Genomic DNA, 72,089 nt, shown 5'->3' on the forward strand with positions numbered 1-72,089 from the left:
AATGGCAGCGGTAGACAAATGGACCTACCCGTATGTCTCTTTTAAGAAGCCGTGCGGCGGGTGCGTGCACACCGCCGTAGGCGTGCGCCCGCAACACCGGAAGCGAACGCCTGCAGCCTCGGAGGTGTGCGCACGCCCACCGCACTCTCCGATGTTCGTCGCCACATCGCGATCGTGTCACGGAGCAGCAGAACGGGGGGATGCCTATGTAAACAAGGCATCTTCCTGTTCTGCCTAGTGACAGGACACTGATTGTCTACTCCCTGTCATCGGGAGCAGCGATCAGTGTCTTTTCACAGGTAGCCCAGCCCCCACACAGTTAGAATCACTGCCTAGGACACACTTAACCCCATTTCTCGCCCCTTAGTGGTTAACCTGTTCCCTGCCAGTGTCATTAGCTGCAGATCTAGATACAACTAGTGTAACTGCTAGAAAAATAAGGGGAAAGGATCTAGCAGTTACACTAGTTGTATCTAGATCTGCAGCTATGGACATATTTGGCTACATGTCAAACAGAAACATTGATGTGGGAGGTATTTTTAGCCAGGAACAGGTGAACACAAAACAAGATATGGAAAGTTTGTTAAAGCAATTGAAACATGCATTAGAGAAACAATTAAGGGTTTGGTGGGATATAGCCACCCTTGAAACATATGTAAAGGAAAAAATAACACCAAGACGTCTAAGATGGGATGTAAACCCAAACGACCATTTAAATGACCCAACACTGACAGAAAAGTGGTTCCAATTTTTCAGCAAATGTGAAAGTGATCTGTTATTGACCATCATAAAAAGAAGACAAGTTAAACTCAAAATAGTGGAGGCACATATAGTAGAATTAAAGAATTCACTAGTCCCCTTCACTAACAAACCAGAGTATAAAGAAAAAGAAGTACAGCTTCAGACACACATAAAAAAATATGACACCGATATACAATTAAAAAAACAAAAAAAGTTCAAAAGGGATGTACTGGACTACAAGAACAATAAAGTATACAAGTGGCAAGTGGAGGAAGATGACCTTTTTGACTTTGATGAAAACTCCTTGTCTGAAAGTTCAAGTGAAGATATAGAGGATATTGAACCAGAAGAAATCGCTGGCAGATCGAGACTAAGATTTGAGTTGACCCCAGAACAACAACCAAGGACTGATACTAACCCCAACCAATACACAAGACCTAGAATGGATATGAGAGAACCAAGAAGAAGACGAGAGTCTGGAAGAGGGAATACGGAACATCACAACACCCCAAGAAGATATAGATCTCCCAATATGGGACATGGAGGAGGTAGACAATATCCCTACCAAAGAGAACGAACAGAAAATGGGGGTTTTCAGAGAGGGAACCACAACAACAGACCCCAAGGGAGACGACAGCCCAATACTACATACAGGAACCCCTGGTAGGCAGGTTATACCAGAAACCGGGGAGGAGCCAGCGGATGGGAAAACACACCGAGAGACAGAGAGAGATACCAAGAACCCACAGATCAATATACCCAACGGAACCAGCCAATGAATGGGAGACCAGGCAGAATTCCGAATTGGGAAAGAACGGAAACTACAATGGAGTGGCACCAACAAAGAGGAGATGCACAAGAGGAAAGAGAGGGGGGCAGAAGAAAAAGGCAAAGAGAGTACTAGGGGAGGGGATTTACAACCTCAGCAGTGCCACTTTTTCAGATGAAGAATGGAAAGCACTAGACCTTGGCCTTAAATTCGCCCCTGACAAAACATTAAATAAATTTGACACATATATAGATCTACAAAAGTACATGAGGAAGTTAAATCTTAAGAAACATTTTGCCTTAAACAAAGATGAACGTCTGCCAGAACCTGAGAAGTATACACATACCAATCTAAAAAATAGATCGTTATACAATCCCAAAACACCGGGCAACCAATGTCTTAACGCTTTTAGGAAAATGGTGGAAAAAGACATTGAAACCCTGGAGCATAAACAATCAAGAGGAAACAAGAACATTTGGAAAACAATAAAACAAATTGGAGAGAAGAAGGAAGTTGTCATTAGACCGGCGGATAAGGGAGGGGGACTAGTTATACTCAATAAAATTGACTATGAAGCTGAAATGGAGAATTTGTTAAATGTACCTGATACATATGTAAAGCTAAAGAAAAACCCTGGACCTATATATAAAAAACAACTATCTCGATATGTCCAAAAGGGAGTGAGATTGGGGATTCTAAACACTAAGGAGGCTAAATATTTAATATCTGAATCCACAAAGACACCAGTCATATACCAGGTGCCCAAAATTCATAAACGTCTACAGAAACCGCCAGGAAGACCGATCGTGAGCGGTATAAACTCCATTTTCTCGCGACTAGGAGAATACTTGGACAAATTCCTTAAACCATTGGTAACCAAAGGTAGATCACACCTGAAGGACGGAACCCAATTAATGGTAGAACTAGGAAAAATGAAAGACACCGACAATTTATTACTGGCAACAATAGACGTAGACTCGTTATATACAAGCATCAGGCAACAAGATGGACTAAAAGGCGTTGAAAAGGCACTACATGAACTTACTGAAATGAAACAGGAACAAGTCACATTCATATTAGAGGGTCTGAAGATGGCTATGGCCAATAACCATTTTTGGTACAAGAAACAGTTCTATGTACAGAAAAAGGGCGTAGCGATGGGGGCTCGCTACGCCCCAAGTGTCGCTAATCTGTTCATGGACATGTGGGAGGCGGAACATATATATGGGCAGAATATACCCCAGCTACGACACTACAGAAGATATATAGATGACCTTATCATTCTCTGGGATGGGACTGAAGATAGTCTGAAAACCTTCATAAAGGAACTCAATAACAACAGGTTTGGGATAACCTTCACGGGGAGCTGGCATAACCAATCTGTCGATTACTTAGATCTACAGATCGTCAAACATAATGGTGAACTCTGCACGAGAACATTCTTCAAAAAAAAACGACAGAAACGGATACATATCCACCTCCAGCTGCCACCACCCACAGTGGATAGGCAATATCCCCAAAGGACAACTGCTGAGAGTCAGGAGAAACTGCCGACGACTGGAAGATTTTGACATACAAGCAGAAGTACTTATAAAGAGATTCCTTGAAAAGGGTTACAAAGAAGATCTGTTAACCAAACTAAAGAACACCATCAGACTTATGGATAGAGAAACATTGTTGAAGAAAAAGAAATTAACATCAGCATCCAACATGGATCTATCCTTTATTACTGGATTCAACAACCAGTACCAACAAGTGGAGAAGATCATTAGAAAGTATTGGCCCATACTCAGAGAAGACAGAACATTATCTAACATTCTTCCACCCCGCCCCAAGTTCATCTATCGTAGAGCTCCTACTTTAAGGACACACCTTGTACATAATGTACTGGATCCCCCACAGAACATCAATATATGTCCAGACCTTAAAGGCTTCTATAGGTGCCAACGCTGCCTGCCCTGTAGAACCAACAGACCGCAACCCCGGAGGAAAACCACCTTTAAATCTACAGTGTATAACCAGGAATACCAGATAAAAGAATCAATTACGTGCAACAGTACGCACGTGACCTACGTCATTGAGTGCCCATGCCACCTGCAATACATAGGCCGCACCACCAGGGCCTTGCGTGTAAGAGTTCGAGAGCACATTAGAAACATAAGAAAAGGCTTTCCCAAACATAGTCTCACGAGGCATTTCGCAGAGAAACACAATAAAGACCCCACCTGTATGACATTCTTTGGGATCGACATCATCAAGGACCATTGGTCCATTGGTTTCATCTTGTATCACAGAATGAAACAAGATGGATACATAAGATGGGATCCCTAGCTCCCAGAGGCCTCAATCTAGACATAGACTTGAACTGTTTCATTTCCAATTTCTAATAATAAAACACCTATAACTAGATGCCCCACTGAGATCTAAATTTCATAGCCAACATTCCAAAAAACAAAAAAAAAAAAAAATTTTTTCCTCCCAGGCTACCATCCTTAATAACAGAAAAAATGTTGCGCTATTAATAAAAACTAAGCTAAACAAACAGTTGATAACAAAAAATAATGGAAATAATATAAATATGCAAAAACCCCTAATTTAAAGAGGAATAAAACAAATAACTGGCAAAAGAGTCTTTGTGTCAATCAAAAATCATTGCAAGCAAGTTCTTCAGTATTGAATAAATTGTTGAAAACATATGCGATGACCGACACCACTAGATAGAAAGGTGGAGGCTTACCGGATGGCAAGCAATGACAATCTTGCGGCTGCAAACCCCAGCCAGGGCCTTTTGATGATCCTCGCAGGGGGATGACAAGGGGGTGGATGTTGAAGCTTCCCGCACCAAGAGCCACAAGATCACGGCGTGTCACACACAAAAAGAAGGAACTCAATGGTGAAGTACAGCAGGACCAGCATATACAAGGTATTCGTGACTCAAGGGACCACCACCACCAAAACACCCTAAATTTGAGAGGCTTACCAGAACGTAAGGCAGTATAAACATGTGGCTAAACCCCTAGCCAGGGCCTTTAAAATCCCACGCGGTGATATATCCTACGGGTCCTCCGGTATGTTAAGGTCAGTGGGTGCATAGAAAAAACGATAATGCCCACATGGTGAAGTATGTAAGTTCAGAGGTTTAATATAAAAGGTAATACACTTACAGATTAAAAGCAGAAAATAGATAGAAGCCGGCCGGCTCTAACAAACGCCCGTCCACACGGAACGAAGAAACGTCTTGCGTCAGCACGCTACCTTCCCGAAGGGAACGAAGAAACGTCTTGCGTCAGCACGCTACCTTCCCGAAGGGAAGGTAGCGTGCTGACGCAAGACGTTTCTTCGTTCCGTGTGGACGGGCGTTTGTTAGAGCCGGCCGGCTTCTATCTATTTTCTGCTTTTAATCTGTAAGTGTATTACCTTTTATATTAAACCTCTGAACTTACATACTTCACCATGTGGGCATTATCGTTTTTTCTATGCACCCACTGACCTTAACATACCGGAGGACCCATAGGATATATCACCGCGTGGGATTTTAAAGGCCCTGGCTAGGGGTTTAGCCACATGTTTATACTGCCTTACGTTCTGGTAAGCCTCTCAAATTTAGGGTGTTTTGGTGGTGGTGGTCCCTTGAGTCACGAATACCTTGTATATGCTGGTCCTGCTGTACTTCACCATTGAGTTCCTTCTTTTTGTGTGTGACACGCCGTGATCTTGTGGCTCTTGGTGCGGGAAGCTTCAACATCCACCCCCTTGTCATCCCCCTGCGAGGATCATCAAAAGGCCCTGGCTGGGGTTTGCAGCCGCAAGCTTGTCATTGCTTGCCATCCGGTAAGCCTCCACCTTTCTATCTAGTGGTGTCGGTCATCGCATATGTTTTCAACAATTTATTCAATACTGAAGAACTTGCTTGCAATGATTTTTGATTGACACAAAGACTCTTTTGCCAGTTATTTGTTTTATTCCTCTTTAAATTAGGGGTTTTTGCATATTTATATTATTTCCATTATTTTTTGTTATCAACTGTTTGTTTAGCTTAGTTTTTATTAATAGCGCAACATTTTTTCTGTTCCTTACGTGATTTGTGTTTGTATGACACTGCCGTGTTGCAGCTAAGTTAGTTATTCTAAGTGTGTAAGCGCGGTATTTTCTCTTTTTGTCATCCTTAATAACAGTCTGCCATGAGTACTCTCTGACCACAGCAAATAGAACCAACAGACGAATTCAAATCCACTGTTCTTTGCCTCTAGATTAAACATACAAGCTACTACATATAAGGATTAAGATATGTGAAAAAAATCAAAAACGAACTTCCTCTAACCATATAATTCCAACAAGAGAGAGCTTGAATCCTTGGTCCATGATACATCCTATCCCTAGACATAAAGTAATTACATCTTATAACATTAACATCCTTATTGAGGAGGAACAGATATGAGAGGAAATCTGTCAGCTCTCACATGTAATAATTTCAATTATACTAATCAGATGATAGGCTTCACCTAGAGAACACATTAAATATGGGTTAAGGGAATGGGTAAAAGTGATAGGTTCTCTTCACATTCCTGTTTATATTTCCCACCATATATATATCTAACTATGATTCTTCTTAAACACCTTGCTCATTAATTCATTGTGCATTCTCCTCTATATTTATTTTATTTTAGGGAGGCTTATGCAACCTCTCCCCTTGGCTTTATGGGGGATTTCCTTCACTTTACCAACACTGTAGGTATGAAAACCTGCCGATCACCCTTACAAGAGGATTAACATTTTTTTCCCCCACTGGGCTATCCCTATATGTTTATAGGGAGCACACTGAAACCAAGTATGCCCTGCTTGGGCACATAAGTGTTCACAGTATTAGATATTCACGGAACGGGACCTACTATCCCCTTCTTTTCACTCTGACTCTCGTTATATAATTCAACTGGAATCACCCTTTACACGCCCTGAAATCGGATAATATTCCTGCATCACATAATATAAAAATTTGTGTTGAAATCCCCAAGATCAAGGAACACATACTACCAACACTTCTATTCATTCTTTTTTTAATAATTTTTGTGTATATGTATATATTCTGCACCTTAATGAACTATATCATCTAGGACATATACTTGTTACATTGTGGCAGTAATAATTTAATAGGTAAAAAGTATTTTTTTAATTAATTTTTACCAATTTCTGTGCATATGTATATACTCTGCCATTTAGGATACTTATTTGTTATATTGTGGCAGTATCAATCCATCAGGTTGCTAAGATAAGGTGCTCTGTTACACCATTACAAATTTCAACAGGGGGAGCAATTCTTATCTCCGGTTCCGGCTGTGTCAATCCCCTCATTATAATTGGATCCAACCAAGGGTTAAAGGATGGGAGGCTTATGGGCTGCAAGTAATTGGATAGCCAGATTCAAACATCCCCTTTGAAGGTGGGACACAGCCAAAGCCGTGTATAAAAATCAGCACCATACGTCTGTTGCTTGAATCACCTTTGATAACGTCATACGACGAAACGCGTCAGTTGACCTAGACGCAAGCACGCACGTACGCACGCCCTCCTAGCTGACTGTAGCGTTATCCTCCGAGCCGCGAATCACCTGTACGGAAAGCCACGGACGCCTTTGCTGCTGCACGGCGGTCACTGTGAGACACAGGCATCACTCTTAGCTCGTGAGCATAAACGGATAACAGGGCTAACTGTGCCTTTGTGCCTCATCATTTTTTAACCTTTTTTATATTTTCATTTATGTAATTTTGTTTCTTGAACGGTCCCTATTTTTACTTTTTTATTTTTGTATTTATCCTCGTTGGGATACAGTTTTCAAAACTATGCCTTGCTGACACCTGCAGTTAACCCATTTATGTTTGGGATTGGTGCTTGGCTTGTTTAAACCACCTGTACCAGCAGAGAAGATACATATAGATATATATTTTTAAATAAAGACAGTGGTCTTTTTTCTAGTAAAACACAGTGTCACACTATGTGGATCCCTTCTTTTTTTCATTTGTGATTGCCATCATCTGGACACCTGGAAGCTGATTGGATTTCCTCCCCCCCCCCTCTGGAGAGGTGAGAAGGAATTCTCCTACGCTATACAATTAACAACCAGCGCAACAACTGACGACGAGGTACCACCACCATTGCCTTTTGCCCTTAGGGGTGCCAACATCTGGTGAGTGGGGATACAACAGGGGGAGCACAAAAGTCACGCCAAAAAGCAACAGGAAGAAAATCACAAGAAGTCACTATTTTGCTCTTTCTATATACAGTCTGTCATCAGTGATACATTGTTTCCATATTGGTTTTTTTGATTAGTTCATGAGACATTGACTAACTAAGAGAACTTGTAGCAACTACCCAGTGAGGGTTTCCAGATTGTTTCTTTTTATCTATTTATCTCTTACTCTTATATGGTCTAGCCTGGACGGTTTATATCACTTTTTATTTTTATTTTTGATGCTTTCTTTTTAAAAATATTTGGATTTTCACTAAATAGCTACTACATATTTTGACAAGCTATATACATGTTTTCTCAGTACCCTATTTAGGGACGGCACATATATTTAATAATTCATTGTTGTTTTGCACATAGGTTTGCTCATCACCCCACAATTTATATTGTGGGTCCTAACTATTGGTGTTATATTCCTTTTTACATTTTTTATTTTATTATTTTTTCCTGACACTTATTTTTTTATACACGCTCTTTGTTTGAGCAGATTTACATGGGAGCTTTTAAAACACACCCTACCCCTCTTACCTGCACAGGGTCCTGGACTATGTATCTTTAACAATTCTGTCATTTATTATTTTTGCATCAAACCCAATCACTGATCTAAACTAAAGTTTAGTTTTTCAATATCACTCATTGCACGGTGCCACGGAGGACACCTAATTATCTAACACATTTTTATTATCATTATATATATATTTTTCCATTTTATAATAACTGTGGGGGTTTTATATCTTGTATCCATTATCTGCATTTGTGCACTATTGCACATAGTATTTGGAGGCTACACACCGGAATCAACGAAAAAATCCTTTCGATACAATCTGAACTAACTTTTTGAAATAGACCAAATATATAGCGTCGTTAGCTCAGAGATTTAATTTTATTGGCTACCTTCCCACCCCTTGGATATAAATGTAATATTCCCACTGGGAGAACCAACAGATCATTGGGTCACCAGTGTTGATTACAAGCATTAATAGGGGACAGCACCTGGACGTTTGGCTACAATAACGCACAGGTCTAGGAGACCCATCCCCATTGGTCTCTCCTAGCATTCTGAAGTTCCCCTACAATTAATTTACAATATATAGGATATCTATTGGATACTTACCAACAAGCATAAGCAGCGCCAACATCCCTAAACCCCATTTCTTTGCTAGTCCCTTATATAGGCTACGGTCTGGGAAGGGCTACACTGGCCCAGGGACTGCTGGGAAGGGTAGTTCTTTGAATTTTTTAAGTTACAATAAATGTTTACTGTATTTCTGCTACGGGCATTATTAAAGAAAGATAATGCATAAGATATGAGCCTCCTGTCTGATGTATAATTAGAATATTTGTAAAATCTTTTCTGTGAATTAATTTAGAGCAATATCCAGATTCATTAATGATGCTGGTTTATGCTGCTAACTACAGGAAGAGGAGGCAAGGTACAGTAGAACCAATTAGAGAGCAGTACCACTCTGTGGCTTAAACCCTGTGTCTGATACTGAACCAGCTATTAGCAAGCAATACCAGAATATAAGAAATAATAATAATAGGTAATAAAAAAAGTGTATAATAGTAGAGATGTGCACAATGGAAAAATGTGTTTAGTTTCAGATTCGTTTCTCAAGTTAATAATTTTGTTTCATCATATTCGTTATGTTAAAATGATTTGTTTCTTATGTTCAGATTTTGGTAGTATATTCGTTATTTTCCAATCTATTTGAATTTCGTAAGATGGCTATATTAGTTCTATTCTATTTTCTACTCAGAACTATTCCATCGTTTCTATTCTGTTTTATTTTGTTCTATTCTGCTTTATTTTATTTTATCATATTCCATTCTATTCTACTCTATTCTTTTATTTTCTATTGTATTCCTTTCATTTCTATTCTATTTTTATTCTGTTCTATTCTATTCTATACAGCAGCCTAAGCAGGAATCATCATCTTATTTCAATATTATACCTTACTGTAGTTTCTGCAATATGTTTCCATTTTAAATTTAAATACATTTTTGAATGAAAGGCTTATCCAGGAAAAGCCCCCTTATTGACCCTTAGGCAAAATGGGTCTGCAAAATGCAAACAAGCAAGGTTAGCCTCCAACCCATTTTAGATATGAACCATATACTAAATGATTAGCAAAGTGGACCATGCCTACAGTGTGGTAGCACAGTTATTTGTTGTTAGAACATTGTTGCAGATTTAACTCTTACCAATCAAGATGGTGCTGGAAAATGGCCGATAATTTTTGTGAAATAGAAGCTTAATAAAACAAAATACAACATCATAACAAAAGAAAGAGTGAATATGTCTCGGTTTGATTTGTTTTACAACTTGCCTAATATTCACAAACTTTGAGGCAAACCCAAATAAAGTCTACAGGGTGAATTTTTTTATTTCATTTTTTTCCCCATTAAGGGCATGGGGTCTGGAAAGTAAAAAAAAGGAAAGATGAATTTGGAGGGTGGAATGGGACCTGATGTGAATGGCTGTCAGGCCTCGTACACACAACCGTTTTCCTCGACAGAATCAAGAAACTTGGTGGCAGAGTTTTTTTGCCAAGGAAAATGGTCGTGTGTATGTTTTTCATCGAGGAAACTGTTGTGGAACTCAATGAGAAAAAAAAAGAGAACAAGTTCTTTTTCCTCGTCGGAAGTCTCAATTTCCTCGTCGTGTTTCTCGTCGGGCTGGTTTACGACGAGAAGCACGTTCGTGTGTATGCTTAGAAACCCACGCATGCTCAGAATAAAGTATGAGATGGGAGCGTGCCTTCAGTAAAAGTAGGGTTTGTAATGGAGATAGCACATTCATCACGCTGTAACAGACTGAAAAGGCGCAAATCGTCTCTCACCAAACTTTTACTTGACACGCAGTAACATGAGATTAGCAAAAGCAGCCCAAAGGTGTGGCGCCAGTGGAATCAAACTTCCCCTTTATAGTGCCGTCGTTGTACGTGTTGTACGTCACTGCGTTTCAGAACGACGAGATTTTGTCTTGACAGTGTGTACGCAAAGAAAGCTTGTCAAGATTCTCGACAAGCCTAACAAGGAACTCGTCGAGGAAAACGACGTTTCATTTACAAACGAGTTCCTCGGTCGTGTGTACGAGGCCTCAGAGTCAGATTTGCCCCCAAGAGCAGGGCAGAATCAGCTCTGGTAACAGAATAGGGATTTGTATCCAGATGGCAAAGACTCAGGTCACTGAACCACTGGAAAGAGGATCCAGCAACAAGATATACTGAGGGAAACAGCTCAACACAGACCATGTCAATGGTCCCAAAAGTGGCCGATCTGTCCGCCGCAATGTCACAGCCCTGATAAAAAAAAAAATCGCTGATCACCGCCATTACTAGTAAAAAAAAAAAATTGTAGACGCTATAACTTTTGCGCAAACCAATCAATATACGGGTATTATGATTTTTTTTTTTTTACCAAAAATATGTAGAATACATATTGGCCTAAACTGATGAAGAAATAATTTTTTTGTGGGATATTTTTTATAGCAAAAAGTAAAAAATATTGCGTTTTCTTCAAAATTGTCATTCTTTTGTTTATAGCGCAAGAAATATAAACCGCAGAGGTGATCAAATACCACCCAAAGAAACTCTATTTGTGGGAGAAAAAAGAAGATAAATTAAGTGTCTGTTGCCCATTAATGTACCTTGCATTACACCCATCATGCATCGTAGCCCATTCTACACAGAAGTATGTCAGCTGTCCTTAGCTCTCGAGGTCACCATTGGGCCTGGAGAGGCTTGGCACTTGGCTTCATGTGATTCCTATCCTTAAATAAAAGACAGTTTTTTTTTTGTCATGATCAGCTATATTTTCAATATTAATGCCAACATTTCACAATTTCTGCCAGGGTATGCAAACTTTCTGTTGTGTTTTGGATCATTGTCCTGCTGCATAACCCAAGTGCACTTGAGCTTGAGGTCATGAACTGATGGCCGGATATTTTCCTTTGGGATTTTCTGGTAGAGCTCAGAATTCATGGTTCCATCAATTATGGTAAGTGATTCATGTCCTGAAGCCGCAAACGAGCACCAGACCATCACGCTGCCACCACCATGTCTGACTGTTGGTATGATGTTCTTGTTATGAAATGCTGTATTAGTTTTATGCCAGATGTAACGGGACGCCCACCTTCTAAAAAAGTGTTTTTGTCTTAACGGTCCACAGAATATTTGCTAAAAGTCTTGGGGATAATCAAGATGTTTTTTGGTAAATGTGAGATGAGCCTTTGTGTTTTTTTGGTCAGCAGTGGCTTTGGCCTTGGAACTCTCCCATTTTTGCCCAGTCTATTTCTTATTGTTGAATCGTGTACACGATCTTACCTGAGGCAAGTGAGGCCTGCAGTTCTTTAGATGTTGTTCTGGGTTCTTTTATTACCTCCTGGATGAGGAGTCATTTGAGACATTTTTGTAGGCCGGCCACTCCTGGGAAGGTTCACCACTGTTCCAAGTTATCTCCATTTGTGGATAATTGGCTCTCCCTGTGGTTCACTGAAGTTCCAAAGCGTTAAGCCCTGTACACACGATCGGATAGCTGATGGATTCCAAGCCGATGGATTTTTTTTAGTCGGATATTCGATGAAGCCGACTTTCATCAGTCTTGCCTACACACCATCGGTCAAAAATCTGACTGTATCCAACTCTACAACGTGCTGAGAAAAATTAAGTTCAATGCTTCCGAGCATGCGTTGACTTGATTTTGAGCATGCATGGATTTTGACCGATGGACTTCCACACAGATGATCGTTTTTTTCTATCGGTTTTTGATCCATAGGAAAATTTTAAAATATGTTTTATTTTTTTAACCGATGGAAAACAAACCGATGGGGCACACACACGATCGGTTTGACTGATGAACAGTCCATCGGTCTGTTTTCATCGGATAAACTGATCGTGTGTACAGGGCTTTAGAAATGGCTTTGAAACCTATCCTAGACTGATACATGTACATTACTTTGTTTCTAATCTGTTCTTGAATTGTTTTAGATTATGGCATGATGTGCATCTTTTTGTGATCTGTACGCGTGCTTCACTTTGTCAGACAGCTTCTATTTAGGTGATTTGATTCAACACATCTGGCAGTAATCAGGCCTGGGTGCGGCTGGTGAAATTTTAACTTTACAAAAAATTGTGGTTAAAGCGGTAGTTCACCCTGACCCACATGATGTTACCATCGAGACAGGCATTGTAGCGCGAGCTACAGTATGCCTGTCCCGATTTTTTTAACCCCGTACTCACCTCGTAGTCGTCCATCGTAGATTTCGGCTCCCGCGGGGAATGGGCGTGCCTATGGAGAGGGAGGATGATTGACGGCCGGCCCTGGCACGTCACTCTCCCCGAAGACAGCCGGAGTAGGTCTCGGCTCTTCACGGCGCGTGCGCACAGGCTATGCGCACGCGTCGTGAAGACCAAGCCTATTTCGGCTATTTCCGGAGAAGCGTGACGCGCCAGAGCCGGCCGTCAATCATCCTCCGTCTCCAGAGGCACGCCCATTCCCCGGTATCTTCGATGGACGACTACAAGGTGAGTATGGGGGGAAAAAATTCGGGACAGGCATACTGTAGCTCGCGCTACAGTGCCTGATTTAAAGGTAAAAGAAAAAATTTTTTTTTTTTTCCTGTCGATAGGGTGAACCCCCGCTTTAATCACAGTTCATTCATAATTCAGCATGGGAGGGGGCAACTACTTTTCACATCACTGTATGTAAACTTATAGATTATCAAAAAAACAAACAAAAAAAACCCACACAAATATGTTAAAGAGAATTTATTATTATTAGCTTGGCAGCAGACAAATGAAAATCAGCACTTTTTCTTGTCATTTAACATAATTATATGATTCTTACAGATTTTCATATAGTAAAAAAATAGACCCAAGGCTACTAGTAGATATGGACTTTTCTGAATTCATGGCAGATTCCCTTCGACCCTACAGAGCTTTCGGGTACAGACACTGGTGGTCAGAAGGTACATAAGTATGTTTTCCTATGAACTCCATTGCTTGACCAGCACTGATATGAAACAAAGGTAGTCTGATTTTAAATATAACATCAAGTGCAGAGTGATAAGAACACAATTTATAACGTGGAACATAAATGCCATGTGATTACAGCTAGATCAGTTAAAAGATGAATTCTGATTGGCTGCAATGGGTTACAACAATAGTCAATGTACTTTGAACTGCTTTAGTGAATAAGCTCATGTTTATTGATTTGTTATTAGATCTACCCTGTTTTTCATATATTCGAAGATTTCAGGCAAAAATTGTACAAAAAAGAAAAAAATATACTATGCATTGTCAAGGAATAATTACATTTAATTCAGAGGTTTAAGTTGTAACATACACCTTTCATTAGAGAATAAAAATGTCCATGTTGAATATTATTGAATATGGAAGCATGAAACAGACTAAGAAGTGCAAGAATAAATCATTTGCTGGCAGATCCATTTGCTGCTTAGTATACCATAATGCTTCGAACCCTAAAGACAAAAATGGGGGAAACATTTTCATTTGCATGGTTTAAGATTTAGGCATTATATGTTTTCAGTACAGTGAAGGAATGGTATAAAGAAAAGTCTTCATTACCTAATTTCACTATGCATGTTATTGATTGCTGTAGCTTTTATCGAAAAGCAGAACTAAATCCCCCCTATCCTCTACAGCCGAAGAAGTTGCCATCTTAGCCTCTGTTTGACCTGCAGATGCCATGGTGCTGCACATGTGATCCGTAATGACCCCAACCATTTGATGGCTAGACAGTTCATTTAAGAGCACAAGTTACAGCTTTAATGTATGACATGCCTGGAGTATAACGGTTTTGGGACACCATTAAATTGGTGGGTTTAGTTTCACTTTAAGGGAATTGTTTTAATATTTTGATTGTATCAAGATGCAATGAGTTGTGCAAATTAAAGGGGTGGTTCCCCCTAAAACAAATTTCTAACAATACATTCGTAAGACCCGTTACACTGCGGGTAGGCTGGCTTTTGTTTTGTTTTTTTAGTACATACCTCGATATCGCCGTTTCGTTCCTTGGCGGTGGGCGTTCCTAGTTGATTGACGTTCCTCCGACGGGCACATACGTGACGTCACGACTTTCCGAAAGAAGCCGAACGACGCTGCGCAGGCGCCGTATAGAGCCGACTCTATACGGCGCCTGCGCAATGACGTTCGGCTTCTGTCGGAAAGTCGTGACGCGCAGTATGCGCCCGTCGGAGGAACGTCAATCAACTAGGAACGCCCACCGCCAAGGGACGAAACGGCGACATCGAGGTTTGTACTAAAAAAACAAAACAAAAGCCAGCCTACCCGCAGTGTAACGGGTCTTACGAATGTATTGTTAGAAATTTGTTTTAGGGGGAACCACCCCTTTAACAGCAAATTCTTCTGTTTGAAAGACTTAGGCCCCGTACACACGTCCGAGGAACTCGACGTGCCAAACACGTCGAGTTCAGTGTTGAAGCCGCCGAGGATCTCTGCGGGCCGACTTTCCTCATTGAACAAAGAGGAAATAGAGAACATGTTCTCTATTTGGCCCGACAAGTTCATCGGCTTCCTCACTGAAAAGTGTACATACGACCGAGTTTCTCGGCAGAATCCAGCTCCGATCGAGTTTCTGGCTGAATTCTGCCGAGAAACTCGGTCGTGTGTAAGGGGCCTATGGCATAAGTTAAGTCATCTAAAATTCATATACATTGTTATTTTTATAAATTATTATAGGTCAAAATCCCTTTTGATTCGTGACTCATGATTCATACATGTTAAAAGAGTACGAGGGATGAATGTGAGGCAATTATGATCCTACAAAAGGTACCATTCCATATAAAACATTTACCGAATGAGAACAAGAATCTTTTACATGTACTTTGCAGGGTCTAATAAATACACATACCAAATAGGCTTAGAAAAATAAACAAATCGTTAATTTCCATATACAAATGTTTAGCTTTAAAAAAGTTGAATACAACTGGTTAAAACCACAGTTACTGTAAGGCCTCGTACACGACCCGCTTTCTCGGCAAGAACCAGCAAGAAAACTGCTGGCAGAGTCTTCTTGCCAAGTAAACCGAGCGTGTGTATGAGGCGTTCAGGTTTCTCGTTGGGAAATCTGGCCAGAATCTAGACGAGAAAAATAGAGAACCTGCGCTCTATTTTCTCGTCGAGATTCTTGTCGGCCTGTTTACCGACTAGAAACACGAGAGTGTGTATACTTGCCTGTCGCCATGGAAATCCGCGCATGCTCAAAATGACTTTAACGCATGCGTGGTAGCTTCCACAGCATAGGTAGGGTGAAGCAAGTTGCGGTGACAGCATCGAATGTGACGAGCGCATGCTCGTCGTACGCGATGACGTCACCGCGTTCTTGCCTTTCAAGAGAACTGCGGTTCTTTTGAAAGGTCTGTGTGTACACTTGGCGGGAAGAGATTCTTGCCAAGAATCTCGTCGGGAAAAACAACATTTTTTTTTCCTGAAGAGATTCTTGCCCGTGTGTATGAGGCCCAAGTCTATCCACTATCCAGGATGTGCTGGTCCTGGCTGAAGAATTGAGAAAACCAGACAGTTTTCTTGATTCTTCAGCCAGGACCAGCACATCCTGGATAGACTTACAGTAACTGTGGTTTTAACCAGTTGTATTCATGAAGTTTTTACACTAAGTATGCAATAATTTTCAGTTTTATATACACACCCTTGTCCACTGGAGAGTAGCTCAAATGCCTTGTTGATTTGATCCAATGTCAATTTTGTGCTCACCAAGTAGTCAACATTGATTTTTTTCTTCATGTAATCATCAACAAGCTTTGTGACTTCTTCTCCTTTATAGCCTACAAAAATAAAATCATTTTTTATTCAGTTCTGAGACAAGGATGGGCATCCAAGGCAAAGATGCCAAAATGTGCACCCCCCCCAAGAGCTGAGGCATATTGCGTTCACATGTGTACCTTTTTAAGGTTGGGCTGGTGAAATGTTTGGGAATGACAGGTGCTGACAGCTGGCCCTGGGGCCATCAATGTTTTGTCAATCAAAAAACAAACTAAATGGGGTGGGAGTGTTGCTAGTATTATATATTGCAGCTTACTAATCACTAGATTTGATGGCTACATCAGTTTTCTTTTCTTAGGCTTTTCCCCTCTGTTTTCACCAGGTGATCTGGCCTCCACTCTGTACAAATGAGCACAGGGGGCATATTTGGATATCAGCTTTGTCAGTTTTGGGGGAAGGTAGTGTAGTTTTCCAATGGAATTTTTCATCTGAATTCCGTTCAAGCTGTCTTGCATACACACTGTCAGACCAAATTCCGACCATCCAAAACACAATGACGTAAAACACTACGACGAGCACACAGGGAGTTGCACACAGACGATAGGGATTTCCTATTGTTTTTTTTTATCCCCCATCGAGAAAAAACACAGGCAGAAAAAAATTCCGATGGGGCCCACACACATACACACGATTGGAATTTGATGAAAAAAGTCCATCAGACTTTTTTCATTGGAAATTCCAATCGTGTGTATGCGGCATTAGATGTATTAGTGCACTAGCAAATTGAAACCAAACTCCAGCCAATACAGCAGTTACAGCCAACAGTTTTTTCATTTTGGGATAACGTTTTTACATAAATAAAAGTTGATCATTTTAAGCACCCTTGCTAGTGTTAAATGGTATGGCCCATCTTTGCCATTGATGCATTCTGCTCGACAGCTTGCTCTTATAAAAAAAATCGACTTACTGGCTGGATCATCAGATGAAAATAGAAGAAACAAAGATTAAAAGAAAAATGAATGCAGTCATCACATGTAAGAAATGGTATGCTGCAATATAATGAATATTATAGTGGATTACCTCTTTAAGAATTTATTTTTTACGAATTATAGGTTAATAAGGGCAAAATGTTTAAACACCCCCTATTTTTTTTTCTTTTTTTCTCCAAGTTCAGGCTGCAAGAACTCTCCCTGTGTAATCTACAGGGATGGGCTGTTACACTACAGACAGAACAAATTCTTACCCCAGCTTTTCCTTTCCCTACAAGAGTCCCTGATTGTATTATTATTATTCTATGTAATAGGATAGAATGATTTGTAGTTAACTAGTATATCGAAATTAAAAAAAAAAAAAAAATTCACATGACAAATTTCAGATCTACAATGTTGTCTTATGTCATAATTGGTTCTATGGCCATTCATTTTCTCTTTTCGGTGTGTCCTAGGGTGCCCCAAGTGTGCCACTAATTTTTTGTTTTTGGTGTCTCCAAGGGTTTTAGAATCCTAGCAACAGCCTTCCTAGAGATAGTTAAAGATATATATATTGTACATACAAACATGCAATGATACATACACATACAGTATGTACACTTAAAGTTACAGATATCTTACAGGTAAAATATAGTCATACCTCCAAAGACAGATCCTTTCAATGACCGACCTGTCAGTAGTAGGAGTGGGTCAAGGGGAACACGCTCATTTGGAGATGCTAATCCAAGCACTACAGTCACTCCGCTACCACAATAAGTGCATTGCAATGCATTCATCTGAAAAAAGATTTTTATCACATATGTAAGAGCATACACACCAATGTTGTTATCTACATTGATTATGTGAAAGGCTTTCATTTTTAATTCAAGAAAATAAACTGATGGCTTTGTAAATATTTGAATACATTATATAAAATATATACTATTATTTAATAATTATTAAATTGTATGTGTTTATTGGTATTGACTAGGGATGAGCTTCGAGTTCGAGTCAAACTCATGTCCGACTCGAACATTGCATGTTCGGCGAACAACGAACAATTTGAGGTGTTCGTGGCAAATTCGAAAAGCCGCGGAACACCCTGTTAAAGTCTGTGGGAGAAATCTAAAGTGCTAATTTTAAAGGCTAATATGCAAGTTATTGTCCTAAAAAGTATGTGAGGACCTGGGTCCTGCCCCAGGGGACATGTATCAATGCAAAAAAAAGTTTTAAAAACAGACTTTTTTTGGGAGCAGTGAATTTAATAATGCTTAAAGTGAAACAATAAACGTGAAATATTCCTTTAAATTTCATACCTAGGGGGGGTGTAAAGTTAGCATGTGAAATAGCGCATGTTTCCAGTACTTAGAACTGTCCCTGCACAAAGTGTCATTTCTGAAAGAAAAAAAGTCATTTAAAACCGGACTCGCGGCTATAATGAATTGTCGGATCCTGGCAATTCAGAGAGGATTCATATATATATATATATATATATAAAAAATTAAAAAAAACGTGGGGGTCCCCCCCAAATATCCATTCCAGACCCTTCAGGTCTTGTGTGGATTTTAAGGGGAACTCCACCCCAAATTGTTTTTAAAAATGGCGTGGAGTTCCCCCAAAAATCCACACCAGACCCCTTATCCGAGCACGTTAACCTGGCCGGCCGCAGAAAAGAGGGGGGGACAGAATGCGCCCTCTCCTGAACCGTACCAGGCCACATGCCCTCAACATGGGGAGGATGTCCCCATGTTGATGGGGACAAGGGCCTCATCCCCACAACCCTTGCCCCGGTGGTTGTGGGGGTCTGCGGGTGGGGGGGGCTTATCAGAATCTGGAAGACCCCTTTAACAAAGGGGACCCCTGAGATCCTGCCCCCCCTATGTGAATTGGTAATGGGGTACATTGTACCCCTACCATTTCACGAAGGAAGTGTAAATAGTTGCACACACACACACACACTAGAAAAAAGTCCTTTATTAATAAAAAAAAATAAAAAATACAGCGGTGGTAATCCTCTCGGTCCGGCTCCCTGCTCCAACTTTGTCTGTATCCAGCGACAGGTAAAATCCTCTCCTGTCCAGTGATGAGTCATTCGCCGGGCTGTGTCCTGGGGAAGAGAGGAGGCCAGCGATGCTGCGCTCTGGATACCAGACGATCTTCTCATCGCTGGACCGGAGAGGAGGAGATCACCTGTCGCTGGATACAGACAACGTTGGAGCAGGGAGGCGGACCGAGTTGATTACCATCGCTGGATTTTTTTTTTTATTAATAAAGGACTTTTTTCTAGTGTGTGTGTGTGTGTGTGTGTGTGTGTGTGTGTGTGTGTGTGTGTGTGTGTGTGTGTGTGTGTGTGTGTGTATATATATATATATATATATTTTTTTTTACAACTATTTACACTTCCTTCGTGAAATGGTAGGGGGGCCACATAGGGGGGCCAGGATCTGGGGGCTCCCTTTGTCAAAGGGGTCTTCCAGATTCTGATAAGCCCCCCGCCCGCAGACCCCCACAACCACCGAACAAGGGTTGTAGGGATGAGGCCCTTGTCCCCATCAACATGGGGACATCCTCCCCATGTTGAGGGCATGTGGCCTGGTACAGTTCAGGAGAGGGGGGGCCGCACTCTGTCCCCCCCCCCTTTTCTGCGGCCAGCCAGGTTAACGTGCTCGGATAAGGGGTCTGGTGTGGATTTTTGGGGGAACTCCACACCATTTTTAAAAAAAAATTGGGGTGGAATTCCCTTTAAAATCCACACCAGACCTGAAGGATCTGGAATGGATATTTGGGGGGAACCCCACGTAATTTTTTTTAAATTGACGGCGGGGTTCCCCTTAATATCCATATCAGACGTGAAGGGCCTGGTAATTTAATTCGGCGGGAACCCCCACGCTTTTTTTTTTATGAATGAATCATCTCTGAATTGCCGGGAGCCGACAATTCATTACAGCCGCAAGTCCGGTTTTAAATGACTTTATTTTTTTCAGAAATTACACTTTGTGCAGGGACAGTTCTATGTACGGGAAACAATGCGCTATTTCACATGCCAACTTCACCCCCCCCCCAGGGTACGAAAATTAAAGGAATGTTTCACTTTTAGCATTATTAAATTCACTGCTCCCGAAAAAACTGCCATTTTTAATACATTTTTTTGCATTGATACATGTCCCCTGGGGCAGGACCCAGGTCCCCAAACACTTTTTAGGACAATAACTTACATATTAGCCTTTAAAATTAGCACTTTAGATTTCAAAATGTTCGAGTCCCATAGACTTTAACGGGGTTCTAAAGTTCACACAAACATTTGGTGTGTTCGCAAGTTCTGGTGCGAACCGAACAGGGGGGTGTTCGACTCATCCCTAGTATTGACCCCAAAAAAAAAAATGTAAATTAAACTGAATGTATTCTCAATTTACAGCACCCACTACAGTTTTCTTGCTCTACAAATTAAAGTTTATTATGATCATTGGAAAAACTTTTAATGAGGACACTTGGTCTGGTGACCCTGACAGCCAGAGATTTCCTAATTTTGGAAGGATTTCCTTTCACTTACTGGTTTGGCTATGGGACAGCAAGTGAAAATAAATCTCCCCAATGGGGCACAGATGGGAAAAAAATGGTAGGGATCATAACCCTCCCTAACTCTAGCCAAAATGACAAGTTATGCAGTTTTCAGTGCTCACTACAGTTTACCTCCTCTACTAATTTGAGTTTATTATGAACTTGCTTTTTACCCTTTGGTAGACCATTCATATTGCTTGTATTACTACTTTCCCTTAATATATTACATTCTGTGAATGAAGGAGTTCTTGAATTACAGGTCTCCACTGCCCATTCATAAAATGCAATGCATTGTGAAACAGTAGTGATACAAGCAATATGAATAGTGGGGAGGAAAAAAAGGGGTGGGCGACACAACTTTTCTCAGTAGCAGCAGCAGCTGCTGTTAACTCTCACAGATAGCCACCAGATACTGCCCAGGGTGACTATGAAGAAGGCACTGCAAGGAAGCTTTTTATCAGAATCAGGTAATACGATATGCACCATTATATGCAACTTAAAAATTTTTGCTATATACAAAAAAACTTCAGTTTTACACTAACTAAATGCAAAACGTTTTCTTTGGTTTTGGATAGGGTGGAGCTGGTTAGATCATGTGTCAGGTTTTTATTGTCATCTGTGCCCCTGTTAGGGAGACTATTTGTCCTGTTAACCATTATTACCGAAGTTAAAGTAAAAAGAAAAATTCCAGATTTTGGGTTGCCCCCAGAATATTAGAGGGAAAAACTTCCGATGTGGACACATTCCTGGTCACCCTGGGGACAACCAGGGATTTCCTCATTTTTTATAGGATTTCCTCTCATTTCGTGTTTTGGCTATAGGATGGGAAGTGAAGGGAAATCTTCCCAGTTGAGCACAGATGGAAAAAAATAGGATTTTATGCTCACCGTAAAATCTTTCTCCGAGTTCATGGATGGACACAGCCTTGACATATTGGGAATAGCCTATCTATCTTTAGGAGAGACTAGGCAGAAGTGTTAACCTTAAAGCAGAACTGCCCCGCCCAGGGTGTGGTCCCACTGACTAGATCCTCTCAGCCTGCACAAGCAATTCAGGTTTGTAGCAAGCAGTACAAAGAGGGGTGGGTGCTGTGTCCATCCATGAACTCAAAGATTTTACGGTGAGCATAAAATCCTATTTTCTCTTTCGTTCATGGATGGACACAGCCTTAATCTTGACATAGTGGGACGTCCCAAAGCAGTGTCAAAATGAGGGGTGGGAAGCATAAAATTAAACTTCACCCCAAAACAAAACAGAGCTCCTCAACTGAGAAGTTGTAACTCTAAACAGCCACCTGCAAAATTTTGAGGCCGAAGAAGCACTCACATCAACTTGTAAAGTTTAGTGAAAGTGTGACCGGGCGACCAGGTCGCTGCCTTACACACCTGGGAAACAGACACTAGATGTCAGAAACCCCAAGAGGCACCATTGCCCTAGTCGAATGCATCGTGATAGGGAGGCGCCTGACGCTTTATGGCATAAGCCTGATCAAGATCTGTCGGGTCCACCTCGAAATGGTGGACGATGAGACCGCTGGGCCCTTCTTGGGACCAGCCACCGAAAAAAAACAGTGAGTCTGGACTCCGGAACGGAGCAGTAACAGACAAGTATATTCTCGGAGCTCGGACAACGTCCAAGGGATGCCACGTTGTCTCCTTAGGATTCGATGGATGAGGACACAAGTATGGCAGTGCAATGTCTTCCTTGAGATGGAAGGTCAAAACGACCTTAGGAAGAAAAAAGGCTGCGGATGCAGCACCACCTTATCCTTGTGGAAGATCAATAGGGGGCCTTTCATGATAAGGCTGCCAGCTCAGAACCCGTCTTAACTGACATAACAGCCAACAAAAGGACCACTTTCTGAGAAAGTGTCAACAAGGGAACTTCCCTAATGTTCTCAAACGGTGGTTCTGAGACACCTAGAGGTCATGGCGTTAAAGCCATTGACTGTAAAGCAGGATGACCTTTGGGACCTTGCGACAGCAGGTCCTCTCGTAGCGGTAGATGCCAAGGTGCGTCTGCTATTCAAATCCCCACGGAGGTAGTGGAGGACGGACCGGAGGGGCCACCTGCCGAACCCCCTGAACAAATGTTCACTAGAGAGCGAGTCGCCAGGGGTTGCTGAAAGAAAACAGCCAGGGCAGATATCTACCCCTTAATCGTGCTTAAGCAAGCTTTTGGTCCACCCTGCGCTGTAAGAACAGCAGGACTCTGGACACTATAGGAGTCCGAGGATTCCACTTAATTTCCTTGCAAAGGGCTAAGTAAGCTCTCCAAGCGCGATGATAAATCCTCCTAGAGGATAACTTCCTAGCCTTCCTCATGGTAGGAATCACAGAATCTGACAGGCCCCGGTCTCTTAGTACATGACTTTCAACAGCCATGCCGTTAGGCCAGCGACTGTAAAGCAGGATGCAGTATGGGACCTTATGACAGCAGGTCCTCTCTCAGCGGTAGACGCCAAGGGACGTCTGCTACTAGCCGCACTAGATCGGCGTACCAAGGACGTCGAGGCCAATCCGGAGCAATTAGGATCATAGGAATCCCCTCTGCGAGGCAGAAGAGGCAGGAGCTTTAGAGGAGGGAAGGCATAGGTTAGCCGGTACTGACTCCACTGCGCCACCAACGCATCTGTCGCGTCTGCCAATGGGTCTCTTGCCACAAACCCCAATACCTTCCGATTGAGTCGAGACGCCAGGAGATATACGTCTGGCGTGCCCCATCTTGGGCAAAGGAGCAGAAACACCTCCAGGTGCAGAGACCATTCTCCTTGGTCCAGCATCTGGCGACACAGGTAGTCCGCCTGCCAGTTTTCCACACCCGGAATGTATATGGCTGACAGTGCCGGTATGCTCCTTTCTGCCCACCTTAGGATGTGAGCGACTTCCGACGCTGCAGCCGAGCTACTTGTTCCTCCTTGATGGTTGACATATGCCACCGCCATGGCGTTGTCCGACTGGATCCTGACTGGACACCCTCTTAGCCTTTGAGACCATGTGGAGAGGCACAGCCTGATCGCCCGAAGCTCCAGGACCTTGATTGGCAAATGGGAATCCTCTGGAGACCAGCGACCCTCCCTGGGTCGACTGAACTCCCCAGACTCCCCCACCGGTAAGGCTGGCGTCCGTCGTGATGACCATCCAGTGAAAGGAAGGAACGACTTCCCGGACAGAAGTGCCGGTGAGGTCAGCCACCAACAAGGGAGGCCCTGACCAAGTAGCTCACCCAGATTAGATAATCCAGGGATGATGGGCGCTTGTCCCATCTGGACAGAATTTCCTTCTGTAGCACACGCGTAAGAGATTGCGCCTATGGTACCGCCTCGAAGGAGGCCACCATGAGGCCCGGGACTCGCATGCAAAAGTGGAGCGACGACCCTTCTGGGATGTCAACTACCCTTTACTCGGTCTTCTTGCTAAAGCAAAGTAGTAGCTACTTACCCTTCCTGTGGGTTTATGCTGGAAGCATCCTGGACGGTGCATCTTCCGCATGGTAACGGAGATGACTGTCGGCTAGGCTATTGCGAGTCGGTCTTGTAGATCGGTCCTTATGCAAGCCCTGGAGCGACGGGCATGTCATGGACGACCCAGCGCGCAGTTATGGTCGGCACACGCTCAATGGCCGAAACTGGGAAGAATACAAGGATCTGGGATCCAGCCTGTCGCCCAGTCGGCAGTTGATTGAAGATCGCAGGAAATACTTAAATAAATAAAAAATCCAAAAAATTAATCCAAACTAAAAGCCTCCAAGCCATGGGCCTGAAGAGAGCCATGTCTTCTCCATAGACTAGGCAGAAAAAAAACCTGAATTGCTTGGTGCAGGCTGAGGGGATATAGTCAGTGGGACCGCCCCCTGGGCGGGGCGGTTCTGCTTTGAAGTTAACACTTCTGCCTAGTCACTTCTAAAGATAGACAGGCTATTACCACTATGTCAAGTTTAAGGCTGTGTCCATCCATGAACGAACGAGAAGAAAAAAAAAAAAAAAAAAAAAAGTTTTAGTTATATTTAGTTCTGGTTTACATTTGTAATTGGCAAGTCACATTCTAGATTATTTAGTATGTATATTTAAATATATAACAAATGATAACATCAACATGTTTTTACATACCATAGTTTCAATGCGTCCAGCACATTCAATGGCATAATCTACACCTCCGTTAGTCTTCTCACAAATAACCTCATAGATTGGTTTATCATAATCTTTTGGGTTTAGGCATTCTGTGGCTCCCAATTCAATGGCTTTGGGAAATTTGTCGCTATGAGTTCCAACCCCAATAATACGTGAAGCTCCAGCAACTTTGCATCCAACTATGGCTGAGAAGCCAACACCTCCCAATCCGAAAACCGCACAGGTAGAGCCTGGAGTTACCTGAGGAAAAAGAAATGCTTAACGCCTAAATGTGGCTAAAATAAACCTTATGCTGGTTCCTCTTTTGTTAGTATAAATCTTCCTGCGTTCATGCTCCACCAACCCCATAACCTTCTGGTGTGGCTGGGGTTAATACAACTAAGGGGCTGTCACAGACTCATCAAGAGAGACCGATTATGCCCATCTTTTCATCCCACATCCTCTATTCATAGAAGTCATGCTATAATTTCTATAAACCAGGATCTATGAATGGAGGAGGCAGATCATCATCCACCAGTCCTCCATTCTAGATCCTGTTTCATTAATTGAAGCTGTAGTACTGCTTCTATGAATGGAACAGCTAGGCGGAAAGGACAGGCATAGTCAGGCACTGTTGATGAGAGCCTGTAATAGCGTGTTAACCTGTTAGTTAGGGGTGGTGTTGAACAGAGGAAGATTACTACTAACAAATGAGGTATAGGCACAAGGGAAACATCCTACTGACTAAGTTATGTCGCTTATACAGTACTCATTTTTCAAATTTTTGTTCTAGCTACACTTAGGTTATAAGTTATTAAAACAACCTAATGGTAGTATCAGTGCTTTCTTTCTTGGAAAAGCATGGGAAGTTTTACCTATTTTTCATGCATTACATTAAAACATCAAGCGTTATTGTGTATTGTAATCAGAGATGCCTGTGTTTACTTCACCTCCTTTACAGTAAATAATTAGCTATGTTCAAATATTTTAACTAGAAGTGAACAGTTTATTATATAAACATTTGGAAACGTGGCTGGCTGGAGTTTGATGTTTTTTTTTCCCAACGGAATTCCACTCAAGCCGTCACACAAAAGTTCTCTGAACTTTCAAGCGTTAAGAACGTGGTGACGTACAACACTACGACGAGGCGAGAAAAATAAGTTCTATGCTTCTGAGCATGTGTCGAATTGTTTCCGAGCATGCATGTTTTTTTCCCGTCGGAATTGCATACAGAATTTTTTCCGTCGGAAAAATTGAGAACCTGCTCTCAAAATTTTGCTGGCAGAAATTCCGACAGCAAAAGTCTGATGGAGCAAACACATTGTCAGAATTTGAGGAAAATCTCTTATCAGACTTATACTGGCGGAAATTCCGCTCGTGTGTACAGGGCATACTAAATGGCTTTGTAACCCTTTGCAGACTGATACATGTCAACTACTTTGTTTCTCATCTGTTTTTGAATTTTAGATTGCGGCATGATGTGTTGCTTTTTTAGATCTGTTAACGTGCTTCACTTTGTCAGACAGCTTCTATTTAAGTGACTCCTTGATGCTACAGGTCTGGCGGTAATCAGGCCTGGGTGTGGCATGTGAAATTTAACGCAGCTTTCCAAAAAATTTTATTAATTACCGTTCATTCATGATTTAGCATGGGAGGGGGGATTGGGAAATTACTTTTTCACATAGGTCCAGACAGGTTTGGACAGATTTTTTTCCCTTAAAAAATAAATTCATCATTTAACCACTTCCCGCCCAAGGACGTCATATGACGTCCTGGACTTTCAGTGGGGATATCTGAATGATGCCTGCAGCTACAGGCATCATTCAGATATCCATCTCTTCAGCCGGCGAATCCCTGCACCATAAGAATGATCATAGCGGTGGTTCCGTTGCTTGATCGTTCTTATAGGCGGCGGGAGGGGACGCCCCCCCTCTCGCCTCCATCCGGTGCTTCTCCGGGCTCTCCTGTGCCATCGGAGACCCGGAGAAACGATCCGCCGGCATCCGATGGAAACCATAGAGTAGACTGGTGACCAGATGGTCACCAGTCATCTCTCTGATCGTCGGAGGCCCGGGCGCGATGTTATGATGTCACGCCCGGGTCCTGGAATGTAAACACAGCCGCATTCACGGCTGAAAGCATTAGATCGGTGAATTTTTTTTCACGATCTAATGCTTTCCAGCCTGGAGGAGAGATGTGGGGTCTTATTGACCCTGCATCTCTCCATAAAGAGTACCTGTCACAAACATTCCTATTACAAGGGATGTTTACATTCCTTGTAATAGGAATAAAAGTGTTAAAAAAAAAAAGAAATCGACTAAAAAAAAAAAAATTTAAACGCCCCTATCCCCAGTAGCTCGCGTTTAGAAGCGAACACACACGCAAGTCCCGCCCACATATGTAAACGCTGTTCAAACCACACATTTGAGGTATCACCGCGTGCGTTAGAGCGTCAGCAACAATTCTAGTACTAGACCTACTCTAACTCTAAATTTGTAACTTGTAAAAAAAATAAGCGACGCCTATGGAGATTAAGTACTGACGTTTGGCGCCATTCCATGAGTGTGAACAATTTTAAAGCGTGACATGTTAGGTATCCATTTACTCGGCGTAACTTCATCTTTCACATTATACCAAAAAATTGGGCTAACTTTACTGTTTTGTTATTTTTTAATTCACAAAACGGTTTTGTTCCCCAAAAAAAGGCGTTTGAAAAATTATTGCGCAAATACTGTGCAAGATAAAAAGTTGCAATGGTCGGCATTTTATTCCCTATGGTGTCTGCTAAAAAACATATATATAGTGTTTGGGGGTTCTGAGTAATTTTCTAACAAAAAAATTATGATTTATGCATGTAGGAGAGAAGTGCCAAAATAGGCCCGGTATGGAAGTGGTTAAATACTGCATTTTGTATTTACTTGAGTTATCTATGTGTAATATTAAAATTTGTTTGATGATCTGAATCACTTAAGTGTGGCAAATATGCAAAAAAAAAAAAAAAAAAAAAAAAAAATCAGGAAGGGGGGGCAAATACTTTCACACAACTGTATGTATGTATGCATGTATGTATGCATGTATGTATGCATGTCATCAATCTGGTAAAAATATGAGGAATGCATTTTCACAGTGTCCCCTATTATCCAGTGACCACATACTCATACTGTACATTGTAATTGTATAAGAGATCACAGAAAAGGGAAACAGCATCAGATGCTGAGCTTTTTTAGAGACTCTGTATACACACACAGCAAAGAATATAATTGCTACGCCACCAGGATGCATATGTTTGCATTATATTTAGTACAATATCTAAGACAAGTGGTTCTCAACCTTAGTCCTCAAGTACCCCCAACAAACCATGTATTCCTTTACATTGCACAGCTGCTTTAAATCAATATCAATGACATTGTATTGATAAAAGCTATTGTATCTAAGGGAAGTTCCCAAAACATGATCCTTTGGTGGTATTTGAGGACTAAGGTTGAGAGCCATTGGGGGTTACTTACTAAAGGAAAATCATCTTTGTACTACAAGTGCACTTGGAAATGCAGTCGCTGTTGATTTGAGGGGGGATATGCAAGGAAAATAAAAAACAGCATTTTAGCTTGCACATGATTGGATGATAGAATCAGCAGCGCTTCCCCTCATTTTAGATCTACCCCTCAGATTTACAGCGACTGCACTTACACTTTGCACTGCAAGTGCACTTGGATTTGCCTTTCATAAATAACCCCCATTGTCTTAGACTATGACCCTGGATAATGTCCCATCACAAATTGGCCAGATTTCTGGAACCAAATGGAAAGGAAGGTCTTGTCAGGAGGAGTCCCATGGTCTCTTTTAGCGGCCAAAAATGCTGGTGTTACACTAAGCATTAATTAGCATATTGAATATATTTGATGCTATGTACAGTAGGTCTACTAACAGATCTAGGGCCAGATTCAGAAAGAGAGTACGCCGGCGTATCTACTGATACGCCGTCATACTTTCAAATTTGCTGCGTCGTATCTTTAGTTTGAATCCTTAAACCAAGATATGACGGCTTCTGGCTTCGATGCGACAGGCGTACGGCTTCGTACGCCTTCGGATCGTAGGTGCAATACTTCGGCGCCCGCTGGGTGGAGTTCGCGCCGTTTTCCGTCGATCCACAAAGGTACGCACGGCCGTCGCATTCTCTTACGTCGTCGCTAGTCGGCTTTTTCCGGTGTATAGATAAAGCTGCTATTTTGCGGCGTATAGATAGACTTGCCATGTTAAGTATGGCCGTGGTTCCCGCGTCGAAATTTTAATGTTTTTTTTGCGCAAGTCGTCCGTGAATAGGAAAGGACGTAACTCACGTCTAAGTTAAAAAAATGACGTTGGTGCGACGTCATTTCGCGCAAAGCACGGCGGGAAATGTCAAAACGGAGCATGCGCAGTTCATTCGGCGCGGGGACGCGCTTCATTTAAATGAATCACGCCCCCTACCCGCCGATTTGAATTCCGCCGCCAGAAATACACTACGCCGCAACTTACGGTGCGAAATCGCTAAGTGTAATTGTCTGAGAATCTGGCCCCTAGTGTTCAGGGTTTGTCTATCCAGATAGTACTTGCTGTATTTGCAGCTCACAAATCTTTTGAAGCAAGCCATCCATGATAGCAATTACCAATTGTTCTATTAGTACTCCTCATCTTCTCCTTTCTTTTAATATATAATCTACTGTGGCTTTAATATAACAGCCAATCAAAAAGAACAAGAGGTAGGGAAGTCAAGATACAGCATGCAGTCTAAAAGAAAAATAATTCAAAAACTGAATACAAATGGTTTAAGGGTGTGCTTTCCAATGTTAGATATATCAATTATGAACCTTATTTATGCAAAACAAAGTAATGGATGTGTACATATACCAAAAATATTGAAAAAATCCTTTATTGCCAATGGTTTCATAATAAAATGAAAAAGATAATTACCTTAGCAGTGTTTACTGCTGCACCATATCCAGTAGCAAATCCACAGCCAATAAGGCAACTTTCAAGAGGGGCTTTGGGGTCTATTTTGGCAACAGATATATCAGCCACAACCGTATATTCAGTGAAAGTGCTTGTGCCCATTAAGTTGTAAATTGGTTTGCCTTTACAAGTAAATCGGCTGGTCATGTCCGCCATCAGCCCTGTTTTTGCACCCATGCTGTTTAATAAAACAATAAGAATAGATGACACGAATAATAAGATAACAAGAGCTTTAAAACATCAGTGCAATGCCATTAAAGATTACGTTCAGCTTTAAAAAAAAACAAAAAAAAACACGACATGGATGCTAAAGGTTAATTCCACTTAACTCATATTTTAGTTAGAGATGGAGCTTTAAAACAGTATTAGAATAGCAAGATGACAAGAGTTATAAAAACATTTAAAGTGACTGTAAACCTTTACATATACTCACTGAAGTGACTGGCCGCAGGTGAAAAAAAATCCTCCTACAGAAGTTCCATCTGTTTTTCTGCAGCCATCTTCTCTACAGTCCTTCAAAGTATAGACTTTATACAGCTTGTCTGAGCTTCAGAAATAAGCAAGTTGGGAGCTGAAGTTATACTCTGCAGAGCTCATTGAGGAGAGCTCTGAGATCTGAGGAACAGAGCTGAGGCTGTCAACCACAGACTGTGTACTGGAGCTTCCTTACCTGTCACATTATTTCTCTTTGGCCTTGTACACACGATAGGATAGCCAGAGGACAACGGTCTGAAGGACCGTTGTCTTAGGTTAACCAATGAAGCTGACTGATGGTCCGTCACGCCTACACACCATAGGTTAAATAACGGATCGTGTCAGAACGCGGTGACGTAAAACACGACGTGCTGAAAAAAACGAAGTTCAATGCTTCCAAGCATGCGTTGACTTGATTCTGAGCATGCGCAGGTTTTTAACCGATGCTTTTGCATACCAACGATCGGTTTTGACCTATCGGTTAGGTGTTAAATTTTAAAGCAAGTTCCTATTTTTTTAACCGAAGGTTAAATTACCTATGGGGCCCACACACGATCGGTTTTGACTGATGAAAACGGTCCTTCAGACAGTTGTCCTCTGGCTATCCTATCGTGTGTACAAGGCCTTTGTGTTAGGAAAATGTGTCAGAAGTTACCCATTCCGCTAGTAGAAGAATGAGTCAGCAGGTAGAAATTACATGTAGTGATCTGGATTGTTACAAATACACACTATAGAGGCACATGCTTTGTTCATATTTTATGTCTAAGGTTTACAACCAGTCTAGATGAAATATTAATGAAAATGGAAGCCAACTCTTAGGATGCAGTTATTAAATGGCTAGGATAATGTGGCATGTCAAATATCATTGGCAGTTTGTAGCTAAAATGTTTTGTACCCAATGGGTATATATTTTGAATAAGCTCATTAAAAGTTGACAAATGTAAATTTGTTGATGACAAATTGTAAAGCTATTTATACAGCTACATCATTTTGGATGACTGACAATTTTCTCTTTGTACATTCATTTTAGCTAGGATAAATCTGTTGTGACATGTGAAAACCACACCTTATAGGTTTGCTTTAGCAGTGATTTAAAAAATGCCAGATGGGAGTCTCTGTTGAATGTATGGATGATTAACAGCATAGCTGCGGGTGCACCCATGAAAATAACACTATAGACATTGTAATGTTACTAGGTAAATAGAAGGTACCAAGTGCCAAAAGATAAATCCATAAGTCCAAAAACCAATACGTAGGAGCCGCTTAACCACTTGCCGACTGACTCACGCCGATATATATGTCGGCAAAGTGGGTGCCCAAAATCCCGTATGGGTGCGTTGGCCCTTAAAGAGCTGCCAGGGGGCATGCGTGCCTGCCTGCTGCACGGCGGGGGGACCTGATGCACGTGGCCTGCGGGCACATTCGCCACTGGCCAGGCACGATCGCATGCATGAGTGCCAGCACGGGTATTTGTGTAAACACACAAATCCCTGTGCTTTTAGGGGAGAGGAGACATGTCGTTTCTTCCTAGAAAATAGGAACAATGATATGTCTCCTCTCTTACTCAGTCCTATCCCCATACAGTTAGAACACACATTTAATCCCTTGATCGTCCAAGTGTTAGCCCCTTCCCTGTCAGTGACATTTATACAGTAATCAATGATTTTTTTTTCTTCTATTTAAATAAATTAAGAAAAATAAAAATCGCAGATCGCCACCATTACTAGTGAAAACAAAAATAAAAGATAACCATAAAAATGCCATAAATCTTTCTTATAGTTTGCAGACGCTATAACTTTTGTGCAAACCAATCACTATTCGCTTATTGTGTTTTTTTTACCAAGAATATATAGAAAAATATATATTGGCCTAAACTGATGAAGAAATTTGTTTTTTAAAAACTTTTTTGGTAATATTTAATATAGCAAAAAGTAAAAAAATAGTTTTGTTTTCAAAATTTTGAATTGTTTATAACTCAAAAAATAAAAACCGCATAGGTGATCAAATATCACCAAAGGAAAGCTCTATTTGTGGAAAAAATTATAATAATTTCAGCATCTCATGACCGCGCAATTACCAGTTAAAGCGACACAGTGCCAAATTGTATAAAGTGCTCTGGTCAGGAAGGGGGTAAAATATTCCAGGGTTGAAGTGGTTAAGTATGTTTGGTTCTGTACTCTGCCTCTCAACCCCAGGAACAGTCCCAACCCCTCTGGCACACCAAGTATGCAGTATTCGTGCAAAACACAGCAGTAGAAAAGAAACACAACTATGGTAAACCAGATGGTATGTTTACTAATGAGATAAAAGCATTTAAAGGCAAGCAGCACAAACTCTTAAGCCTCGTACACACGCTCGGTTTACTCGGCAAGAACCAGCAAGTAAACTGCTGGCAGAGCTTTCTTGCCGAGTAAACCGAGCGTGTGTACGAGGCTTTCAGGTTTCTCGTCAAGAAAACTGCCTAAAATCTCGACGAGAAAAATAGAGAACATGTTCTCTACTTTCTCGGCAGTGTTTTCCTGCCGAGAATCCGAGTGTGTATACTTACTTGTCGCCGTGGAAACCCACGCATGCTCTAAATGACTTTGACGCATGCGCGGTAGTTTCCTAGGCATAGGTAGCGTGCAGCAAGATGGTGGCGACGGCATCGAATGTGACGAGCGCATGCTCGTCGTACGCGATGATGTCACTGCGTTCTTGCCATTTAAAAGAACCGCGGTTCTTTTGAATGAATGGAGTGTCTGTACACTCGGGCGACAAGAGATTCTTGCCAAGAATCTTGCCAGGAAAAACAAGGGTTTCTTCCTGATGAGATTCTGGCCCGTGTGTACAGGGCTTAACAGTTTAGAATGGTATGTAATATAGGAATGTAATCAATCAAAAGGGCCATTACATATCAAATATTGGGCATTTAGCAGTAAGGACTACTTTCTATATATGCATATGAAAAAAAAAAAAAAATCATAAAAACACAAAAAAAAATCAAGAAACTCTTTAATATGCCCTAGGGACCCTAGGTTTTACAGTGAGATCAGCTCTCAAAATCGAATATATGTACTATGAATATACTTTCTCTTTATCCCTTTCTCCACATACTATATAGTCTCTAATACTAATATAGTATTTATATATGGAATTTATATATTTGGATTTGTTTTACATATGGATGGTTTTATTTTAGTTTATTTATAAAGTCATATTGATTTTACAGTGCAGAACATATGATTTTGGGAGAATATATGAATTCTATATTTTATAAATGATATGAAATAGTACAGTTTTCTATTTGTTCTCATGGCACAATGGCATTTTGAAGACTTTCTTGCCCTTCTTTGTGTTTTTATGTATAACGTATACACTTTTTGATATTCATATATATTTGTATTCTAGCTCTCAAGAAGGGGGATGCTTTGGCACCCCAAATACGTTATGTTAATTCTTGCTGTTGAGTTATATTATCTTGGAAGCTGTCTCCGTTCTTGGCATCTTATATGTGCCAAAGGCAAAGTACAAAAAAAGTAAAAGCAGACAGAATATTTTTGGGATAAAGGGTATTTTCTACCGAAATCTCTACCTGCCAGGAATTTATTGCCCTTTAGATCTTTTTTAATGCCAATCCATTTTTAAAATAGGAGTAGGACACAGAAAATTAGAACAAGGTACCACAACTGATATATCAAATTATTCTGAAGCACTAGATCTAAAAATGTAGGGATGGTATATGTCAGCATATGGGCAAATTAGACCTGATTGAGGCAGGAATGATGCTCTTCCCTGCTCTGACAGAAAAAAAAAAAAAAAGATTCTTTGGATCATTAAAAAACACTCCGTCATTTATTAGTTAAGGGTTAAAAAAAACTTCCAGTAGAGTAGAAAACCCCATCTTGGGTTAGAATTGGTTAAGCCAAGCTTCACCATGCATTTCCCCTGGCTGAGGCCTCTATTACCATAATATATTGGATTTTTGGAAGGCCGGAAATTGGAGCATGTAAATTTCCCGGGCTGACCATCAAGCATCTATTTCATCTGCTCTCTCTTTACAATCAAGAAGTCTGCCAAGGGTGTCAATATGGCTTAATCTTGCTTGTCTACATATGTCTTTGGCGAAATCTGGAAAAGATCCAGCTGCCCAAACACAAACTTCATTCATATCAAATGGCAAATTCTTCATTCACTGATTTTAACAAAAAACAAGTTGTTTTACTTACTCACTTACAATTTCTGTGTTCCTACTTCTAGTTAAAAAGGATCTGAATTTCAAATGGAAACATACACAGTCCCATGCATATCCCTATTAGCCAAAATACAGCAGACCGTGCTCATAAACTTACATTAACACATTACTGCCATTTTTCTATAGGGCAGTTAACTGTTGCCCACTGGCTGAACAAAAAAAAATAAAAAAAATTATATATATATATATATATATATAAAGAAGGGCATGGCCAACTTTAGATTCCTATACACATTCTAATCAATTTTTAAACAGTTGTTGACCATCCATGAAATTTTAGACTGTAGGGCACCCTTAATAGAAGTCAAGCATTGTTATTATATAACTGTAAAGATAGGCATGATAACTTTAAAACTATAATTCAACAGTTAAGGATATAAAGATTGATTTATTCCCTAATATAACTTGCAGTTAGAATAGGCACTATAAACGAAATGATGTTCTTACTCATTTTTTTCACAGAAGTTGCTATTTGAACTTTTACAGGCTCTACAAGATCCACACTGGGGCACAAAAAGTGGGATTACTTTGTCACCTGTAAACAGAAATGAGGGTTTAGAAGACATTTCATCTGTAAAGTAAATGAGGTCCAACACATGACATACAGCTTAATTACGCAATACTATATACGTTAAAATAATTTTCTCATCAATGTCGTAAACAAAAAAAAAAAAAAAACACACGAGAATATGGTATTTCTACTGGTACATTATTATCATCCACATTTATCTTTTTTTTTTGTTCAATACATACAAAAAGGCTAGAGAAACAATACAGTAAAACATCACAGTCTACAAATAGATCTGGGCTTAGAATAAAAACATGACAATAAATCACATCCAAGACACAGATGTGCCCCGTAAACAGGGACGCAAACAGTAAAATAAATGTTGTTTCTATGTGGAAGACGGGATCTCAGATTACAGCTCCTACTTCCACATCCCGGGAGAAAGTTAAAAAAAAAAAAAAAAAAAAAGGAAAAGGAAAGGGGGTGCATGTTCTCTCAAGGCTTATGACCCTATCCCCTCTAGCTTCTACAAAAGCAGTCAACATTTAAGGAGGGCTGCATATAGGATTCAATCCATGGCTCCCATATTTTATTAAATGTTGTCATTTTATCTGTTTCTCCAGCAGTCATTTTCTTAACCACTAACCGACCAGCTCACGCAGCAGGTCGAATATACGGTGGCTCGCACAGGCGCAGTTGTGGGCGGGCGCGCCAATGTGCTTTCGCTCCCGCTGCACATTGCGGGAGAGTGCCCGTTGGTCAGGCGAACTTAATGTCTGCCCACGATCGCCTAGTAGAGAGGCAGAGCGAGATCTCCGTTCTGACAGGGGACATGTCAGAGATCTACTGTTCCCAGTAATCTCTATTGTGTCCAAGTGAGCCCCCCCCCTACAGTTAGAACACACCTAGAGAATACACTTAACCCCTTTATTGCCCCTTAGTGTTACTCCTTCCCTGCTAGTGTAATTTTTACATTGATCAGGGCATTTTAACAGGACCGATTAATGTAATAATGTCACTGGTCCCCAAAAAGTATCATTTGGGGTCAGATTTGTCTACTGCAATGTCACAGTCCCAATAAAAATTGCAGATCGCTGCCATTACTAGTAAAAACAATAAAAAATAAATAAAAGTCCCCAAATCTATCCCATAGTATGTAGACGCAATAACTATAGCGATTTTGTTTTATCTGTAATATGTAGAAGACTTTATATCGGCCTAAACTGGTGAATACATTTTTTATATAGTTTTTTGGATATGTATTGTAGCAAAAAAAAAAAAATGTTTTTTCAAAATTGTAGCCCTTTATTTGTTAATAGCGCAAAAAAAGAAAAGGAGGTGATCAAATACCACCGAAAGAAACCTCTATGTGGGAATAAAAAGACCTTAATTTTGTTTGGGTACAGAGTCGCATGACCGTGCAATTGGCAATTAAAGCGATGCAGTACCATATTGCAAAAAATAGTCTGGTCATGAAGGGGGCAAATCCTTCCGGGGCTGAAATGGTAAAGACCAATACTTGTAAAAGTCTGTGTTTGACTGCAGCAAAAGGGACGGTTTGGGTAGCCGTGACTTTACTATAACCCTCTTTGCTGCTGTGAGAATGTGTGACCAATCTGAATTTAGTATTAGTACATTTCTCAGGTCGTCTGCCCAATGGGGCATTGTAGGGATAAATAGGAAAGGATTTACTTGTAACCTTGTAGATCATCTGAAAAACTCTGATCCAAAATTGTTTCGGTCTAGGACAATCCCATCAAATGTGTTTGAAAGAGCCATCCGCTTGGCATCCTCCAAAGTGCTTGGCATCCTCCAAAGGGGACTAGGTTGGATTTGCCAGTGTAACAATGAAAATGTAATCGTAAAAAAAAAAAAGTATCTTTCCAGATACAGTGCAAGATATGATTTTGCATGGCATCAAGTCGATGATGCAGGATAGGGACAGGTAATACCTGAGCAAAAATTCAAGTTAGTCTTACCGGTAACTTGTTTTCCAGAAGTCTTTCAGGACAGCACCTTGAGATATGTGACTCCTCCCACTCCATCAGGAAACACCTTCTTTCCAATCTTTTAAAAGGGAGGTCCTTCCTTGTACCATCAGTTGTAATAGAGAAAAAACCTCCGGCCCCGGCTGGAACACATAAACACATACGTTAGTCACAGCATAGTTCATTTAACACTCATAGGGCGGGTCGTTGCTGTCCTGAAAGACTTCTGGAAAACAAGTTACCGGTAAGACTAACTTGAATTTTCCCGAGGCGTCTTTCAGGACAGCACCTTGAGAGGATAACAGAGACTTACTACCTTAGGGCGGGACGACAGCTTGTAAGACCTTCCTGCCAAATGCCTGATCACTGGCCGAGGTGAGGTCCAATCTATAATGTCGCACAAACGTGTGAAAACTTGTCCACGTCGCTGCCCTGCAGATTTGCTCTGGCGTGGCACCAGCTCTTTCTGCCCATGAGGTTGCGAGAGCTCTGGTTGAATGGGCATTAACCCCTTCTGGTGGGGTCAGGTCTGCCTGTAAATAAGCCTCCCGGATAGCCAGCTTCAGCCACCTAGCTAGGGTCCCCTTAGATGCCTGTTGGCCCTTCTTGATACCCCCGAAGAGGACAAATAGAGCATCCGAGCGTCTGAACGGACCTGTTATCTCCAAATAACCTAATAAAGTCCGCCTGACATCCAACATGTGAAAAAATAATTCCTTCTCTCCCGAAGGACTAGAACAAAAGCTGGGAAGGACAATGTCCTGTAAACGATTTGCCTTAGAAGCTACCTTTGGCAAAAACTTAGGGTCAGTTTTAAGCACTACCCTATCCGTAAATAAACATAAATAAGGCTCTTTAATAGACAGGGCCTGTAATTCGCTGATCCTACGTGCCGAGGTAATAGCGATCAAAAACAAAGTTTTTAGGGTAACATTCCTAAGCGATGCTTCCCCTAAGGGTTCAAACGGCTTGTTTGCCAGGGATCTAAGTACCACTGAGAGCTCCCACTTCGGGAACCCTTGTAACCGTAGTGGTCTGGATCTTGTGAGAGACCTAAAAAACCTACCCACTAAGGGTTCTGTGGCCACAGGCCTCTCCAAGAACACTGCGAGTGCGGATACCTGCCCCTTTAGGGTACCGATAGCTAAGCCTTTATCTGCCCCTGCCCTTTGCACCAAGGTTTCTTCCAGTCCTCCCCCAATCTAGTCCTGCACGCAGGACACCTTCTCTTAGTATCCGTTTTGACCTAAGGAAACGGGCGAGAAGAAAAAACAATAAAAGGGGTCCGGAATGAGACCCGGTCTCAGACAAGAAAAAGGAACCCCCCCCCCATTCACCAGGTGCGCCAGGAAGGAAAGTGACCACTGCCTGCGTCCTGACAGGCCCCCATGCCACTGGGGGGAAAAAAATAAGGAGACCGAGAGAGAGACATGAGACCCCCTCACCCCTAAGGAAGACAGACTCACGTTACTGCTTCCCGCCGAGGTCCTGCTGGTGCCAGTGCCTGCTCCACTCGCTGTGTCTTCTGTGTTGTCCATAGTAGAGACGACAGCGCTACTCCTGTGGCATGTGTAGCGCTTCCTGGATTCCTAAAGCGCCGCTGCGCAGGACCAGGAAGCGGAAATAGGCCCCAGCGTCCGCCCTGCCCCTCCTCCCGGCGCGCCGGAAGTGACGCGTGTCTCCGGAGCCTGGCTCCGCCAAAATGGCGGCGCCCCGCGCACACGCGGGGAATCGAATGCCCGGCCCCAGATTTGCTGGCTCCACTGAGCACGGGGAAGAGAGGAGCCTGAATACCATCACCGCCGCGCGGGTGGCACAGGAGAGCGGACAGTCTCCGCGACGAATCGCCGCAAAGAAAAAAAAAAAAAAAAGAAAGGTAGGAGTACAAAAAAAGAGTCCGACTTTCAGGAGCTCCCTGAGATATCAGACTCCCTCCTAAAAAGATGCCCCCTCCGGAGGAGGAAACACAAAAACTGATGGTACAAGGAAGGACCTCCCTTTTAAAAGATTGGAAAGAAGGTGTTTCCTGATGGAGTGGGAGGAGTCACCATATCTCAAGGTGCTGTCCTGAAAGACGCCTCGGGAAATATAACATTTTGGACAACAGTGTCATCTTCGCTGCCATGATCCTTTCCAAACAGGAGATATTGGGGTTGATTTACTGAAGGAAAATTCACTCTGCACTACAAGTGTACTGCAAGTGCACTTGGAAGTGCATTCACTATAAATCTGAGGGGTAGATCTGAAATGAGGGAAAGCTCTGCTGATTTTATCATCCAATCATGTACAAGCAAAAATGCAGTTTTTTTTCCTTGCATGTTCCCCTCGGATCTACAGCGACTGCACTTGCAGTGAACTTGTAGTGCAAAGTGAATTTGCATTTAGTAAATAAACCCCATTGGGGTGCAATTGCAAGTGCAATTGCAATTGGAAGTGAACTTGCTGTAGATCTGAGGGGGAAGATCTGAAATGAGGGGAACCTCTGCTGATTTCTATCATGCAATCATGTGCAAGCAAAAACGCGTTTTTTTATTTTCCTTGCATGTCCCCCTTAGATCTACAGCACTTCCAAGTGGATTTACCTTTAGTAAATAAACCCCATTGTGTTTCTCCCAGGAGGTGAGAAGCGGGGACAAGTAAACAAAGTTTTTTTGTATAGTTTGCTTGATATAATGGGGTTGATTTACTAAAGGCAAATCCACTTTGCACTGCAAGTGCACTTAGAAGTGCAGTCATATTAGATCGGAGAGGAAGATCTGAAATGAGGGGGAAGCTCTGCTGATTTTATCATCCAATCATGTACAAGCAAAAATGCTGTCTTATTTTCCTTGCATGTCCCCCTCAGATCTAAAGCAACTGCACTTCCAAGTGCACTTGTAGTGCACGGTGGATTTACGTTTAGTATATAAACCCCACTGTGTCGTAAATGAGAGTGAGATGAACTACCAGGTAAGGCAAGGAGGAAAAGATCCAGGAAAATGCAAAGCAGGGTTGAAGCGCATGCAATGTTTCCCAGCACAAAGAGAAAGGCAAAGCTTTCAACACTTATTATAATAAAGTCCAGAAAGTTGACCAAAATTAAACATAAAAGACAAGAGGGAGATAAGGCATCAACTGCAAATAAGCAAAGTTTATGGTGATCCCTGTCACACGTGCTGTTGGATTGCTTGGGCTAGGGGTTCAATCTCAATAACAAATAATGCGGATGGAGGACAACCCTGCCTTTTACTTTGACTAACATTCCTTAATATTAAGTCTGGAAAGTCGACCAAAATGAGACACAAAGGACAAGAGGTTGGGGAGGGGGGGGATAAGCCATTAACTGCGAATAGGCAACGTGTATGGTGATCCCTGTCACATTTTGGGGCTATTGGATCGCTTGGGCTAGGGGTTCCATTCCAAGAACAAATAATAATGGGTATGGGAGACAACACTGAGGCCCCGTACACACGAACAGTTTCCTCGGCAGAATTCAGCTTCCGACCGAGTTTCTGGCTGAATTCTGCCGAGAAACCCGGCCGTGTGTACACTTTCGGCCGAGGAAGCCGACGAGGAGCTCGGCGAGGAAATAAAGAACATGTTCTCTATTTCCTCGTTGTTCTATGGGAGCTCCTCGGCGGCTTCAGTGTTGAACTGGCCGAGGAACTCGATGTGTTTGGCACGTCGAGTTCCTCGGCCGTGTGTACGAGGCCTGACTCTTACTTCAGACAACTGTAAATTCTTATGAACAAAATAGCGAGTAACTAATGAATGCAGGAGTGCTGTATAGCATCCTGATCCATGTAAGAATGCAGGGACTAAAGCCCTATTTTTGCAGGACAAAGTATAAATAATCTCAGCTGAGAGAAAAAAAAAATGCCTTTTTTATCTTGAGAGAATCTGGGATGGATCTCCACACGACAGAGAAAAAAAGCAAACACAGGGTGCTGGAGTAAGTAAGTAAGTAACTCCAATTTATTAAACATAGCACACATGCATGTTAAAACATGATTGACAGCATAGTGGTACAAAGGAGGAAAACTGCCAAATCACCAACAGGGTCATGGGCGGCCAAGGCTCATTGATGCACTTAGGGGAAACAAAGCTTGCTGATGTAGTCTGATCTAATAGAAGAGCTACTGTAGCTCAAATTGCTAAAAAAGTTGAAGCTGATTCTAATAGAAAGGCACCAGAACACACAGTGCACCACAGTTTGTTAACTATTGGGCTGGATGGCTGCAGGGTGGTCATGCTCACCCCTGCCCTCCTCTAAAAGTGCCTACAATAAGCATGTGAACCATAGAGAAATGGAAGAAGGTGGCCTGGTCTGATGTAGAAGTTGGAATTAGCAGTAAGCTCCAACAATATGTGGAAGTATTGGAGCATTGCCTAATCAGGACTTCCCAGAAATCAGGTGAAATAGAGAATAATAAATTCTGTTGTAAGTATAGGCAAGCACGACTGAGTGCCTGTACTTAATACGTTACAGGAGCTTTGAGAATTCATGAAGTGACAGCGTCTCTTTGAACTCACCTGGTTTTACACAAGTTACTCCTGCCCCAATACTTTCAACAATTCCAACTGCTTCATGGCCCAAAATCACTGGAAATTTGGAAGGAATAATTTCTTTCAGTACACTGCTGTCTGATCCACAAATACCAGAGGCAAGAATCTGGGGGGAAAAAAAAAAGGTAAAAAGAAACAAAGTTAATATAAAAAAGTCATGACATCTTTTGAGGTTGTAATGATCCTGGAAATATTGGTGGAAATAATGGGGGAGAAATTGGCCTTGTTCTGAGCTCAGCAAAGAATTGGATGTCTGATTATGCAGCTACTCTAGGTAGTTTGTGTGCACAGAATGGCTAAAAGTTCCAGAAATAATTCTATATGCTTAGAATAAATCTAAAACTTAATCACTAATATCTCATATAAACTTTAACATGCCAACATATTTCCAAAAATTGCTATAAAATAAATAGCTGATGATCTAGCCAAGGTCCTTTGTTTCGCCACTTCTTGCTATAGGAGGTTTCCCAGTTGTCTCCTAATTGTGCTGCTGTATTGTCAGCCTGTCAGAAGCACCAATGACAGATACTACAAGCAGCAGTTCCAACACATTTATGCCTCGTACACACGGCCAGACTTTCCGAGAAAAAAAGTCAGACTGGCTTTTCCCCCTCGGAAAGTCCGGCCGTGTGTAGCCTCCATCTGACTTTTTTTCTCGGAAGTCCGACTGACCTTAGATAGAGAACCTGTTCTCTATCTTTCTGTCGGACTTCCGACGGACTCACGGCGGACTTTTGCATGGTCAAAAGTCCAACCGTGTGTACAAGGCATTACAGGCATTATCCACATTTATCACATTTATGATAACGATGATTTAGAGCAGCCTTTTTCAAAGCACCCTGGATTACCTTCAAGTTTCTTCAGGTGTGCCAAAATGTAAAAAAATTGCCCAAAAATTGTATACAAGCCGGCGGGTGGATCAAACCTGCCTTTTAGGTAAACGAAGACACAGGTTTTCATTTTTGCACCATTACAACCAGCAAGCTGCCAGCATCTAATAATGTAATTGATTAATAAGGAGGACATTAAGAGCCCGCACAGCATGCTTGTTTGCCCCTTCTCTGCCCCTCTCTATCATAACTGGGGTCATATTAGCTAAATGAATGAGAGAGCGAGAAACAGAGATGAGAAATATTGGAATACTAGTGTGTAAAAGTGTGTTTGATTTGGAAGAATAACTCACCCTCCAACGTTCAGGGTCGTACATGTGTAGATATTTCTGCGATATATAAACTATTAGTTTAGTTTTTTACATTTTAGAATGTAGTACCTTGAGATTGTGCAGAATCTTAAAGGGTGCCTTGACTCAAAAAAAGCTTGAGAAACACTGGTTTAGAGCAATGGTGTGCAGCCAAGGGGCACTGTCATGCTGTCTGCCAAAGCTATTATTTGTGGAAGCCAAGATTACTTAATATTCTCATACAGCTTAATATCTACCACACTACCACCTGTCCCACCCCACTCTAGGGCATTATTAGCAGGGGAAGCATACAGTTTGCCAAGTGAACAATCTATACTCTGTTAATAAGATGTCCCAGCAAATCCGTTTTTGTGAAACATCTGCCAAATAATGGGCAATGGCAGTCTTTTTACTATACATAATAATTTGAAGGACATGTAATCCATTGGGAACACAAGTAGTAAAAACAAGGCATGTCTACACACCCTTGTCATAAATCTCTGAAATAAAGAATAAGAATTCTTTAAAATAGCATAATAGCACACCCATATTTTCCATTGACCAGCCAAAATGTAATCATGTGCAGGTTTCTGCAGGTATCTGCATAGGAGGATCATACAGCTTACTTGGCGTACTGACATCTGGCACTACAGATGTGGCAAAGCTATAATTGTATGTTAATATACATTTTTAATACTACATACTGTTACGTTGTATTATTTTATGGCTTACTTTCTCAAGACATCTAGCCATCGGCACATGAGTTGTCTGGCCTTGCCACCTACAGTAGATACAGTATGTTCTGCAGTGCAGGTGCATTGGCCACAACTATAATACTGGATTGGGACTCGTTCAGACAGGCAGTAAGAATGTGTTTTTAAAGCCCTTTCCCTGACTGCCCACCAAAAGCCCAACAAGGCAGTCAGAGGGTATAGTACAAATACTGTGACAAATGTAACTATGCTTCTCAACATGACAGGTGGTACTGTGTCCACCCACAAGAAAAAAAAGCATTCAAAAGGCATCAGTATTACCTCCCAAATGCCTGGAAACCACCATTCTGATGTCCTCTTAAAGAGATCCACAATGGAATCTAACCTGTGAACCTAGCCTTTATGTGTTATACAAAATAATGACACTGCAACACACCACAGTCCATGCGTTGCAGTAACAAAGAAAAATCAGTGTTTTGCAGTACATTACTACCACGTAGAAGTGTGAATGGGCCCTAAGAGTAAACAGTATAGCACTTAACCTTTTCATCACTTAAGCTTCTGGGTAATTCTTTTACATGTGTAGCACTACCCCCGTAGGAGCTGCTGGTTTAGTTTTTGGGCCTTGCACGTTACCTTGACACTCGTTGTCTAGGGGAAGAAAGTCCGTAAAGAACTCCAATGTCCACACAAGTTGTAAAACCTCCAACTGTCAGGTTTTATTTTTCTCATAACTTACGAAGAAAGTAGAAGGATGAAGGATGAAGGATGAAGGGGAAGGTTCAGGTACACAGCACAGATCACCGGGGAAAAACTTCTAAGTTCCAAAAGTCATTCACCACTTCCTCTCAAGTGGGTATTGCTCACCTGGATAGACCCCTCTCACCTGGCCTTGCAGCCGGAATGATGGACGAACAATGATCAGTAACAGTCTCTGCCACAGACTGGCTGCGAGCAAAAATGAACAGTCCAGAATCCTCTGCCACAGGATTTGCTACCCGAACTTCCAGCCATACAGTTAAAGAGCCTTTAAAGGGGTTGTAAAGGTAAAACATTTTTTCCCTAAATAGCTTCCTTTACCTTAGTGCAGTCCTCCTTCACTTACCTCATCCTTCGATTTTGCTTTTAAATGTCCTTATTTCTTCTGAGAAATCCTCACTTCCTGTTCTTCTGTCTGTAACTCACCACCGTAATGCAAGGCTTTCTCCCTGGTGTGGAGAAAACCTATTGAGGGGGGAGGGGGCGAGCAGGCAAGTCGGGACACCCTCTACTTTGCAGATAGAGAAAGGAGCTGTGTGTTAGTGTGCGTCCTGACACTCCTGCTTGCCCCCTCAAGGGACTTTCTCCACACCAGGGAGAAAGCCTTGCATTATGGTGTGTAGTTACAGACAGAAGAACAGGAAGTGAGGATTTCTCAGAAGAAATAAGGACATTTAAAAGAAAAATCGAAGGATGAGGTAAGTGAAGGAGGACTGCGATAAGGTAAAGGAAGCTATTTAGGGATTTTTTTTTTACCTTTACAACCCCTTTAAGCCGACCCGGCGAAACTGTAGGGTAACTTGAGCTGTAGATCCTCCCTTAATAGAGTCACCAGGCCTGTCCTGAGACACTAGCCTTCCGCTTGGTCTTCTCCAGGGCAGGTCCTCTACTGGTTTCCTCCACTAAGTAGCTTCCTCTTGTAAGACGGACAGCTTGGGATCCCTTTGAAATCGTAGGCCCCAGTTAGGACAGCTGGGCCTACTCGGTAGAAATGCAGCCTCGGGCCAGTGTGGCCCCGAGGCTAAAAATCACATGACACATACCTCGCTCCAGGGAGGGCCACGAGGCAAAGAACCCCAAAAAATGGCATCTGCCCCTTAAGTATCCTTGCCCAGCGGGGAGACCACTCCCACTGGGCTGTTCCCGGGAAAAGACACAAAATACACCATAGCTTACCTGAGTTCCAACATTGGCCTGTGGTGGTATCGCCACCTCCAGGCAACAGTGGGAAAATCCCTTTAGGCACAGCCAGAACAGAGGCTGATTTAGCATTATTCATTAAAGTCTGTGCTAACTATAGGCTCAGACACACACTAAATTTAACATAGCGACTGGTCATCAGGAGCAGGGCACTACACGTGCACAACATGCTAGGTGCTGTGGATTCCCCTGCCCTATGTCCCAACTGCGTCCTGTAGTTACTAGGGCTCGTGGGAGAAAACTATATATTTTTTTTTAAACTTAGCTTTTACTGTTCTCATTTTGGATACAGGTATAGCTCATGGGAAAACAACAGCCACCTATTTTGTCAATATAAACCAATAGTTTTTCCTAAATAGGCAGAACTTTCACTTAATTAAATGTTAATAAAAATAGGGCCTTGGGACTCATTAAAGCTTGGTTCACACTAGTGCGCCACGTTTGCTCGAATAAATGGCAGTCCATTTATTCGAAAGAGCTGCTGTGCTGCGTGAACCGCAGAAAAAAGGTGCATACACCTTTCTAAAAACGTGGCCGCAGGCTTCCCTGCGTTTTCCGCACCCACAACTACGCTGCGGGCTGAGATGCGTGGAGGATTAATTACAGCTACGCGTGTCTCGCAAGAGCAGTGAGATTCAGCTGCGGGTGGTTGGGGAAAGGAAATCAATGCGTTTCCCGTAACCCGCAAACTGGAAAACACGGCCCGTACTAGTATGAACCATGCCTTACACTGGTGTACTTATTCATACACCCATGCAGAGGGCTGACTTTGTCTGCATGGTGCATGATCTGTGTGCAGGCAGTCCCATTCATGTCAATGGGAATGCAAAGGCCGCACGGACACAGCTGCTGGTGCAGGTGTGTGTTCACAAACATGCAGCCATTGTATTCCAATAGACATGAATGGGACTGCCTGCATGTGAATGCATGGAACACCTGTGCATCCCATACAGATGAAGACAGTCTTTCGCAAAGGTTTGTGAATAGGTACACCAATGTGAACAAGGCCTAAAGAGGCAGCATATGTATTCAATATAGACCTCTACAAAATTTAATTAATTTAATTTGGGAATAGATTGCGAGCTCATGGATCTAAACCGCAGTGTACATTATTAAAAAAATCTACCATTTTTAGCATGCAAAGTTTAAAACAGATCCACAGCTCCTAGGGCCTCAAAAGCAATGTATTTTATCAGCGCAAACTTAAAGGGTCTTTCACGCTATACTGTGCATAAAAACTCACCGCAAAACATCAACACAAATGCATGTGCCATGATGTGCATTTAACATGCATTTTCATGCACGTTGCATTGCATTTGTATGTGCAATCATCCCATTTGAATTGACACAACATGAAGAACAATTTGTTTATCTTTTTGGAGTATTACTAAGCTGTGTCCTATCAGCTCATAAAAGTGAATGTATATGCACTGGCTGTACAGACTCACCATGAGTTTGACAGGTATGCAGGGACATCCACCCATATGACGTCCACCCAGAACGAGAGCCGCACCGTCCCTCCAATATTTGACGTTGGGCGGGTGTAAAGCAGTTAAACGGAGGTTACGCCTTTTTTTTTTTTTAAGCCAGCAGCTACAAATACGGCAGCTGCTGACTTTTAAAAAATTGACACTTACCTGTGCAGCACGCCCGCGATGTCAGCAGCCGAGGCTGAGCAATCACTCGGTCCTCGGCTGCTTCCGCCACCATCCTCGGTGAGGAAAATAGGAAGTGAAGCATTGCGGTTTCACGGCCCGATTCCCTACTGTGAACAGTTTCCCAGAAGACAGCGGGGGGGGGGGGGTGACGTGACAAGGCTGGATTTCCCGCGGGAGTTAGAACCTGGAACTGGTGCAAATATCTGTCTCAGACAGGTATCATCACCCCCCTGAAAGGTGCCAAATGCGACATCGGAGGGGGGGAGGGATCCAAAAAGCGGAGGTTGACTTTTTGTGTGAACCTCCGCTTTAATAGCCCCAAATGGAAAAGGCTCTATGTCTGCATACCAGTCAAACTTGGCTGTGCGGTGAGTCTGTACAGCCGATGCGTATCCATTCACTTAAATTGTCTGTCTGCACCTAGCTACACACTAAAACAAAAAGATAAACAAATGGCTGTGTAGGTGTTAATGAGCCCTTACAAGTTCCTTTAACTTGTGTTGCATTTACATGCATTTATGTGTGTTGCATTAAAATGCAGACAGGTTGCATTTTAACGCAATGTACATGTACACAGTATTGTAAAAAACCTGTGTGCAGCAGCCCCCCAGACCCCCCTAATACTTATCTGAGCCCGCTCTCTTGATTTAACGATGTCCACGGGACCATTGCCTGCCCTGGGGACTCAAACTCCTGATTGGCCTTTGGCAGAAGCTGTGGATAATCACTGTCATTGAGCCAATCAGGAGATGGAGGGGTTGGGGCCAAGCCTTGACTCTGTGTGGGAATGGGCACACAGAGCTGCGGGTTGGGAGTGTACCTGCTTGGGTGCCCTAAAGAAAGCATAAAAAGAGAAAACTAATGCGACCATCACATCTAATGCCGCGTACACACGATCATTTTTCGGCATGAAAAAAAACGTTGTTTTTCAGCATGTCCAAAAAAACAAAGTTTTTCCAACTTCATCATTAAAAACGACATTGCCCACACACCATCGTTTTAAAAAAATTATGAACAAAGCGTGGTGACGTACAACAGCACTCTAAAGGGGAAGTTCTATACGCCTTTGGGCTGCTTTAGCCGATTCCTTGTTAGTAAAAGACGATTCGCGCTTTTCTGTCTGTTACAGCGTGATGAATGTGCTTACTCCATTACGAACAGTAGTTTTACCAGAACGAGCGCTCCCGTCTCATAACTTGCTTCTGAGCATGTGCGGGTTTAAAACGTCATTTTAGCCCACACGCGATAATTTTTTACAACCCGAAAAACGACATTGTTTAAAACGACGTTAAAAAAATGCAGCATGTTCGAATTTTATTTGTCATTTTTTCAGAACCTGAAAAAATGATGTGTAGCCCACACACGATCATTTTAAATGACGTTCTTCAAAACGTTTTTTTCCATGCCGAAAAATGATTGAGTGTACGCGGCATAGGAATTGATAAGCTGCAATATATTACATAGTTGCTTTTGGGTTTAACCACTTAAGGACCGCCGCACACCTATTTACGTCGACAGAATAGCACAAACAGGGATATGGGCGTACAGGTACGTCCACCTTTAAGATGCCGCCGTGTGCGCCCCTGCCATGAGCCCGATCGTAGGTTCCGCAAACTCGATCGCTGTGTGGATACCCGCGATCGTCTCACGGAGAGATAGAGCGAGGAGATGCTAATGTAAACAAACATCTCCCCGTTCTGCCTAGTGACAATGACACTGATCTCCTGAAGTGGTTAATATAGAAGATTCTGAATAATTCAGTTCACCTGCAGAGTGGGAGTGGGTTAGGAACAGAGCCGTGCTAGTTCTGGAGAGAATAAGAGCAATGATAGGGAGAGGGAAAGAGTAGGTTTTCTCTCAGGCCTCGTACACACGACCGTTTTCCTCGACAGAATCCATCAAGAAACTTGGTGGCAGAGCTTTTTTGCTGTATGTTTTTCATCGAGAAAACTGTCGAGGAACTCAACGAGAAAAAAAAAAAAAAAAAAAAAAAAAAAAAAAAAAAAAAGAGAACAAGATCTTTTTCCTCGTCGGGAGTCTCAATTTCTTTGTCGTGTTTCTCGTCGAGAAACACATTCGTGTGTATGCTTAGAAACCCGCGCATGCTCAGAATAAAGTATGAGACGGGAGTGCACCTTCGGTAAAAGTAGCGTTTATAATGGAGATAGCACATTCGTCACGCTGTAACAGACTGAAAAGTGCAAATCGTCTCTTACCAAACTTTTACTTAACACGCAGTAACATGAGATTAGCAAAAGCTGCCCCAAGGGTTTTGCCAGTGGAATCGAACTTCCCCTGCCGTCGTATGTGTTGTACGTCACCGCGTTTGAGAACGACGAGATTTGGTCTTGACAGTGTGTACGCAAAGCAAGCTTGTCAAGTTTCTCGACAAGCCTAACAAGGTACTCGTCGAGGAAAACAATGTTTCATTTACGACGAGTTCTTAGGTCGTGTGTAGGAGGCCTTACAGGCTGTCTCTCCTACAGTCTTAATTAGACAGTCTTCCACCTCCAGCCAGATATCTGCAAGGACTTTTGGGAATTGCAGTGTGACCCAGTAATGCTGTAGCCTCCTCAAGGGGAGTGCTCCTTATGCATTCTGTGCTCCAATATTACAATTGGAAAGTTCCTTGTTGATAAACACTACCCCTTTAGCCTGAAGTGTATAACCTGCACCAGATACGTAAACTGATTTATTTAAGTGATCGTCAAATTTCTACAATATAAACAATGTTTAAGAATCCATTTATGTTGACTCCTCCCACTTCTCAGGTACACAGGTTAGGCCCTCTATACAAATAGATCATTCCTTATCTACACATCTTGATGAGAAGCAAACTATCTGCAAGAAATGACTTGAATGCAATTGTCTAATTTTCATTGATGATTAATATCCCAGCACCATTTGCAGTATACAATGGACTGGAGCAGTATGAAGACAAATGTAAATAATTTAAAGGTATATAGCTAGATTCAGGTAGGCAGGCTTATCCTTGCGGCGGCGTAGTGTATCGTGTTTACACTACGCCGCCGTAAGTTAGCGAGGCAAGTACATGATTCACAAAGTACTTGCCTGCTAAGTTACGGCAGCGTAGCGTAAATGCGACGGGCGTAAGTGCGCCTAATTCAAAATAGGCTGAGGGGGCGTGTTTTATGTTAATTTGGGTTGACCTGACGTGACTGACGTTTTTTTGGAATGGCGCATGCGCCGTCCGTGTACATATCCCAGTGTGCATTGCGGCTAAGTACACTGCACGGTCCTACTGGTTTTGACGTGGACGTAAATCCCTATTCACGGACGACTTACGCAAACGACGTAAAATTTTCAAATTTTGACGCGGGAACGACGGCAATACTTAACTTTAGGCCTGATAATGCATTACGTAAACGGTGTATCTGTACTGCGTCGGCCGGGCGTACGTTCGTGAATAGGCGTATCTAGTGATTTACATATTCTACGCCGACCTCAATGGAAGCGCCACCTAGCGGTCAGCCTACAAATTACACTTTAGGATACGACGGTGTAAGACACTTACGCCGCTCATATCTGAGCCTTATTTAAGCGTATCTGGTTACCAGAATACGTTTAAATTAGCGCCGGCGCACATTCAGACTTAGGCTGGCATATCTACTGGTACGCCAGCCTAAGTCTTTCTGAATCCACCTAATATTCTTTTCTGCACAAACAATGTTTAGGGCTTATGAACGTACATACGAAGTTCACAAATTCAATTTTTTTTTTGTTTAGGGATACATGTTGAGTGGCTATTCAATTTACCTCACCAAAGGCTTACCTTAATTCTAACTTCATGGGCTTTTGGTGGAGCCACAGTAATTGTTTCAATGGACAGAGGTTTATGAGGCTCCCAGGCAACAGCTGCCTTGCATGTAATATCCTGCGAAGAAAATATAATATTAGACTGGCATTCATACAATCACGATATAATGAAACAATAACACTATTTTTTAATTTCAGTCTTTTTATTCAGCATGTAACAGAATGTATGCATGAGCAAACTGAGTAGACATGCAAGCTTCAAATACCAAGTACAGGCATACCCCACTTTTAAGTACACAATGGGACCAGAGCATGTATGTAAAATGAAAATGTACTTAAAGAGAAACAACACCTTTTTTCACTTCTAGGGTGTAGTGGGGGGTCAAGGGCTGTAGTGGGGGTGTCAGGAGCTGTAGTTGAGGTCTCAGGGGCTGTAGTGGGGGTGTCAGGGGCACACTGGAACAGGGTGGGCTATGCTCTCTGAGCTTCAGCTCCTTCTACCGCGGCTGCAAAATGTCTGTACAGTACTTGTAAGGCACTTACGGGTATGTCCTTACTCGCGAGTGTATGTAAAGTGAGTGTACTTAAAGCGGGGTATGCCTGTATCTGTTTGGTTACCTCAGTAAGGCTGTCAGCCATAAAAAAGCAGAATTAGCTGAAATTTTGCATGTTCATGCCTCCATTTTTAACACACTCTGAAACAGACATTTGAAAAAAAAAAAAAAAACACAATGAAGGTATAAAGACAAAATGCCTTGGACACTGAGTAGAGATATGATGTGGGCTGGAGTGTGCCACAAGATACTATGGGTTGACCAAATTATGGTAAAAGTAGAGCATCTTTAAAGGGTATGGTTAAGGGTAAGCTTACTCTGCTATTAACTAAAGGGCTGTACACATGGACTGAATATAGGATGGTAACGGCTGGTTCAAAAGAAACCTGCCAACATTTGGCCCGTGTATATGATAGCCGGCCTGACAGAAGTCAGGGAAATGTCTGGCTTCTGTCGAAGGGACATGACCAACAAAGGTCTGCTGATCAGCATTTAAACAGTGCATGTGAAACACACAAAAAAGTGCACTTAAGGATGTGCCTTTTGTCCATCTTTCAAAGGAGTAGGATCTTACACTGACCCCCAGGACTTAAGGCTCCTGACAGGCGCAAGGCTCAAACATGGTCTATCTAGCCAAAAAGCCTGGTGGGTCCCTCTCCTCATGGTCAGGGGAGGTAGGAACCTAATGGCCACACATCCTATCCCTAAACTTCAGGGTAGGCCCAAGGACCCACACCCTCCATCCAAGTGAAAAAACAGACAAAAGTGAAAGGTGACAAAAAAGTGAGAGAAAAAAAAGTGAATAGTGCCCATTCTAGTGCATAGGCCAAGTCTTAAGGCCTGGTCACTAAAAGGTCTAGCCCAAAGAGGCCAAGTGCGGAAGAAAGCATAAGTGCCGTGACCATGTGTTCAATTCCCACCATGGGGTTCCCATGCTCAAGTAAATCTAAGAGCACCCCTGGGGTGACTTAACTCCCAGGGGGCACAGCACTGTGGATTCTCCCCAGGCTATGGCCAGACAAGGTAGACCCATTCAAATCAGGAGGCACTGCCCCCCCCCCCCCCAGTCTTTCAGCCGGTACTAGCCTTCAGAGCCCCCATCATACCAGCAGGAATACTATACAGCAAGCCAGAATGATGGCAGAGCACCCTTACTGGACACTGACAAGTACAGATACTACTCTTGATCTTAGCCAAAGGCCCGGGAAGTGATAAGGCATGAACATACAAGTTTTAATTTAATGTGAGGTGTCATGTGACACTTCTGAGGCCGTCCTCATCACTGTGCCTTGCTGCTTTATATAAAGTCTGTAAAGTAGATTTTAATGGGTTAATTTTCTCATCATTTATACCATTGAATAAAACCAATGAATTAAAGTATAACTTAAGGCAAAACTTTTCTTTAATTTTGGATAATATCAAGAGGATTTAGAACACCTGTCCAGCGTGCTTGAAAGGGGCAGGGATTCCCTGTTAAGTCTATGGCTTCCTTAGGAATCAGTGACACATAGGGGGAGATTTACTAAGTGCCGATTCACACTGCTGCAATGCGGGAACCCTGCGAATCCACTGCGGGTTCCCGCATCACATGGGAGTGTCAGTTAAAAGTTATTGACAACCCCAAATCAATTTGCATATCACGAATTCAGACAGGAATTGGATCGCATGGGTGTGCGGACCAAAAAAAAGGTCCTGTGTGAGTTTGGTCCGAATGCAGTGCGATTTCAGCCATACTATCTGTATGGCTGAAATTGCATCGCACAGAGATCGCATGTGATTTGCACTGCAGTGTGGTGCGAATCACATCCGATCTCGGTCATGGCACAAATCTGAACTGGCACTTAAAGTGGAGCACTCAGAATCTGGTACAGATGTGCATAGTAACCAATCAGCTTCTAACTTCAGCTTATTTAATAAAGCTTTGACAATAAAACCTGGAAGCTGAGTGGTGTATATGCAAAGCTGCACCAGATTTTGCACTCTCCATTTTTAGTAAATCCCCCCATATATACACAGACACAAGGGTTAAAATGATATGCAAATGAGTGTGTATATTCATAACAAAGTTGTGACAGCAGCTGAACTCATGGATTAGTGGCAGAAACAAAACTAATTGGCTGCTCAAAATCAACATGTTTGCATATAGAGAAAGAACAGCAATTTCAAAAACTATATTCATAATAAAGGTGGTGACAGAAGTAGAGTTGGGCAAACAGTTTGGACCAAGCAAAAGTTCAGCCCCAAAATCACCTGTTCGCCCATTCGACGAACACCCACATTTGCAGGACATTCGGCACCCTGTACAGTGCATTATAAACCCTGATTGGGCACAGCTTTGCAATCAGGACACTGTGAATAGTGGTTGTTAAGGAGTGGGCCGGGAAGCTGGCTGTGGCGTCCATAACAGCTGGTGCTAAACTTTTTTGGGGGGTGGGCGGCAAACAAACCCCCCTGGTCCGCACTCCCCCCTCCCTTCTTCTCCTGACCAACCCAGTTCAGATCCGCCTCTTGCCCTGATTGGAAAGCCGGAAACCAATAGCGAATATTGATTTGCTAGTGTCCCAAGTGGGTGGGTTCGGGGCACAGTTCTCTGCACCTGAGCCCAACTTTTTTCAACCCAATTATAGCCTCAGGATCTAATCATGTGCGTGCAAAAAAAAGGGGGCCCCCAGATTCTGGGCCCCCCCATATGAATGAGTACCCCTACCCATTCACCTGGTGGCACCACCCCCTTGTGTGACATCACTGACCAGTGCATGCAGAGTTGTTGACATCACAAAGGGCAGTGCCACCAGGTGACTGATGATAGATCTACATGGGGGAACATTGTTTTTTGATTTTTAATAAAGGAATTGTCAAAAAATGACTCCTGTTTTTGTTTTTTACACTTTTTTTGGTGAATGAGTGGGGGTATGTGCAGAGTGGCCCCCACCCCAAATTGCCCCCTATGTTGAGGGCATGTGGCCTGGTTCAGAACATGTAATTTCATAAAAAATAAAAAAAAAGTCTTTAGAAATGTCTGAAGGTTCTATATAGGGTACAGATGCACCACTTTACAGGCAGATTAAGGGGACCCCCCAGGCACTATATTAACCTGGGGGATAGGTAGCAGGTACAAGAGCTCCCTGGGATGAGCAGGCACATATACCAAGTCCATGGGATTGTTTATTGGTGCTATATACAAAATCTATTTACAGGTGCTGTACAGTGTGCAGAAAAACAAACAAAAGTAATTAAAAACCTAGCCGCGTCTTGTGACACACACACACAGAGCAAGCCTACAGCTTGTCAGCTTCCACATCAAATGCTTAACAGTTTTCACCAACCTCCTTGCTCTCACAGATCAGCACTATCTGTGTTTCCCAGGCAGAGCAAAGACTGTCTGCTCAGGTGAGCTTAAATGGACCTGGGAGAGAGGAACACCTGAACTGGATCAGAGATCCCTGAACGTATGAGAGAGGAGCCTGGGAGAGGTATAAACCCCGAACAGGACTTTCCCAGGCTCTCTCTGGGATGCTCTGCTACAATATATATACTTTGATACATGTCCCGCAGGGCAGTATCCGGACCCCCATACCCTTTTTATGACCAATAACTTGCATATAAGCGGTTAAAATTGTCACTTTTCCAGTTTGGGTCCATAGACTTTAATGGGGTTTCGCTGTTCTGTTCAAAACTTTTTCTCTGTTCAGGAATCGGGGGTTCTGGTGCGAACCGAACAGAGGGGTGTTCGGCCCATCTCTAGACAGAAGATGAACTTATTGATCACTATACAGGTTAAAGTGGTATAATGCAATAGCAAATACGGCCATCTTTACCTATGTCTAATAACAGACACATACTACTGTCAGGAGCCCCTTGCTGTGTGAACTGTGGCGTCACTAGGGCTGGTGTCACCTGGTGTGGTAAAATTTGGTGTCCCCCCCCCCCCCCCCCCCAATAAAATTTTTCAAATATTTTTTACCCTACTGTTTGCTCTCTGTTCTCCTTTCTTCCCCTTTTCTCTCTCTCTCCCTATCCATATTTCTTGTTTGTTCTATCCCTTCTTCTTTCTCTCCATTTTTCTTTGTCCCCTCCCCCCACCTCTCTTTCTCCAGAACCGGAATTCACATCTCAGGAGCCTATAGGGCGAGAGCTGCAGTGCCAGAGCTATTGAGCTTGTTTGAAGTTTCTCTTCACTGGACAAACAAGATCCAAATCTCTGAAATGTCAGCTGCTTGGCATGCTGATCCTCTGGCTTTCATTCCTGTTACTTCACTGCCTACAAGCCTGTTCTAGTTCAGTGTTTAGAAAGTATAGAAGCGATGGAATCTACTACTACTACCACCTTGTCTATTATGAGTTTCACGCTTTTTTATGTTTGAAGACCACATCAATTATATCTATGAAAACATTTATTATTCTTTGACGTTAGTTACAAAAACTGAAGAAAATCACGCACATATAATACAACATATAGGAGGAGCACACAATCTATATTAAAGCGGTAGTAAACCCGCTGTTTTTTTTTTAAACCTGAAAAGCAAAAGCCATAATGAGCTAGTATACACTGCATACTAGCACATTATGAAATACTTACCTCGGAACGAGGTGAGAGGAACTTACCTGGTCCACGCCGAGGGAGAGGTCATCTTTCCTTGGCGTGTCTTCCGGGTATCGCCGCTCCAGCGCTGTGATTGGCTGGAGCGGCGATGTCGTCACTCCCGCGCATGCGCGTGGGAAACTTCTTCCCGGCAAGGTCCGGCGGCTGCCGGGCTTTTAGCCGAGGATCTCTGCTGCGCATGCGCCGCTGCTGTCAGCGGCGCATTGCGGGGGGGAAAATCTCCTAAACCTTACAGGTTTAGGAGATATTCTTTATGCCTACAGGTAAGCCTTATTATAGGCTTACCTGTAGGTTAAAGTGGTAGTACAGAGTATACTACCACTTTAAACAATCTGTGGCATGTGTATAAAGCAATAGTTTGACTGCTCTTTAAATTTACTTTTAGAAAATTCCTGGAATTGGCATTTACAGTACAAATAACGCTTAGTAATAAATACAACATTGTTTGCTATAGATAAAAGCAAATTCCACATCCTGCTTAGCACAATAATATTTTCTGCACCTCCAGTGAGGCTCCAAATATAGGTATATCATAAATATAATATAATAAAATATTCCAAAAAATAATGACTAATTTATAACACAGTAGGAAAGCATTCCTTAAAGGGGTGGTTCCCCCTAAAACACATTGATAACAATAGATTCGTAAGACCCGTTACACTGCGGGTAGGCTGGCTTTTTTTTTTTTTTTTTTAGTACATACCGATATCTCCCCGTCTCGTTCCTTGTCGGTGGGCGTTCCTAGTTGATTGACGTTCCTCGGACGGGCGCGTACGTGACGTCACGACTTTCCGAAAGAAGCCGATTGTCGCTGCGCATGCGCCGTATAGAGCCGACTCTATACGGCGCATGCGCAGCGACGTTCGGCTTCTTTCGGAAAGTCGTGACGTCACGTACGCGCCCGTCCGAGAAACGTCAATCAACTAGTTCCGCCCACCGCCTAGGGACGAGACGGGGAGATCTCGGTATGTACGAATAAAAAAAAAAAAAAGCCAGCCTACCCGCAGTGTAACGGGTCTTACGAATCTATTGTTAGAAATTAGTTTTAGGGGGAACCACCGCTTTAAACAATATCTAAATCCACAAAATTATTTTTCTCATTTTGGATAGAATAGGGGCAGTTTTTTGTTATCTTTGTCTCATTAGGGAGATTTCTCTTCACTTTCTGTTCTGTAGACAAAAAAAGAAGTCAGAGGATAACTTTCCAATGTGAGAGAAATTCTCTTATGCCTCGTACACACGATCGGACCTTTGTCGACGTAATTCCATCGGAGGAAAACAGACCACGTTCTCTATGTAAACTCCGGAATTTCCGATGGAATTACTCCAATGGGGCATACACACAAGTACTTCGGACTTTTTCCATTGGAAATTCCGATCGAGGCATTATAGATAGTTGTCACAGGAACAAGTGTCTCTATTGGAAGATTTCCCCTCTATTCCTATTCTGGAGGTGACTCAAAAAAAAAAAAAAAAAAATTCACCCTCACTTTCATTCACACTCACATCTGATCAGAGAGAGTGAATCATCCCAATGGGGACACAAACAGCAATACAAACCTGACAGTGGTCCTAATGGGGACAGACAGCATTTAAACCTGATAGTGGTTTCACTGTTCTACCCAAATCTAAAATAAAAAGTTCTACCTTTAGCTGTTCTATAAATGTAAAGATATTCAGTAAAAAAGGAATCTACATATTTCAACAACGTCTAAAATGAGAACATGACTATACTCTACATCAGGGATATGCAATTAGCGGACCTCCAGCTGTTGCAGAACTACAAGTCCCATGAGGCATAGCAAGACTCTGACAGCCACAAGCATGAGACCTAGAGGCAGAGGCATGATGGGACTTGTAGTTTTGCAACAGCTGGAGGTCCGCTAATTGCATATCCCTGCTCTACATGAACCATTAAGAATGTATTGCAAGTAGATAGCTAACACTGATGCAGAAATAAACCTTAATTAAGTCTGCAACACTATTCAGAACAAACGACAAAGCAAAATAAATAAAAAAAAATGATATACAAACTACAGTACTTTTCCAGCAGTGCACATGTTGGTGGAAGAAGAAGTATTTTTTTTCCCGGCTTTAGGCACTCTTTCCTCTTTAGGTTTCCCTTTGCTGGCAGGAGAGATTGTGAGATGGTGACACTCCCTTATGAAGCCTCACCCTGAGCCTGATTTGACCAGCCCTTTAAAGCTGAACTCCAGGGTGAGTAAATATTGTCTAATTGCATGAGGCGTGTGTATTCTGACATGCATTTTGGTGTGCTTTTCTTGCAAATTGATGTGTATTTCTTTCCGCTCTGTGCAGTAATCCAGCATGAAATACTGCCTTTGTGCAGGATCTTTCTGTCATAAAGACAAGTCACTGCTTCTCTCTCTCCTTGTGCAGGGTGACTTGGGGGGAGATTTACTAAAACTGATGCACACAGCATCTGGTGCAGCTGTGAATAGCAACCAATCAGCTTCTAACTTCAGTTTGTCCAATTAAGCTTTGACAATAAGCCTAGGTTCAGCTGAACTCGCACGATTTCACTCCCGCTGGCAGTCCCGATTTCGGCCGCGATTATAGAGACTTCTGTGCAGGTTTCTGCACAGATGTCAATGTAAATCGCATGCCGAAATCGCAAAAAGTAGTACAGGAACTACTTTTTGAAATCGGTGCAGCACCGCAGATACGGCGTCGTACCGATTAGGGCGGTGCCATTGCCGGCAATTTGCGGCAAATACTGCCATTTTGACATGCGATTTGACATGCCAAATCGCATGTCAAAACGCACCAGTGTGAACCAGGCCTAAAACCTAGAAGCTGATTGGTTACTAGTATGCATAGCTGCAAAAGATTCTGTGTGCACCTGTTATAGTAAATCACCTCTTTAGGGCCCTTTCACACGGGGCGGATCAGTAATGATCCGCCCCGTGTGTCCGTCAGCTCAGCGGGGATCCTTTGTAAAATCTCCGCTGAGCCGTCGGCTGACAGGGCGGTCCCCGCACACTGTGCAGGGACCGCCCTGTCTTTCCTCCGCTCTCCCCTATGTGGGGATCGGATGAACACGGACCGTATGTCCGTGTTCATCCGATCCGCAGACGGAAGAAAAAATAGGATTTTCTTCCGTCCGCGAAATCGGAGCTTGGCAGTCACGGGTGATTACGGGTGTCAGCGGATGTTCATCGGCTGACACACGCAATCACATAGGGACCAATGTATGTCCCGTTTTCATCCGCAAACGGATGGATGAAAATGCCCTGTGAAAGGGCCCTAAGTCTTGCTCTCCAGTAGTTTTCTCAACAGAATCAGCAGAAATGTATTTGCACTTATCGAACAGATGTAATAAAATATTTCAATGGTATTATTTAACAGACCAAGAATGAGCAACTAGGTTAATTGTCAGGTTTTACATATACTTACTGTACTTGATTGTAATCAGGGCTTTTTTTCAGGGGGAACTTGGGGGAACTCAGTTCCACCACCTCTGTCTCAGACCCTTTGGTTCCTGCTCACCACAATCACTTGTAAACACAGAAGTCTGGTTTCTGTGTTTACAAATGACAGCTCTGCACTGTGTGTAACCCACCTGAACTCTGCACTCTGTATGTAATGCAATCCTCGTATTTAATTCCCCTTTAAGACCCTTCTACTGTTTGTGAAATCTGAACGGGGTCGTGGATGAGTTCCTGCACCTATTTTCTTAGGTGATGCGATTTGGCGGTGGCGGGGCGATGCTATGTGCTGGTGCGATGTCATGCAATTTGGTGGGGGGCGATGCGATTTGGCGGGGGCAATGCGATGTGCTGGGGCAATGTGATTTGGTGGGGGGCATTGCAATGTGCTGGTGCGATGTGATGCAATTTGGCGGGGGGCGATGCGATTTGGCAGGGGGCAATGCAATGTGCTGTGGTGATGCGATTTGGTGGGGGGTGATGCAATGTGCTGGTGTGATGCGATGCAATTTTGCAGGGGGCGTTGCAGTGTGCTGGGACTGATGCGGTGTGCTGGGACTGATGCGGTGTGCTGGGGCCGATGTGGTGTGCTGGGGCCGATGTAGTGTGCTGGGGACGATGCGCTGTGCTGCGATGTGCTTGGGCCGATGCGGTGTGCTGGGATCGATGCAGTGTGCTGGGGCGATGCGGGGGTTCCCACCATCCCTGTGCTGTGCTGACTTCCTGGGGCTGTACTTCTGCTGTGCTCATTATGAAGGGTTCCCACAATCCCTGTGCTGTGCTGACTTCCTGGGGTTGTACGGTGTTATCCCGATTAGTTTATTTTTCCCGCCGCGGTGCAGCGGCCTCGCCGCGTCATCCATCTCGAGTGAGCGGGCGGGCGGAGGCGGAGAGATGTTAACAGCCCCCGCCCACCGCACTAATTATATACTCGGGGTAGTGTTGGTGGGAGATAGCAAGCTCCGCTCTATCATAAACGCTGCCACTGCACCCAGCAAACACAGCCACTGTGCCCAGCAAACGCAGCCACTGTGCCTTCAAATGGCTGCCTCACTGTGCCATCAAACACTGCCTCACTTGGGCCATCAAACACTGTCTCACTTGGGCCATCAAATACAACCACTATGCCAAACACTGCCTCACTGTGCCCGTCAAACGCATCCACTGTGCCAAACGCTGCCTCACTGTGCCTGTAAAACGCATCCATGTGCTGGGGGTGATGCGATTTGGTGGGAGCGATGCAATGTGCTGGGGGCTATGCGATTTGGCGGGGGGAAATGCAATGTGTTGGGGCGATGCAATGTGCTGGGGCGATGCGACTTGGCGAGGGGCAATGCAATGTGCTGTGGCGGGGGGGATGCAATGTTCTGGGGTAATGCGATTTGGCAGGGGGGCGATGCAATGTTCTTAGGTGATGCGATTTGGCGGTGGCGGGGCGATGCTATGTGCTGGTGCGATGTCATGCAATTTGGTGGGGGGCGATGCGATTTGGCGGGGGCAATGCGATGTGCTGGGGCAATGTGATTTGGTGGGGGGGCATTGCAATGTGCTGGTGCGATGTGATGCAATTTGGCGGGGGGCGATGCGATTTGGCAGGGGGCAATGCAATGTGCTGTGGTGATGCGATTTGGTGGGGGGTGATGCAATGTGCTGGTGTGATGCGATGCAATTTTGCAGGGGGCGTTGCAGTGTGCTGGGACTGATGCGGTGTGCTGGGACTGATGCGGTGTGCTGGGGCCGATGTGGTGTGCTGGGGCCGATGTGGTGTGCTGGGGACGATGCGCTGTGCTGCGATGTGCTTGGGCCGATGCGGTGTGCTGGGATCGATGCAGTGTGCTGGGGCGATGCGGGGGTTCCCACCATCCCTGTGCTGTGCTGACTTCCTGGGGCTGTACTTCTGCTGTGCTCATTATGAAGGGTTCCCACAATCCCTGTGCTGTGCTGATTTCCGGGTGTTGTACGGTGTTATCCCGATTAGTTTATTTTTCCCGCCGCGGTGCAGCGGCCTCGCCGCGTCATCCATCTCGAGTGAGCGGGCGGGCGGAGGCGGAGAGATGTTAACAGCCCCCGCCCACCGCACTAATTATATACTCGGGGTAGTGTTGGTGGGAGATAGCAAGCTCCGCTCTATCATAAACGCTGCCACTGCACCCAGCAAACACAGCCACTGTGCCCAGCAAACGCAGCCACTGTGCCTTCAAATGGCTGCCTCACTGTGCCATCAAACACTGCCTCACTTGGGCCATCAAACACTGTCTCACTTGGGCCATCAAATACAACCACTATGCCAAACACTGCCTCACTGTGCCCGTCAAACGCATCCACTGTGCCAAACGCTGCCTCACTGTGCCTGTAAAACGCATCCATGTGCTGGGGGTGATGCGATTTGGTGGGAGCGATGCAATGTGCTGGGGGCTATGCGATTTGGCGGGGGGAAATGCAATGTGTTGGGGCGATGCAATGTGCTGGGGCGATGCGACTTGGCGAGGGGCGATGCAATGTGCTGTGGCGGGGGGGATGCAATGTTCTGGGGTAATGCGATTTGGCAGGGGGGCGATGCAATGTTCTTAGGTGATGCGATTTGGCGGTGGCGGGGCGATGCTATTTGCTGGTGCGATGTCATGCAATTTGGTGGGGGGCGATGCGATTTGGCGGGGGCAATGCGATGTGCTGGGGCAATGTGATTTGGTGGGGGGGCATTGCAATGTGCTGGTGCGATGTGATGCAATTTGGCGGGGGGGGGCGATGCGATTTGGCAGGGGGCAATGCAATGTGCTGTGGTGATGCGATTTGGTGGGGGGTGATGCAATGTGCTGGTGTGATGCGATGCAATTTTGCAGGGGGCGTTGCAGTGTGCTGGGACTGATGCGGTGTGCTGGGGCCGATGTGGTGTGCTGGGTCCGATGTGGTGTGCTGGGGCCGATGTGGTGTGCTGGGGACGATGCGCTGTGCTGCGATGTGCTTGGGCCGATGCGGTGTGCTGGGATCGATGCGGTGTGCTGGGGCGATGCGGTGTTCCCACCATCCCTGTGCTGTGCTGACTTCCTGGGGCTGTACTTCTGCTGTGCTCATTATGAGGGGTTCCCACCATCCCTGTGCTGTGCTGACTTCCTGGGGTTGTACGGTGTTATCCCGATTAGTTTATTTTTCCCGCCGCAGTGCAGCGGCCTCGCCGCGTCATCCAGCGCTGCTATGCCTCCTGGGAGATGTTTATCATCAATCCCAGGAGACAGTAAGGTTGCCGTGCTGAAGTATCGCGGGACCGCCGCAGTTAAAAATAATCTCGAGTGAGCGGGCGGGCGGAGGCGGAGAGATGTTAACAGCCCCCGCCCACCGCACTAATTATATACTCGGGGTAGTGTTGGTGGGAGATAGCAAGCTCCGCTCTATCATATACGCTGCCACTGCACCCAGCAAACACAGCCACTGTGCCCAGCAAACGCAGCCACTGTGCCTTCAAATGGCTGCCTCACTGTGCCATCAAACACTGCCTCACTTGGGCCATCAAACACTGTCTCACTTGGGCCATCAAATACAACCACTATGCCAAACACTGCCTCACTGTGCCCGTCAAACGCATCCACTGTGCCAAACGCTGCCTCACTGTGCCTGTAAAACGCATCCATGTGCTGGGGGTGATGCGATTTGGTGGGAGCGATGCAATGTGCTGGGGGCTATGCGATTTGGCTGGGGGAAATGCAATGTGTTGGGGCGATGCAATGTGCTGGGGCGATGCGACTTGGCGAGGGGCGATGCAATGTGCTGTGGCGGGGGGGATGCAATGTTCTGGGGTAATGCGATTTGGCAGGGGGGCGATGCAATGTTCTTAGGTGATGCGATTTGGCGGTGGCGGGGCGATGCTATGTGCTGGTGCGATGTCATGCAATTTGGTGGGGGGCGATGCGATTTGGCGGGGGCAATGCGATGTGCTGGGGCAATGTGATTTGGTGGGGGGGCATTGCAATGTGCTGGTGCGATGTGATGCAATTTGGCGGGGGGGGCGATGCGATTTGGCAGGGGGCAATGCAATGTGCTGTGGTGATGCGATTTGGTGGGGGGTGATGCAATGTGCTGGTGTGATGCGATGCAATTTTGCAGGGGGCGATGCAGTGTGCTGGGACTGATGCGGTGTGCTGGGGCCGATGTGGTGTGCTGGGGACGATGTGGTGTGCTGGGGCCGATGTGGTGTGCTGGGGACGATGCGCTGTGCTGCGATGTGCTTGGGCCGATGCGGTGTGCTGGGATCGATGCGGTGTGCTGGGGCGATGCGGTGTTCCCACCATCCCTGTGCTGTGCTGACTTCCTGGGGTTGTACCCCTGCTGTGCTCATTATGAGGGGTTCCCACCATCCCTGTGCTGTGCTGACTTCCTGGGTTTGTACTTCTTCTGTGCTCATTATGAGGGGTTCCCACCATCCCTGTGCTGTGCTGAATTCCTGGGGCTGTACTCATGCTGTGCTCATTATGAGGGGTTCCCACCATCCCTGTGCTGTGCTGACTTCCTGGGGCTGTACCCCTGCTGTGCTCTTTATGGGGGGTTCCCACCATCCCTGTGCTGTGCTGACTTCCTGGGTTTGTACTTCTGCTGTGCTCATTATGAGGGGTTCCCACCATCCCTGTGCTGTGCTTACATCCTGGGTTTGTACTTCTGCTGTGCTCATGAGGGGTTCCCACCATCCCTGTGCTGTGCTGACTTCCTGGGTTTGTACTTCTGCTGTGCTCATTATGAGGGGTTCCCACCATCCCTGTGCTGTGCTCATTATGAGGGGTTCCCACCATCCCTGTGCTGTGCTGACTTCCTGGGTTTGTACTTCTGCTGTGCTCATTATGAGGGGTTCCCACCATCCCTGTGCTATGCTGACTTCCTGGGTTTGTACTTCTGCTGTGCTCATGAGGGGTTTCCACCATCCCTGTGCTGACTTCCTGGGTTTGTACTTCTGATGTGCTCATTATGAGGGGTTCCCACCATCCCTGTGCTGTGCTCATTATGAGGGGTTCCCACCATCCCTGTGCTGTGCTGACTTCCTGGGTTTGTACTTCTGCTGTGCTCATTATGAGGGGTTCCCACCATCCCTGTGCTGTGCTCATTATGAGGGGTTCCCACCATCCCTGTGCTGTGCTGACTTCCTGGGTTTGTACTTCTGCTGTGCTCATGAGGGGTTCCCACCATCTCTGTGCTGTGCTGACTTCCTGGGTTTGTACTTTTGCTGTGCTCATTATGAGGGGGTTCCGCCATCCCTGTGCTGTGCTGAGTTCCTGGGTTTGTACTTCTGCTGTGCTCATTATGAGGGGTTTCCACCATCCCAACAGCCCCAGAAAGTCAGCACAGCACAGGGATGGTGGGAACCCCTCATAATGAGCACAGCAGGGGTACAGCCCCAGGAACTCGGCACAGGGATGGTGGGAACCTCTCATAATGAGCACAGCAGAAGTACAGCCCTAGGAACTCAGCACAGCACAGGGATGGTGGAAACCCCTCATAATCAGCACAGCACAGGGATGGTGGGAACCCCTCATAATGAGCACAGCAGGTGTACAAACCCGGGAACTCAGCACAGCACATGGATGGTGGGAACCCCTCAGAATGAGCACAGCAGATACTATTAGTCCTTTTTAAGCGTCCAGCTTTTTAAATTCATCATAACGAATGTTGGTCATTTTTAATGAAAAGTGAACGAATCTAACAAATTGAGTTTCGGCCACGAAATACGAAATAACGGCTAATGCGAAACTAAACAAAATGAATTTATTGACGGCGCACATGTTTAGTATGTATACACACCACAAGATACATATATAACAAGAGATATATATGTAGCGCCCCCTTACTTTCAGTATGGGCACTACGCTAAAGTTAGTGGGCAATGGGAGAGTTACCTTGCTCCTATTCACAATTTATTAAATTGAGACTTCTGTCATTCCAGAAATGTCCACTTGGTCAGTCTGTGCTCCAGGGATGCGGTACCATCCCTGGCCAGCAGTTGTCACCAGAGGGGTTCTGGCAGAGCAAGTTTTCCCCAGCAGCCAATTAGAGGAGTTTTTCCCTCACGGGGCATGCTGGGGAAGGGTATATCTTTGACAGGTGTCATGTGCTCAAAATCTTCACGGGGTTCCGGTTCCAGGTGCGGCATCCACCTTCAGGGTGCGCGCATCCATGGACCCCGCCGGCGCGGCCCACCTGGCCAAAATTGCAGACTACACGGAACCTCATCCGGAGGTAAAAGGGGACTCCAGTGACTCACTGGGTCCCCAGTTCTATTGAGAGGATCCCAGGCTGCGTGCCGTTCGATTGGGGGGTCGGCTTGAGGGGAACCCGGAGGCAGGTTGTCCAACAGGTGCTTGAACGAACCAATCGGGGATCTGGTGACCGGAATGCTGACAGGTACGCTTTGCTGTCATCCGGTGACCTATTCTAAAAAAATCTACTGGGAGGATTCGCTCCATTCATTCATTTAGCTAACTTAAAGTAATTGGCCTGTGGCAGAGGCCCTAGAGCCAGGTCTGTGAGAGAGATCTGTTCCTCCCAGCAATCCACAGTGACACCTCGGCTGCCAGGTTTGTGAGAGGGGTCTGTCCGGGGGCACTTCACCCACTCAGAAAGAGTGGCGACGAATCACAATTTGATACTACTGAGAGCAGGACTGCTCGGTTCATATCCAGGCCTGATACCGCAAGGTTCTCCCTTTCTCTTCATCAACCTTTTGTTCCTATTTGATGTTGATGTTGGTCATGTTGGCCTGGAAATAAAGCATTGGAAAAACCTTTATTCCCTGTCTGGACCTTCGCTCACTACTTTGATTCTACAAATGCACCCCTGGGCCACATCAAGGTAACTTAATATGCCGATCCCAACAACAAATCAGCGGCTCCTTCGGTGGTAGCGCTACAAATATATATATATATATATATATATATATATATATATATATATATATATATATATATATATATGTAGTGGGGTCATCCTGTCAAAACCTTTACGACAAGTTATCTCCACTGGAACTTTATCCACACCACTGTAAATATTAGACATGTGCACAGAAAAAAAATTTGTATTATTTTGTTCCGTTTCGTATCGTTCCGTAGGTTCGTTTCCGTTCGTTTTTCGGAAGACGCCCGTTTTCCTGTTCGTTCCCGTTCGTTTTTCGTACGACGCGATCGTTTCGTATTTTGGTTACCGTTTTATTTTCATACATGCGGGATGGTTCGTTATTCTGTTTAATTCATGTTCGTTACTTGTTAGACAATAATTTTCGTGAATTTTCGTAATTTTGTACTTTCGTAAATATATTGCGGGATTCGCGGCACTTTCAACACGCGGCTCATCCATATTAACTATTGTTAAGCCCCATACACTTGGTCAGACTTTTTTAACAACAAACATAAAACTGATCGTTTTTCCGAACGTTCGTTTGTTTTTAAACTCCATCAGAAAACCATTTTTGGGTTCCAGGTTCAAAAGTCTGGCCAACTAATCTCCCTTTAGACGAAAATCCACAGAAAAGTTTATTTGGCTTTACTGTACTACTGTACTCAGCACAAAAGAGAAGCTGCTTCACTAACTACACTCACTGCCCATTCAAAAAAACGAAAATGACATCTATAACAAAAGATTTGCATTCTGTATTTTTTTTTAATCCTTTTTCTGTGTTCATATGACATCTATAACAAAAGATTTGCATTCTGTATTTTGAAACCAAATTACGAACAGAAAAAAGGAATTCAAAATACAGAATGCAAATCTTTTGTTATAGATGTCATATGAACACAGAAAAAGGATTCAAACAAAATACAGAATGCAAATCTTTTGTTATAGATGTCATATGAACATACAAACAGAAAAAGAATTCAAACAAAATACAGAATGCAAATCTTTTTTTTATAGATGTCATTTTCGTTCTTTTGCCGTTTTCGTTTTGTCGTATTTTCGTCGGATCGTTCGTTCGTATTTACGGTTGTTCGTTATGCGGCTCATTTGTAATCCCGTTGTTTTCGTATTTTGGTGCTTTAATTTTTTCGTATGTATACATTATTCCGCGGGTACGAAAATGAACATTTTCGTACGAAAATGACATTCGTACGAACGGGAATGCACATATCTAGTAAATATGCAAGTTATCTTTAAGGAGTTATGCATTGTGGGATTGCAAGTAGCAGGAGATATGGACTCCATTGACTCTTTAGAGAAACAGACTAGACTTCCCACAATGCTCTGCGTTTTTGAACACGTGACACCTCCGCACAGACTTATGGGGGAGGTTACTTAAAGAAAGGGCGCGGCTGATTTCTCTCTCTCGGGACCTGCACTTCTCTCCTCTGCGGAGCTGCTGACAGAGCACAGCCGTGCGGTTAGGCCAGAAGCCTAGGCCTAAATCTACTGAGAGACCGGCCGCCCGGAAGGAAGCGAGACTCCAGCATCCAGTCCGTGTACCCGGAGATCGTAGAGGAAATCCAGCTGCCAGTCGAACCAGTGGAGCACCCTCGTCTGGGATCTTTGTACTGTGGATCGGTGATTCGCGGATCGGACTGTCGGGTGAGAGAGCACTTGCTCAACTTCTGACTCTCTGTTCACACAGACACCTAGGACCACCTCACAGGTCGGAGACCCGTTCTCGGCCTCAACCCAAAACATAGAGGCCCAGTTAACTGTCCGAGTGTTGGTGGAAGTGACTGACACTGACGAGTGTCGGCTCACCAACGTTCACTGTTCCAGACATTTGGTTGTTTAAGTTCCCTCATCAACTGCCGCTTTGGATTACAATTTCCTATGTGCACCAACCGGCTGCATCGTGATCACTGGCTGTTCTGTAGGACTGCCCGCTAGAGGGCGCTCGCGAGCATAGACTGTCTACCCTAGTTAAAGTGAGTGATACCATCTCTAGTTAAGTTTCCTTACTGTAATTAATTACTTACTCCTGCAAGGGCCCTTGCGAATCATAGTGAGTCTTTGTTTATTGATTGTGTCCAGTATTAAAACCTATATCTGTCCTTTCAGGTTTTTCACAAAGTAAACTTATTCTTTTTCATTTAAATATACCAACTGTGTAGAATCTATTTTCTTGCCTGGAGGAACCACCCTTAAAACAGGTAATCCTATTGTTGTGTATTACTGCTATTGTGACCCCAATATCTCAACCACCAGGTTTCTGATGTGTCAAGGGAGGGTTCAAGCTAGTTAATAGGGGTGAGCTGGGCCAAGAGAGAATAGATACCAAAATCAACCAGCGGCTCCTTCGGGGGTAGCGCTACACGTGGGGGCTCATCCGGGATTCTACTTTCAACCATTAAATTCTCCCTCTATTGAACCCCGCCCTTTTCAAGTCCAGCCATGGACGCAGCTGCCGCATCCAAATGGTACAAAGATGATAATGTTCCTGTAGAGAGAGGCTTAGTGGTAGAAGTGCGGGGAGAGGCATGGGATGAAAAAGAAGCATGCTCAGTCTTGAGAACTTTGTCCCAAGGATGGAAGTTTTGGGTGATGCAACTGGAGGTGGACAAGACTAACTTACACACTTATGTCCTAAGTGAGTGGCGAGATGAGGTCCCACAATTCCTAAGTGTACCTAGCGTGAAGACCGCGGATGGTAAAGAGTTTTTCCTGATACAGCCTGAACCAGAATCGGCTGGCCCCTCTTCTTCTACTGCAGCCTCTTCCGCCTCTTCTAGCGCCCCGGCTCCCAATGGGGCCCCAGGAAAACCTACAAAGGGACACCACTCAAAGATCTCAACCCGGAACTATGTGCCGTTCTGGAAGAAATCATAGCCCAGTGCAAGAAGGATTCTACAGACTGCTTGGTTACAGGATACAAAAAACTCAGGGGTTTCTCAGGAAGACACCCTGTGCCATCTTCAGAAGATGGTTTTGAAGAATCGATGGACCAGGCCACTCAAGCCCTGGAAGAGTGGGGGATACCAGATAAGAATAAGAAGCAGAGGATCATGGAAAGCCTCAGAGGACCAGCATTAGAGGCTATACGCAACCTCAAACTTATTAAAAGTAATTGCACAGCCCATGATTATTTGGACGTTCTACAGAATGTGTTCGGGAGGATCGAAGACATCGGTGAGCTCCGTTGCCAACTGGAACACTGCTTCCAAAAGAAAGGGGAAAAACTCTCTGAGTTTGTCAGTCGCCTAGACAAGATCTTGCACCGGATGCTGTTAAAGAAAGGACTCGAGGCAAAGGATGTGGACAAGACACGCTTCCAACAGGTGGTGAGGGGAGCCCAACCCATGGATCCTATTGTTTTTCAGTTGCGCGGTCAGAAAGAAAGCGGAGTGTTGAAATATCCTGACTTGATCAGAATCATTCGACAAGAAGAGGACCTATTGGATCAAAAGAACAAATACCAAGCCGCAGAAACTCCTGCGCGAGTGCGTGTCGTGGCCACGGAGGAGAAAACCCCTCCTAGGGCACCCCCCAATTCCCGCTCACGTGATTGGGTAGGACCCGAGAGAAGCACTCATAAGAGGAGGGTGAGAGTTCGAGTTACAAGGGAAAAGGAGAAAGCTACTTTTCAAAAATTCCCTGTGAACTTAGTGGGGCCCTCCCCACTAGTGCCCATTCAAGTAGAGGGAATCTATACTAGGGCCCTTCTGGATACCGGAGCACAAGTAACTCTCCTATATAGAGAATTTTACAACAAGTATCTCCCTCACCTGCCTTTGCAGAAGTTGGAGGAGCTGGAGATATGGGGCATCGGGACTCAGAGTTTCCCTTATGATGGGTATCTACCGATCCGCCTGACCTTTGACCCCTCAACTGCTGGGGGTCACTGAGACCTTTGATACTCTGGCCATAGTCTGCCCTCGGCCCCCAGGGGCCCACAAGAGCTCCCTCATGAACACAGCTCTAGTCCAAAGACTCCTGACTCCTTTGACCGAAGCGACAGAGGCCTCAATCCAAAGGGTCCATCCAATGTTAAGGAGGGTGTTCCACCAGCTGGTGATGGAGAGAAATATCCCTGAAGAAGGAGTGGGAAGAATCTGGCGGTTAGGGAAATCCATGAGAACCCTACAGCCTGGAGAGGTGACCTGCCTCAGGGCTTCAGTAAAACTTACCTGGTCTCAGCCAGGTCCGTTTCTTGTCCTTGAGCCCAACCCAGCTGGAACCTCAGAGGGATTAGAGGTGATACCTGAAGTGATCCCATTAAAGGTACTGGAGAAAAATTGTGGATGGGTATCTGTCAACATTCGGAACCCCACCAACAACCCTGTAAAAATGCCAGCCAGAGTGCTACTGGGCCGGGTCCATCAAGCCACCCCCGTTAGCCCTTCCGATCTGGCGAATGAAAAAGAGACGGAAGACCCAAAGAAGAGTCACCAGCCTAATGGCACTGAACTTCCACCAGAGTGGAAGGAAAGAATGGAAGCTCAACTTGATAGGTGGCAGAAGATTTTCTCCAAGACTGAGTTTGACGTTGGATGTGCCAAGAGCGCCACCCACCAAATCCGGCTAAAAGAAGACAAGCCTTTCAGGGAGCGGGTCAGATGGGTCCCCCTGACGGACTTGGAAGATCTCAGGGAGCAGCTTGCAGAATTAAAAAGGGCTGGAACCATTCGAGAATCCAGGAGTCCGTATGCCTCCCCCATAGTGGTGGTGAGGAAGAAGAATGGTTCCCTGAGGTTGTGCATCGATTATAGGACCCTCAACAAGTGAACCATTCCCGACCAGTACACTACCCCTCGCATTGAGGATGCATTACAGAGCCTGTCGGGAGCTAAGTGGTTCAGTGTAATGGACCTGAAGAGTGGTTATGGCCTTCTCAAGAATCAGAACCCAGTGCTTCGTTCCTTCCCTCATCTGAAGCGACCAGTAGTGGAACAAGTCGGCCAGAGGCCCCTGAATTCATACCTCAGAATGTGCTTAATGAAGAACTTGAAGATGAGGTTGATTTGTACTCGGCAGAAGATCTCATGGAGGCCCCAAGCCCACCAAATAGAGATTTGGATGACTCTGGTGATGAAGAATCGGTTGTGGCAGAAACCGAGGATGAAGCTGCCCCTCAGAACATTGAAATATGCCCTGGTTCTTCCTAACTCCCTAATGCCAGAAGAACCAAAGGAAAGAAGAGTCATCCATCCTCCAAAGAGACTGACTTATAGTCAATTGGGAGAGTGTTCTGAAGAAACCATCCTCACCTCAAAAAGATCTAATGTTTTGAGTGATCCTCCAACTGCCACTTTAGTGGAGGCCAACCCCTGCTCACCCCCTGACACATCTGAATCTAGTACCCTAGTGTTAGTAAATCATGGACAGGACAGCCTGCCCACCCCCAACGTTTGGTGGGAGGTTCCCCTGTCCAATTT

The 72,089-nt window shown here is 43.9% G+C and overlaps 1 protein-coding gene across 1 annotated transcript; it reads right to left on the reverse strand.

Annotated features, from left to right (window-relative positions):
- Nucleotides 1-13,507: 13,507 nt before the first annotated feature.
- Nucleotides 13,508-58,504, reverse strand: LOC120917157 (NADP-dependent alcohol dehydrogenase). The gene is made up of 9 exons (XM_040328246.1): nucleotides 58,375-58,504; nucleotides 51,192-51,293; nucleotides 41,856-41,994; nucleotides 35,295-35,382; nucleotides 30,101-30,317; nucleotides 25,151-25,411; nucleotides 18,146-18,281; nucleotides 16,443-16,578; nucleotides 13,508-14,235 (listed from the first exon to the last, which is right to left on the reverse strand). Exons 1-9 carry the CDS (start codon nucleotides 58,390-58,392, stop codon nucleotides 14,211-14,213), a joined length of 1,122 nt encoding a protein of 373 aa, XP_040184180.1. The 5' UTR covers nucleotides 58,393-58,504; the 3' UTR covers nucleotides 13,508-14,210.
- Between the last annotated feature and the right edge of the window lie 13,585 nt (nucleotides 58,505-72,089).

The sequence above is a fragment of the Rana temporaria genome, chromosome 1, assembly GCF_905171775.1.
Source record: "Rana temporaria chromosome 1, aRanTem1.1, whole genome shotgun sequence".
Classification (NCBI taxonomy): domain Eukaryota; kingdom Metazoa; phylum Chordata; class Amphibia; order Anura; family Ranidae; genus Rana; species Rana temporaria.

Coding starts and splice junctions, on each gene's coding strand:
- LOC120917157 (XM_040328246.1), bottom strand. Junction 16,579..18,145: donor GAAAGGATCTGTCTTTGGAG/GTATGACTATAT, acceptor TTATTTTTGTAG/GCTATAAAGGAGAAGAAGTC. Junction 14,236..16,442: donor CTACTCTCCAGTGGACAAGG/GTGTGTATATAA, acceptor TTTTGTCTTTAG/GGTTCGAAGCATTATGGTAT.